Genomic DNA, 72,089 nt, shown 5'->3' on the forward strand with positions numbered 1-72,089 from the left:
AAGCTTGATCTAGTATGTTGTCAAATTCATCCAGTAAGTTCTTCCGTTCAGATAGAGTTTTCAACTCCATGATTTATGATCGGTATTTTTTTTGTGGGTCTGGGGATGGAACCCAGGTGATCAGTACTTTTAATATATATTTTCTATTCCTTTGTTGATTTCTCACATTGTTCACGCATTTTTCTCCTTGACCTAGGCGAACATCTTTACAATGGTTATCCAGAAAGAAAAACGAATTCATCAAGGAAAGAAAATTCACTGTGAGGTAAGTCGCATAACCCCATCTCATTAGAATTGGTTTTTGGAGGTTTACTTTGTTCCTTTGTTTGGAAAATATTTCCTTGTTTGTTCATTTTACTTAAATCTCTGTGCTTATGTCCATGCCTTATGAAAAATGGCCATCTCTATTATTTTTCACAGACTATTCTCATGTGAATAACCTAATGAATCAGCCCATCCATAAACCTTGAGCCCTTTCCAATCTTCATTGTAGTTGAATCTGTGTTCTTTGTTCTAGAGTATGCTGAGTTCCATCAGCACTCCAAAACAAGCAATACTAAAGCCAGTTGCTCAGGCAAGAACAGGAAATTTTGGATTATTGAAGTAAGAAGGAGGATCTGTGGCAACCAGCTGTGTACTAGACCACAACATCATTTCTGTTTTCATTGGCCCTTAATGCGGTTGCATTATGCCAAGTTTCTTAGTTCCCTGACACAGACTAAAGAAGTCAGTCCTCTGGGAAGCCTCTAGAAAAGTCAGAACATTAGACAAATGGTTCTTTCCCATCCCAGACATAAGCTGAAATAAGACTTTATCCTAAGCTGACAAGAGGTGCTATAGGCCTCTGGTGACTGCCAGCCCAAACTGCTATCTCGGTTTTTACTGGTCTTAGACAGCTAGATTATGCTTGGTTCTCTCAGGGCTCCAAGATGGAAAAGAGAAAATCCAGTCCTCTGAGAATTTCCCAAAGTAACTAGAATATTTGATATGCAATCCCTGTCATTCTCTAGCTAGAGAGAAGCTGAAACCTAAGGGTTTTCTCCCTAATCATATAACACTATTTCAAAGGCAAATATTATGGTGAGAGAGTATCTCAGTGTTCCAGTCAGCATTCTCAGAGCCATAATCCAAAGCCCTGATCACATACCTTAGAGGAAGGAAGATTTATTTCTTACAATTTGGGGCTCAGCCCATGTGAGGCCGGAGACCGCAGATCTCAGGCATGGTGACAGGAAGCAGTGAGAGGGAGAGGACATGGGCTGTGCTCCTCACATCATGGAGGCCCAAACAAGAAAGAACAGGGGAAGAAGAACCATATATAATTCCTAAGACTGCACCCCCAGGGATCCATTCCCTCTAGCCACACCCTGTTAGCCCAGGCCACCTCCCAGATAAATCTATTACTGTGGATTTATCCACTGCTGAATTTACAACCCTCAAGACTCAGTTACACCAACTCCAAACATTAATAAATGAGCTCTTTAGGGGACATTTTATATCTAATTATAAAACTCAGATTTCCCTTCTCACTGTATTATGGCTATTTTTGTTCCCACCTCGGGAGAAGGAACTTTCAACTAGTTTCTGAGTTTTCATAAAGGGAATCTGTCCATGAATTCCTATGTTTGTGTGGAGAAAGAAGTCCAGAGCTTATTATTCTGTCATCTTGTTGACATCAGTAAAGAACACACTTTAGAAATCTCTCTCTCTATATATATATACACATATATTATATATATTTATATATTTATATATATACAGGGAAATATATATGTACACATACATACATACACATACATATGTATATCTATATATATATTCATAAATATAGACAAGTAAGAAATGTAGCCAAAATATTTGAAGATAGATACGTGAAGGAAATCTTTAAAAATAAGCCAGGCATGGTGGCACATGCTTGTAATCCCAGAACGTAAGAGGCTGAAACAGGAGAATCACAGGTTATTGGCCAGCATCAGCTACTTAGTGAGGCTCTCAACAACTTAGTGAGACTCTGTTTCCAAACAAATAATAAAAGGCTGGGGGTGGTGGCGCACGCTTGTAATCCCCGCACTTAGGAGGTGGAGACAGTAGGATCACACAGCTTCGAAGCCAGCTGCACTGGTTTAAGAGGCCCTGTTTCCAAAATTATATATATATATATATATATATATATATATATATATATATATATATGTCTGGGAGTGTGGCCCGGAGGTAGAAGGGTTTCCAGGAACCCCAGTACCACCAAAACAAATAATAAAAAATAGGGCTGGGGATATAGCTTGGAGATAGAATGCTTCTGGGTTCAAGCCCTGGTACCATAAATAAATGAATAATTATAAAAAATCGTCAAAACTCTCACAAGATGAAATAGATGATTTGAGTAGGCCTATACCTATTAGAGAAATTGAGTTGATTATTAATAATCTTCCCAAACAGAATATATCAGGTCCAGCTAGGTTTGCTGGTGAATTCCACCCAAAATTTAGGGAAGAAATTATACCAAATCTTGGCAATTTCTTCGAAAAGATAGAAACAGAAGGAATATTTCCTAGTTCACTTCATGAGGCGAACATTATCCTAACAACAAAACAAGATAAAGGTATTATAGAACAAAGAAGCTACGTACCAGTCTTTCTCTTGAACACAGATATAAAATCTGGAACAAAATATTAGCAATTTGAACCCAACAGTATAAAAATAAGTATATGCCATGACTAAATGGAATTTATCCATAGTATGCATAAGGCTGATTCAACATAGAAAAAGCAAATAATAAAACCTATCATACCAACTGGCTAAAGAAGAAAAATCACATGATCACACCAATAGATATAGAAAAAACATTTGACAAAATCCACTACCCATTCATATATATATATGTATATATATATATATATATATATATATATATATATATATATATATCAGTAAACTTAGTATCTCAACTAGGTTTCTGAGGTCAATGAGAATTGGAAAGGCAGCTAATCTGGGCAGGCAGAAACCACAGTCCCATAGTCTCTCCCCCTGGCTTAGCACAGTCAGTGGACAAGATAAAGAGCATTTACAAAAAACCCCACAGCTAACATCACACTTAATGGTAAGAAAATAGAAGCTTTCCTGCTAAGATTGAACAAGAAAATTAAGTCCCCTCTCACCAATGCTTCTTTTTTCTTTCTTTCTTTCTTTTTCTTTTTTTTTTTTTTTTTTTTTTTTTTTGGTGGTACTGGGGTTCCTGGAAGTCCTTCTACCTCCAGGCTACACTCCCAGACCTACTTTATTTTTGGAAACAGGGTCTCTTAAACCAGCGCGGCTGGCTTCAAACCTCTGTGATCCTCCTGTTTCCGCCTCCCAAGCGCGGGGATTACAAGCGTGCGCCACCACGCCCGGCTCACCAATGCTTTTAAACCTTGTATTGGAAGTTCTGTATAATGTAATAAAATAAGAAAAGGAAACAAAAAATATGCTGAATTTGAAGAAAGTAATAAAACTGGCATTGTTCACAGATAGCATCACATGTAGAAAATACATTAACAAACATATAAAAGTCAATCACTTAGCCAAACATGAGAAAGAGAGAAAGGAAGGAAATAGGGCTGGAACTGGGTAAGGGCTAATTGGGTGATGTGTGCATGCATGCCTCCACCATCTTGTACTCCATTAAGATGGATAACTACAACGCACCAATAGAAAATTATAAAAAGAACAACAAAAACTCCTTGAAGTAATAAACAATCATAAAAAGAATGTAGTGTCCAAGATAAATATTCAAAACTCAATTGTTTTCATATATACCAGCCAAGTGTGGTTTGAAATTAAAAACACAATGCCAAGCCAGGCATGGTGGTGCACAGCTGTAATCCCAGATATTTAGGAGGGTGAGGCAGGAGAATCACAATTTTGAGGCCCGTGTAGGCAATGTATTGAGACCCTGAATCAGAAAAGGGAGGTTAGGAGGTAGCTCAGTGGTAGAGCAGTTGCCTACCATTTGCGAGGCTCTAGGTCCAGTCCCAGTAACACACACACACACACACACACACACACACACACACACACACACACATATATACTACCATTTACATAAGCATCAAAAATAAATATTTATACATCTAATAAAATATGTACAACATCTAAGGTATGGAAAACTATAAAACTTTGATGAAAAACCAAAGAAAAATAATTTCATATCAAGATGTCACTGCTTTCTAACTTGTTCTATAGATGCAATCCCAAAGTCCCTGTAAGTTGTTTTGTGGATATTGAAAAATTGATTCTAAAGTTTATATGTAAAGACCCAGAATAATAAACACAATATTGAAGAATAACAACAAAGTAAGAGGACTGACCATATTCAGTTTCAAGTCTTACTATAAAACTACAGTAACCAAGAATGTGGTATTGGTGAGAGATTAGACAAATAGATCAATGGAACATAATAGGAAACCCATATATAGACCCACATAAATACAGTCAACTTATTCTTCACATAGGAGCATAATGTTTTCAACAAACGGTGTATAAACAATCAAACATCCACATGCAAAATATGTAAAGAAAAATAGAGCTATTACTCCCTTCACAAAAATTAGCTCAAAATGGATCATATATGTAAATGTAAAATACAAACTACAATACCCTGTAGAATACTGCTGGAGAAAACCTAGCTGGCCAGGGGGATAGAAATGACATTTTAGTTTCAACAACAAAGGTGTGATTCATGAAAAAAAATGATAAGCTAGACTTCACAGAAATTTAAAACTTCTGCTCTGCATAAGACTGTCCAAGGAATATGAGGACAAGCCAAAGACTAGGAGAAAATATTTTCAAAAGACATATTTCATAGAAGGCTCTTATATAAAATATGCAAAGGACTCTTAAAATTCAACAATAAGAAAACAACTCAATCAAAAAAGGGAAAATATCCATACATCTCAACAAAACAGATATATCAGTAGAAAAATACTCATATTAAAAGATGCTTAATAAGCCGGGCATGGTGGTGCACACTTGTAATCCCTGCGCTTGGGAGGTGGAGACAAGAGGATCGCGCAGATTTGAAGCCAGCCTCACTGGCTTAAGAGACCCAGTTTCCAAATTTAAAAATAAAATATATATATAAAATAGGTCTGGGAGTGTAGCCCGGAGGTAGAAGGGTTTCCAGGAACCCCAGTACCACCAAGAAAAAAAAGATGCTTAATATCCTGTGTCATTAGAGAATTGCAAGTTAAAATAATGATGCATTATCACTATACAGCTTTTCCCACATTTGGCTAAAGACGTGGAACAATAATAACTCCTTCATTGCTAGTGGACACACAAAATGCTACAGCCACTTTGGATCAGCAATTTATTTCAGGATTAACATATTCTTACCATATGACCCCAAAATTGTGCTTTTTGGAATGTATCCAAATGCATTGAAAACTTACACAAAATCTATACGCAGATGTTTATAGAAGCTTTACTCATAGTCACCAGAAACTGGGAGCAACCATGATGTTCTTCAGTAGGTGAATGGATAAACTATGATTACATCCAGACAATGAAAAATTATTCAATGCTAAAAAATATGCTGTCAAGCCACAAAAAAGACATCATAGGTGCCCAGCAAAATACACAAAAAGAGATTGATCGCTCTGAAGTGATTTACTTATCATCCATGGAAACTGATCTAGAGTAAGCTCATGTTGCAAAAAAAAAAAAAAAAAAAAAAAGAGTTGTCCTTTTTCAGTAGCTCTAGTTTAAGGCTTAGGAATCCATCTCAACCACTTCAGTGGAGATTTCATTAGAACTAGTTGGCTGAGCCAGGGTGCTAATGAGGCCCCAGTCATGGATCCAACTCCTGGGTGGGCCATCCAATTTATTCTGTTCCTTGGCCAACCTCTTTGCATTAAATAAGAGGGAGGCGGGATGAGAAACTACATATGGGTTGATACATAAGCATCCCCAATGAAAGAAAAGCATTTTAAGTACCCGTCCTAGTGGAAGACCTGTGTCTAACCCATAAAAGGCAGCCTCTTCATTTTGAGTAACCGAAATGTTTACAAATTATTTTATATAGTAGGTTACTACCCACACCCTAGGCTGGATTTGGGCCTTGAAAGATTCTCTGGAAGAGGAAATGGTTGAGCTCTCTGTGTTTTTGGCGGATTCCCAGTCTTCTTTATTCACATAAAAATTCAAGCAAGGGCTCAAAAGTAATTTTTCAGGCCAGTATTTCCAGGCACACAAATTTTATATGCCAGTCAGATTTATTGTAATAGGAATAGAATGAATTAAGTCAGCTGCTTCTAGATGATGTTTGTGATTGATTTTCCAGAGCACCTTGGAGACTGTCCGTTTATCTCCTACCGTTCTCGGTTTCTGAAAATCCCTTTGGTTCAGCACATGCTCTTTCCCACCTATCCTCTTTGGCACCTGCCTGTGCACCAAGCCACATGTTCTGTTCAGGCAGATTGCTTGACTTTACCGCGTCTTACTGCATTTCCTCCTTTGGACAGTGTCTCTGAATAGTCGGTCTTTTCCTGTCTCACTTTGTGCTCACTTTCTAATGACTCTTGGTAATATCCAGAGGGCTCATTAGCAAGGTAAAAAAGATCGGTGGGAAGAGAATCATCCTCCCTTACTCCAGATTTCTTCTCCCATCTTAAAATATGATATTCTGTTCAACTTGGAGAACTTTTCAAGTTGTCCAAAGTGAATATTAATCATGCCACAGTGTGAGGCAATAAGGAATCCATTCACTTCTCAAGGCTTCAATTTTATCTTTTGTAGAACAGGCAGCTAATAAGTTGTCCTGTGCCGGTACACCTTGAATATAAGTAACTTCTTTTTTTAAAGCCACTGACTTCTCACTGGGCTCTGCCTAAGCACTCTGAGTAGAGTCATCTCTGCAAAATGAAAAAAACTAAGAGAAAGAGCCTGGGCAGGATTATATGAGGGTCACATGGCTGCTCAGTGGCGTTCAGAAATAGCCTGGTAAACTCAGTACACCAGACCGTCTTCCCACTCAATTGTAAATCATTTCAACTCAGATTTAAGTGTAATACCTTGCCTTGGTCTCCGAGCTGCAGTAGTCATTTTATTGTTTCTGGCAGAGAAGGGAGGAAAAAATGAAAGCTAATATAGTGATTGAAAGTTAAATCTCTTTAACAGACTAAGCTTTTTGAAAAAAAAAAAAACTCACTCTTCTTCTCCAGTTCCTTTCTTTTGCACCTCAGATTTGGTTCTGTTTGAAGAAAATATGAAAATTATTAGTTCGTCTTCTCTGGGGCTAATTATTCGTACTACAGTGGGAAGAACCCTGGAAGAAGAATTAGGAGACTCAAGCTCCTAGACGGGCCACAAACTAGCTGTGTTACTTTGGGCAAGTTGTTTCATGGGTCTGGCTTTCAGTATTCTTATCTGTAAAAACAAGAGGGTTGGAGGCAAAAGTCTCTATGGTCATTTTAGTTCCCTCTTTCCTTGATGTTATTATTAACAAAAGGAAACATAGACTGTGAGTGAAGAAAATGGCGAAGTAATAACAAGCTAACTGGCTGGCCAGGCAGAAGGCAAAGCACAAAGAAAACTCCAAAGAAACATGAAACAGTAAAGTATACGATGGTGTTAGTGGTTTAAGAATTGAATTAGATGTCATTTAATATAGGTCAGGCAATCTACAGAGAACCTAAGTACTTGGATTAGAATATCATTTTCTACTTCTAAGCTGTCCTTTTTTACAGGTTGATGCAGTTACCAGTCAAAAGGAATATAGGAGGGGATCTTATTTCAGGCTACTGTGACAAAATCCCATAGACTGAGGGGGCGACTTAGAGAGCACTTATTTCTCACAGTTTGGGAGTCTGGGAAGTCCCAGATCAAAGTGCTCACAGATTTGGTATCTGGTGAGATCCCTCTTCCTGGTTCATAGATGGCCATCTTCATATGGTGTGCACACATGGCAAAAGAGGTGAGAGTGTTCTTTTGGGGTTCTTTTCTAATAGCACTAATACCACTCATGAGAGCTCTTAACCCCAAATTTAATCACTTTCCATGAGCCCCACCTCCAAATACTATCACAATGGCAGTTAGGATTTCAACACATGAATTTCAGGAAACTCAAATGTTCAGTCGATTGCAGATTAGCTAAAAGCAAGGAGTCTTGAGCTTAAGAGGAAAAATTAGATGGAAAGACAGAGTCTGACCAGTGACATAGGAGGATAGACACCACGGCTTCAGCCAGGCACCAGTGATATTACTGGGTACTTTTATAAAAAGACTTAGCTAAAATTTGGCAAACATTCTATGAGGTTCTCCACCAGTACATAAATGTAGCCAATAAACTCATGATCTGTGTCCCCTTTGGATGGGTCTATTCTCTGTTCCCTCAATGAATAAACTTAACTTTTAGATGACAATTCTTCCAAAACCATGCTTCCTCAAATTAACTATGTGTAGGAATTAACTGTTTAAATTAATGCAGATTCCAGTGTATCAATACTAGAATTGTAATTCAGAGGTCTGAAATTATGACCATGAATCTGTATTTTATTTATTTATTATTTATTTATTTATTTATTTATTTATTTATTTATTTATTTTTGTGGTACTGGGGTTCCTAGAAGCCCTTATATGCCCGGGCTACACTCCCAAATCTATTTTATATTTTTTTATTTGGAAACAGGGTCTCTAAAGCCAGCGAGGCTGGCTCCGAACCAGTGCAATCCTCCTGTCTCCACCTCCCAAGCGTGGGGATTACAAGTGTGCGCCACCATGCCCAGCTTGTATTTTTATTTTTTACAGACACTTTTTTGTGCTATTAGGGATTGAACCTAGGGGCAATCTACCTCCAAACTACACCCCAGCCATATTTTTTATTCTTTTTTTTGTGGTACCTCTGAGCTGTACCCCTAGCCCTATTTTTATTCTTTATATTGAAACAGGGTCTCACTGAGTTGGAAAGGGCTTCACTAAGTAGCTGAGGCTGGCCACGAAGCCAGATCCTCCTGTCTCAGCCTCCCGAATGCTGGGATTACAAGCGTGCGCCACCACATCTGCCATATTATTATTTTTAACAGAATATTTCATCTGTAAGATCCAAATCACTCCCCCAGTTACGGAGCATGTCAGGAAGTCTGATCACTGAAGTTCCTTAAAAATTATTATTCAAATACCTGAAAATATTTAGATCAAATTCAGAATTCCACTGCAATTAACATATCTGTGCATTGTACCAGGGTAAAATTTTAAATAAAGCCCCCAGCCGGGCGTGGTGGCACACGCTTGTCATCCCCGCGCTTGGGAGGCAGAGACAGGAGGATCGCGCAGGTTCGAAGCCAGCTGCGCGCGCTGGCTTAGGAGACCCTGTTTCCAAATAAAAATGTAAAAATAGGTCTGGGAGTGTAGCCCGGAGGTAGAAGGGCTTCCGGGAACCCCAGTACCACCAAAATAAATAAATAAATAAAGCCCCCAAACTTTTCTCATCTTTCTTATTATATGAAGCTATATTTAAAACATATCTTTTTAAAATTTCCCCTAAGCTTTCAATCTGTATTTTTAAAAAAATGTTTGTGGTGACTTTAATTCAGTTCAGAGTATACTTTGAAAAAACATTGAGGTAGAGAAATTAGATCAGGAACCTTCTACCTGGAACCTGCATATATATGGCTCCTTAAAACAAATTTTCCCAAGCCAAAACAGTCCCTAAAGTTAATTTTAACTACATCAAAGAGAATAAACAATACATGAATATGATCCAAATCCAGAAAGAGTATGTATTTGATAACTAAAAAGACAGGCTATCGATTGTCGCTCTGTCCTGACCATCTTACCATCTCCTTTACTGGTTTTGTTCCGTGAGTATTTTAATATGCGCTAACATACCCCAGACATTACTTCACTGAGCTTCTCAGCAGCACCGACAGCCTTTCATTCCTCTCAGCCCCTGACCTTTCCCCCTTTCTTGAAACTCCTTTCTTTGCCTTCTATTACACCATGCTCGCGAGCTGGAGCTCCCACCATTCTGTCGGTGACGTCTCAGTTTCCTTTGTGAACTTCTCTTCCTATTCCCACTCCTTACTGGATATTGACTTCCAGGATTCTTTTCTAGGTCCTGTTCTCATTCTAAATACTCTTCCTGAGCAAGGTCATTTTTTCCTCAAGGGCTTAAGTTACCATCTTTATGTCAATATCTACTAACCCTGAATTTCCACACCACAGGGCTCTTGTGATGTGCTTGGCCAACCATCTACTTGACTGCATCTAAATGATGCCCAAGCACCTCTAACTCGGAATGTTCAAAACTGAACTGGGAAAACTCAGTAGACCTGCTGGGATATTTAGCCAGGACAACTAGGGCAATGAAGGAATGAAGGGAGAAAGGGAGGGGTGAAGGTAGGAATGAAGGGGGGCAGGAAGAGAAAAAGGAAGGGCATTGGGAATGGGAAAATATCTGTTTACATATGGCATGATACAATAGTGAAAACCCTAAAGAATCCACCACTGAAAAATAATGAAGCTATTAAATTTAGCAAGGTTTCAGGATATGATTGATGTAGATGCTCTTCACTTTGTCATAGATTTATGACCCAATAAACCCATTATACATAGAAAATCTCATAAATCAAGAGGGCATTTAATATGTGTAACCTGCCTAACATCACAGCTTAGCCAAGCCTGCCTTAAACATGCCAAGAACTCTTACATTAGACTACAGTTGGACAAAAATCATGAAACATGAAGTTTACTTAATAACCAAGTGTTGAATGTCTCATATAATTTATTATACCTGTATTTAAAATACACAGGCAACCAAGTAAACCATGGAGTATTGTTTTTTTAATTACATAGCTGGAGCTACAGCTTGCTGTCACTGCCCAGCATCATAAAAGAGTATATTACCACATATCATAGTCAAGGAAAAGCAAAAAATTCAGAATTTGAAGTGTATTTTGACTAAAAGTGCACTGATTTCACACCATCATAAAATAGAAATATCATAAATAAAATCATCATAAGTCAGGGTCATGTGTATACAAAACACTTGTATTCCTATACACTATCAATGAACGGTCCAAAATTTAAGACAATAATATTTATAACTATATGAAAATCATAAAATACTTAGAGATGTTCTGAATATAATCCAAGAAGTACAATATTTTTCTACTAGAAACTAGAAAGCATAAATAGAAAAGATTAAAGACCTAATATTATAAGGCAATATTCCCCAAAGTGATCTATAAATTGAAGGCAATTTCCGTCAAAATTCTAACTGCCACTTTTGCAGAAATTAATGGGCTGATCCTAAAATTCATATAAAGCAAGGGACATATAATATCCAAAACAATCTTGCAACAGAAGAATAATGTTAGAAAACTAACACTTTGTGAGTTTTTTTTATAAAAAAAAGCTATGCTCATCAAGATGGTATAGTACAAAAATAAAGGCAGACTTACAAAGCAATTGAATAGAGAGTCAAGAAATTAACCTTTATACATATGGTCAAATGATTTTGACAAGGGTACCAAGATTATTCAAACTAGAAAGGTGTCATTTCCATGCATAGGGAGGGGGAAGGAGAGGAAGGAAACCCAGTGGGGAGGGCGCCAAGAGCTGTGTACATGCTGACACTCCATTACCCAAAATGATACAAATTAAAATGCCCCAAATAAAAAAGGTGTAATTTCAATAGATGCTGCTATGAAAACTAAATATGCATATAAAATGTCTGTATATAAAGTATATTTATATATTTATATATTTGAAAGATATACATATGAATTATATATGCATATCCATCTGAAAGAATGAATTTGAATCCCTACCTCGTACTATATACAAAAACAAACTTAAAATGGATCAAATACTTGAATGTAAGAGTTAAAACTATAAAACTCAAAGAAACAACATTTAGATAAATATTGATGAACTTGAACTTGACAATGGAGTCTTAGATGTGATATTAAAATCAGAGACAAAAAGAATAGATGCATAATTGGAATTGACCAAAATCAAAACTTTGTGTACCAAAGGATGTTATCAAAAAAGTAAAAAGGTAACCCATAAAAATGGAAAAAATGTTTACAAATCAAGTGCCCAACAGGGGACTTTACCCAGAATATATAAGAAAAACTTAGAACTCAATAATAAAACAATTTTAAAATAGATAAAAATTTTGAGTAGATATTAAGAATATGCACAAATAACTAATAAGCACATGAAAAAATGTTCAACATCACCAGTGATTAGGAAAATATGAATTAAAGCTGTGAGGAGATAGCAATTCACACCCGCTAGGGTAGCCATAATATGAAAATAAATGAATGATAACAAATGTTGGCAAAGATGTAGAGAAACTAGAACCGTCATACATTGCTGATAGGAACATAAAATAATGCAGTCACTGTGAAAAATACTTTGGTGGTTCCTCAAAAAGTTAAACGTAGTTACCATATGTCCCAGAAATTCCACTCCTAGGTAAATACCCAAGAGAATTTAAAAACATATGTTCATACAAAAACTTGTACTTGAATGTACATAGCAGCATTAGTCATAATAACCAAGCAAGCTAATGTTCAACTTCAGTAGAATGATTAAACAAAATGTTATATATCCATACAATGGAATATTATTTGATAATAACAAGGAAATAAATAATTGTACATGATACAACCTGAGGAACCTTTAAAACATTATGCTAAGTGAAAGAAACCCAAACACAAAATATCACGTACCATGTAATCTCCTTTATGTAAAATATTCATACGAGGCAAGTCCATGGAGACAAAAAAATAGATTAGTTGTTGTCAGGAGCAGGAGAAAGGGGAAATGAGAGAGGGATTGCTGATTGATATTGAATTTCTTTTGGAGGCGATGAAGATGCTCTGGAATTAGCAATGATATTTGCACAGTTCTGTGAATATTCTAAGAACCACTGAATCATACATTTTTAAATGGTGAATTTTATTGTCTGTGAATTATATATCAATATGAAATTAAATGCAAAACAATATAATTGGATAAGGGATATTAACAGGAAATTCACAGAAAAAATATGAATAAGAGTGCAATGAAAATGAGACCATTTTTTCAGCGTCTTGGAGTACAAAAGGTATTAAAGATAAATAAAGACTGTTAACTCAACTGAAAAACAGCAAAATAGGCACAGAATTGCATCACTTAATGATATGGGTATGTTCTGAGAAATGCATCATTAGGCAATTCTGTCTTTGTGTGAACATCATAGAGTGCGCTTACACGAACTAGATGGTATAGGTCAATCATTCATTGTGGCTCCCTGATGCAATCAGGCGGCGCAGTAACACAAGATGCATGCTGGTTTAATATGACATACTGTTTTATGATAAAGTATTTTATATGCAGGAGTATACTCTAAAATAATAATAGAAAGTATAGTCTAATAAATACATAAGCCAGTAAGATAGTGGCTTCTTATCATTATTGAGTATTATGTATTATTCATAATTGTATGTGCTATACTTTTATACACTTGCCAGTGTGGGAGCTTTGTTTACATCAGTAAACATGTGTGTGATGCACTGAGCCAGGATGTTATGATGGCCATGAAGTCACTCGATGACAGGAACTTTTCAGCACCATCATAATTGGAATCGCTGTCATATATACCGAGCCATTAAATGGCACATAACTGTACTCTTGCTATATTTTTTAAATAAGTTTGCATTGTTACAACCTCTGGTGATACTTATCAAGGTTTCAACATGCACATTTAATGACTCAGACCTCCTCTATAAGGAGTTGAATGTGTCCCCAAAAAACTTATGTTGAAGACCTAACCCCCAGTACCTGGAATTGGGACTTTATTTGGAAATAATGTCTTGCCAATGTTATTAAGATGAGGTCATACTAGAATCCAATGATTTGTGTCCTTATCAATCCAAGAAGATCTGGAGATCCACAGATCCACACAGAGGGAAGAAAAGCACATAACGATGAAGGATAAAGTTTGAAGAACTGGAGCTACACATCAAGGGTTGCCAAGGATTCTTAGGAACCACACAAAGTTAGGGCAAGGAAGGCTTGTTTTCCTTAAGCCTTCACAGGTGGTATGACTTCACCCACACCTTCATCTAAGATTTCCAGCCTTCCAAACTGGAACAAAAGGCATTTATCTCAAGCCACCATGTTTGGGTAATTTATGGCAGCCCTAGAAAACTAATATACTCTTCTAAGAAGCTACCTTACAGAAATGCTTGTAAAAGTAGGCAAAATATTTCTAATGCTCCAGTGAGCTAATTTCAGAATTGTATAATGTCAAAAAAAACTAAAGATAACAAAATGTCATTGATGCTTAACTTAAGTAAATTACAGTACATCCCCTTGTATATGGAATGCCATTCTACTACCAAGAATGGGTTCTTATACTGATAAAGAAACGCATCTGTATTATATTTCCAATAGAAACCATCAAGTAGCAAAGAGCTAGATAAATATGTGTTATTACGCTCAGGCAGCTATAACAAAATACCTTAGACGGGATGATTTATAAACAATAGAAACTTATTTCTCACCGTTTTGGAAGCTTGAAAGCCCAAGACCAAGGCATTGCAGATTCTGTATCTAGTGAGGGCCTCTTTCCTGATTCACACTGGTGTCTTTTATCTGTGCGCTCAGAGGCTGGAAGAGCGAAGGATCTCTAGAGCCGGTGACATAGGGCACTAGTCTCACTCATGAGTTATACACCTGTGTGACCTTATCATCTCCCAAAGGCCCTACCTCCCAATACCATCACATTAGGGTTTCAACATATGAATGGAGGGGTAAAAACATTCAGATGATGGCAGAATATTTTTATAAAAGGATATAGTTTAAAAACTATATAAATACACACATGACATATATACGTGAGTGGATATTTTCATGAGAACAGAAAAGAACACAATCTAATACTTAACTATTAACAGCGATTAATACTAGGAATTTGTAGGGGTGGATACCAACTTTGATATGTTTACTTTCTGCTTTTAATAGATTATCTGTGAAGACATACTTCTTTTGTTTTGAGAAAAGTGCAAGCATCCTACCATGCTAAAATCTTGTCTATGGCTCAAGTATTCCCTTTTCTTTCACACTTCAAGAACTTACTTATCCCTGATTTTCCTTCTGCCTTCAACACCGTCTCTCTAACACCTTCTCCTGACTACTCATCTCAAAAGTCTTGGTTTCTTTATTAATTTCTCTCAGAGCCGGCCCCGATTATCCTTCCTCTCCTTAGAGCCTTGCAAAGCTGAATGGGATCCCCCAGTGCCCTATATTGCCCTAAGAGAGCATGCACTACACACTGAGCTCTGATCACTGATGTCCATGTGGCCCTCACCACACGGCCTATGCACTCGAATATGCCCAGGAATAGTCAATACTCACTGAATTTACTAATGGATTTATAGGCAGAACATTACTGAAAATGCTGTTCCTTTATTCCAAAGAAAATGGCAAAAGATGAAAGATGGTAAAGGGTGGAGAAAAGAAGGATAACTCGGAGATTTAAAGTTAGGTCATAATGCAGACAAGAATAACAGGGGAGCCTGAGAGCAAAAGGAGAGAGCTGAGCAACTTGGTCTGCCATAATTTTTCTCCTATACAATCAATATTCCACCACGCCATTTATTCCCCTACCCAAGTACATATTTATATACCCATATCACTTTGATATTATTTTTGGCAGAATTGTCCCCAGGCAAACACTCTGTCACTGAGCTACATCCACAGCCTGTTCCCTACTCACGTTGTTCTTGCAGTCCAGAATACTCTTTCAGGCCAGGTGTGGTAGCACAAGCTTGTAATCCCAGCATTTGGGAGGCTGAGACAGGAGGATCTGAATTCGCGGCCAGCCTCAGCTACTTAGTGAGGCCCTTGCAAGTCAGTGAGAAACTGTTTCAAAATAAAGAGTAAAACATAGGGCTGGGGGTATAGCTGAGAGGTGAATGCCCCTGGGTTCCATTCCTAGTACCACACACACAAAAATGAATAAATAAATAAATAAATAATCAGAGCCTGGCATGGTAGTGCACGCTTGTAATCCCCATGCTTGGGAGGCAGAGACAGGAGGATCACGCAGGTTCGAAGCCAGCTGCGCTGGCTTAAGAAACCCTGTTTCCAAATAAAAAGTATTTTTAAAAAATAGGTCTGGGAGTGTAGCCCGGAGGTAGAAGGGCTTCCATGAAGCCCAGTACCACCAAAAATAAATAAATAAGTAAATAAATAAATAATAAAAAATAAAAATCAGAATACTCTTTCACATATTCCCCACCCAAATCCTATTGTTATACCCTGTCAGCTTGACCCCCCTCCACTCTCCTCCACCTCCTCCTCCTCATCCTCATCCTCATCCTCATCCTCATCCTCATCCTCCTCCTCTTTTTTCTTCTTCTCTCATACTGGGTGTTGAACTCAGGGGCAGTCAACCTCTGAGCTACACCCCCAGCCCTATCTTATTTTTATTTTGAAATAAGGTCTTGCTAAGCAGCTCAGTGTCTCACTAAGTTACTGAAGTCCTCATGCCTCAGCCTCCCAAGTACTGGGATCACAAATGTGTGTGTGGGGCCACCATGCCCAGTTCTTGCTTAGCCATTTGTTAATCCTATATAATAAAAGTGATGCTCAGAATAATGTTCGTTAAACTGAAAGTAGCTACCATTTATTAAGTGTTCACTATCTTCCAGGTATCAGAAAATGTACTTTTTTGTGTGGTACTGGTGATTAAACCCAGGGGCTTTCTACCTCTGAGCTACATCCCCAGCCCTATTTTTATTCTTTATTTTGAAACGAGCTCTCACTAAGTTGCAGGGGGCCGCAATAAGTAGCTGAGGCTGGTGGCAAACTTGTGATTCTCCTGCCTCGGCCTCCCAAGTACTGGGATTCCAAGCATGTGCCACCATGCCTGGCAGAAAATGCACTTTAGATGAACTAGTTCATTAACTTATCACAGCTACCCTTTAAATAGGTAGTTTTTAATCCTCTTTTTATTTAGATTAGGAAACTAAGGCCCCGTAATGGTTATGTCTGGCTGGTGCAGATTTAGCAAGATTCTTCCTCTTTTTAAACTTTTCTATATTTGCAGATTATTTTATGAGTATGTAGCTTTTTTTTTAACAAAAATTTAAAACCATTATAAGAGCATTTTTTCTTTGTACTGAGGATTGAATCCAAGGGCATTCTACTTCTGAACTGTAACCCCAGCCGTATTTCTTTTTGAAACAGGATCTCACTAGGTTGCTGAGGTACTCTGTAAGTTTATGAGGCTGATCTCAAACCTGTAATCCTTCTGTCTCAGCCTCCTAAGTACTAGGATTACAGGTATGCATCACGACACCTAAATAAAAGAATTTTTTATTATTTTAATACACGTTTTTATTGAACATAAATGGTATACATTTAAACTATACTTGGTGCCCTTTCCCTTCCGCCCCCCATTTTCCCTCCCCCCTCCCACCAATGATTGTCCAGGGTAACCATGCCATATTCATAATTTTACACGTATTCAGATGTAGACCCTCATTAATCAAGTTCAACTTCCTCCTCTCCTATCTTTCCATTCAAACTTTGCTGGTATTGCCCCTCCATTATCTGGAGTCCCACTGGTATCCTCTGTGTTTCCTAGTTTGGGCATATTAGAGGAAACATATGTACCTTCTCCTTCTGTGCTTGGCTGATCTCACTTAACATAATGTTCTCCAGGGCTTTCCATCTTCTTGCAAATGATATAATTTTGTTCTTCTTTATGGCTGAATAGAATTCCATTGTGTGTATTTCCCACAGTTTTGCTATCCATTCATCTGTTGATGGTGGTCTGGGTTGGTTCCATATTTTGGCTATTATGAATTGTGCTGCTATGAACATAGGTATGCATATGTTACTGTAGTTCTCTGAATTCAACCCCTTTGGAAAGATACCCAGGAGTGGTATAACTGGATCGTATGGTGGATCTATTCCCACCTTTCTTAGGAATCTCCACACAGATCTCCATAGTGGCTGAACTAGTTTGTACTCCTAAAGAAGAAACCTACAGAATGGGAGAAGATCTTTACCAGCCACCATTCTGATAGGGGGCTAATTTCTACAAAGAGCTCAAAAGACTCTACACTAGCAAAACAAACAACCCGATCAAGAAATGGGCAAATGAACTAAATAGACACTTCACAAAAGAAGAGATACAAAGGGCCAATAGATACATGAAAAGATGTTCTTCATCACTGGCCGTCAGGGAGATGCAAATCAAAACTACGCTGAGATTCCATCTAACCCCAATCAGAGTGGCAAGCATAAAGAAATCAAATAGCAACAAATGCCGGTGAAGATGTGGGGAAAGAGGAACTCTTTTACCCTGTTGGTGGGAGTGCAAACTAAAAGAATATTTTTAAATAGAATTGTAAAGATTCCCTGGGACTGTCTTCAGCCCTCTTCTTTTGCTATTCTAAACTCTCTTCCTAAACTATGTTATCAACTCTCATGACTTCCCCAAAGGCAAATGGCTGTGAAGTCTATACTTTACCTCCAGGCCTTGTGTACTGAGTCCTGACATATATTCTAATTGAAAACTGCTCATATTCTCTTGGATGCTTCCTAGACTCGTCAAATTCAACGTGCCCACAAGCATACTGACCATTTACCCAAACTGGTCCTCCTTGGTACTTGCTAATCCCAAGGAATGGTGCCACTCTCCACCTAGAGAGCGTGCCAGAAATCGAGGAATCATTTTTTATTTCTTCCTAATCAGTTCACTTCTCTTCATCCCTGAAATCACTTCCCTAGTTCAAGCACCATCAAGCACTGTTGACCAGTAGTCGTGGAACTCCTTGACACTCCTCTTGTGACTTTTCATATTTATTTATTTACTTATGTATTCATTGCAATAGTGAGGATGGAATCCAGAGGTATTCTACCTCTGAGCGACACCCCCAGCCCTAATTTTAGTCTTTATTTTGAAACAGGATCTCACTGAGTTGCAAAGGGCCTCACCTGGTAGCTGATGCTCTCCTCAAACCACAATCCTCCTGTCTCAGCCTCCCAAATGCTGGGATTATAAGTGCGCCACCATGCCCAGCTTTCTTCTGACTTTTTAAAAAGCATGGCCAAGAGCAAGCCTAGAACTTATTTTTCTTTATTCGGTTTTAATGATGATTAACTGAGGACACATCAGTGTCCGTTCTCAAAGAACTTTTACATAATAAAGGAGGTCCTATCTTACTCATTCCTGAATCTCCAACACCAAGCACAGTGCCTGACATTTAATATCCCTGCAACAAATATTTGTTGAATTGAATGGAATTGAAATTAGAACTGCATTCCTGCTTTTGTTTTGTTTGCTTATTTCTGGAGTGTGCAGCATGTATTGCCACTGATATTTTAAGTTCATAGTGAAAAATCATTTCAACGTGTCCTAGGCTTGATCCCCTTCCAACCCAACCCCCAAGACAATAGTTTTCATTATAACCTTCTGTCTTTGCCATTCTGGATGGAATTCTGTGCACAGAAGTTATATACATATATGGGTATATCTATGTAACAAATCGTAGCACAGGAGCCCCCTGGGCTCCCTCAGGCTCTGGTATGACATATTTGAGCCATATAAATTCAGCTTCTCTTCTGGCATCTGTTCGCCGACTCGCTAGCAACTCCACCTCAGCAGTGGTCTCTCAGTCCTCTGAAAGCAGGGAAAGAGCACTGTGCGGAGAGACTATGGCAAAGAATCCTCCAGAGAACTGTGAGGACTGGCACATTCTAAATGTAAGTTGCTTCATATTTTTCCTTTTTGAGCCGAAGCATGGTTGCAGAGATTTATCGTATTGCAATGTGAACATTAGAAAGTGAAATCAAAGGAGACTTTGAATTATGGCTTGCTATTCTCGGGGTTATTGTGTATTGTTTCATTCTCTGTTCTTTGCTTAGGCAGAAACTTTTAAATCCAAGAAGATATGTAAATCACTTAAGATTTGTGGACTGCTGTTTGGTATCCTGGCCCTAACTCTAATTGTCCTGTTTTGGGGGAGCAAGCACTTCTGGCCAGAGGCACCCAAGAAAGTAAGTGCAAAATCATTGGGTCCCTTTTGTGTTTACTTTTCTGTTGCTATGAAAAAAACTGAATCAGGATTTTGCTCTTTTTCGTTATTTGGGTGAGGGAAAAATAGTCTTCTACATTTCAGTGAATAATGACAGGATGTAGATGTACCCATTCTTTTATAACACTTGGCTTTAAGGAGTTAAGTCTCCTCCTAGAAGCAAATTTTTTTACTGTAAGAAAAATACTTTCCATCTTTCTTTCAATTATCTGGGCAGAAACTGATGGAAAAGTAATTATCCCACCACATAAGGAGAAAGCACCAGAAATGGCAGTGAAGGATTTGCGGGGGTTCTCACTTAATGCATCTGCTGTGAGGACAGGCAACTAGCTCGTTTTCAGAAGAAGCAATTCGTATACCTGACCTCACATTTGTTTATGATGCAGGAAAAAAAAAAGTAGAGCTTCCTGGCTCCTGGCCGGCCACAATCAGCACTGTCCCACTGAGATAGTCATGCCACAAGGTAGTAGCAAGCTGCACCAAGTCATTAATCACAGATGTCTCGGAAGTCTTCTGATACTGGGGTCATTTGGTGAGGCTTGCTTGGCCATTGAACTTTGTGTTGTTTTTGTATTTCGAGGTATTGTTATCCCCAGGCTCACATGCCACAGGTAGGGTTAGGTACGACCCAAATAAAACCATCATCTTTTCATGCTGCCAATTTCCATTTGAAAGAGATTTAACAAGTATACACACGATGAGGTATGAAGATGCTTTTCCTCTTTGCCGCGTTTTTCTCTGTGTGTGGGGTGCTACTGCTGCTGCTGCCGCCGCCATGAGATGCTCATTTCTGTTTAGTAGCAGATGTAGGGAGGAAAAGGCACAGATCCAGGAGGGATGATGAGACAAAAAGAAAAAAGGGTTGGCATTGGACCATCAGGAGCCACGGGAGCCACGGGAGCAGTGAAGGAAGAGTCTGTGTTGATGGGGAAAGAGGGCCAGAAAGGGAGAAAGAGAAATCGGCTCAGTGTCCAAAAGAACACAGAAAAGTAAGACACAGCTACCTTAGGATCCCCACCTCTCCGGCCATGCCCACCTTCATTTAGTCTCAGAGGATACTTCAGCAAGTTGAAGCAGGAGGGAGAGCTCGTTTCTTGGCCTTTGCATTTATCCCTTGCTGCAGAAAGGATTTCAGGCATCACCCCCTGCCTGCAGTCAGCCCCGTCCCCAGCTTCTGAACTACGTACTGTTCAGGTGTCATAGTAGAGAAGCCACCGATGCTCAGGCTAGCAGAGCGCACAAAGGAGCCAAGATTGGGGAGGAAATTGCACAGAAATGTGATGCCAAAAGGCATCTGATAGAATTAGCTAATTCTCAAGGTGACATGCTGCCCCACAAATTGAATTTTGGAGCCTCTTAAAATTTGTACATGAGTTAGAGGACCATAAACCTTTTTGTTCTTCATGGCTTAAATGTACTTTATTGGATGTAAGAGGTAGCTAATCCTTTTCAACACCCATAGATGCTTGCCTAAATAAAGGGTTAGATGGCCTTCTTTGTTTTACTGTGGCCTTTTGTACTACTGAAGGAATTTGTGTGTTTTCTAAACTCAAAGTGTCAGTTGCCTCCGTGCAGCTATAAATGATGAGGTAGGGCCTTTACGTTTAGATTGTAAGGTTCTACATTCACTATCGAGGTTCATGGTTTCCTCTGCTTCCCTATTGTCTTTGTTTCTCATTATGGTTTTTGGTAATTAATTTTTTAAAAATTCTGTGAATATTCAAACCCAAAGCAAAACTTAGTACATAAGTAGAAAAGGTGAGGTATGCTACTGAATATACTTTATCAAAACTCAAATCTCTCATGAAGCAATCCATCTTGGGATGCAGTTTTCAACAAAGGGATTCTCAGAAATGAACAAAGGTATGAAGCAATCCAGATAAAAAGACAGTACGTATCTCCTAGAGCGAATTGTTCCACCATGAACAAAGGTAGTTTGTTCTCCATCCCAATGGGAGATACAATTTACCGTCTTTGATATCTAAGTCCTGGCTTCCACCACAACTTCAGGTTGGGTCCATTGTAAAGCAGGGGACCAGGTAGAGATGTTAATGTTTTACTCGGTCCACTCTTATCTTCAAAATCCAAAACAAGGAGCCCAGGAGACCATCCAGGTTCCCAATAGCTAAGACTACAATTAAGCCTGCCTTGAATCAGACCTGGGAATCCTGGGGAGGGATAAGAAGTCAGATTAGTTTTAGAAGAGGATCGGCAGAGAAAATGAGTCCAGGCCTCTTGCACAAATTTACAACTGTCACCTTATGAGTATGGTTTAGTAAGAAACCAACCATTAGCAAATTAAAACCCAGGCTCTTTCAGTCTTTCCTTTACAAGCCTGTGAGACGTGTGCAAACTGTGGGGCCTTTGACAGAACTATTAATGCTACTGTGCTTATTGATGGCAGCGAATTATTTGTTGTCCTGGGCTTCCTCCAAGCACTTAGTGTTCACTCCTCCAGCCCCCACCACATCTCCTTTTTATTTTGCTTTTCGACATCTGTTTATAATCAACAGTGTTTAACATCCTGCATCTGCTGTTGACATTTCCATTCTACTAAGTCCTTCCCCCCCCTCCCACCTTGGGGTCTACTAAAGATCCAGATTCCTGAGACAAAGGGAGAAGTAAGCCACACTTACTCTACCCATACCCCAGGCACACATATATGTGCAATGTGCACTTACGCACACATGCACACAAACACGCACAGGTACACACATACAAACGCGTGCATGCACACGCACATACACAGAAAGATATCCAAATAAAAAGAAATAAAGAGGACTAGCTCTGGCTGAGCTACCATACTTCTTTCCAGGCCCCAGGCCCCAGAAGGCCACAGGCACGTAGGCACACTTGAGCAGAATGACGGCCGGGTCCAGCGGGCTCTATGCTCAGCATTCCCAAGCAAGCAAGAGACCTGTTCAGTCCCAGTGATTTTGAGAGAGTATCACATTTAAGGCTTCACTCCCAGACAGTAGTTGCCTCAAAATTCTTGATGCTGATTCACTAGAGAAACATTCCTGCTGAAAGCTCCCTAGTCCACATTTAACTTGAAACAATTAGAAGGCAGCTCCCAGGATAATTAATAGCACATGGAGAAACAAGTCGGACAAAGCCCAGCCCTTAAACCAACAGTTTATAAACATGGCACAAAGTTTTCAGCCCATCCCTCCAATTCTCTCTGGAATGAAGCAGAAGAATAATATTAAATAACTGAAATCGGGCTCTTCCTGCCATCTGCTGGGGCTGCCCAGTGATCTTAGGGCTGTTTGGAAGCCATCAGGTGCACACATGGCCATCAACAGATCCTGGAGATGGCTGTTCAACTTCTACATTCTACCAGTCTGAGATGAGATGAGAAGTGGTGATGACAGGCAGGCATTTTCTGCCCTTTCCAGCCCCACCTCAACTGCAGATAACCATTATAATGGTCTCGCCCAGGATATTTTATGTGTGTGTGTGTGTGTGTGTGTGTGTGTGTGTGTGTGTGTGTGTTTTCTTTAATTGGTGTATTATAGTCTCACATCCTAATGTCATTCATGCTGACAAGGACATACATGCACATGCTCTTGGTTTCCCTCCCTCCGTGTACAAGATTTCAAGCCAAATATCATGCTCAACTGAAAATTTTGTGTTCAGAAAAAGCACTTCCTGACCGAGTCTGGGTCCAGCTTTCTTTGTACTCATTTTTCTAGTACTAGCATTAGCCCAAGACTAACTTCCTTCACTCATCTCTAGGCACAGAGGGGGGACACAGTTCCTCCTTAGGTTCCCGGGGCTTCCATGCACAATAGTCTGGTGGGTGAAATGTGGGTCTGGAGAAGCACTTATACCCTCAAGGAAAAAATGAGAGATGTAGCTGGAATCTCTTCAGCAGGGGAACTGAGCCTCACCAGACGCTGCCACATCAGCATTGTAGAAAAGACCTTGCTTCATTTTATTTTCCTATTTTTTTACCATTTTATACACTTATTGGTACACTGTCATTACACAGCATGCTGAGATTCCCAGCGATAGCGACAGAGACGCGCACAGCCCTCGCTGTATTTCCCTGTACACCCCGCCCTGCTCCCTCCACCCTCTCCCTCCCCATACCTTCAGTGCGGTGGGTGGCGATGCCGGCAACATGGACCCTACATTGCGAAAGCTGTCTCCTTCCTCCAGCCTCCTCCCCTCCGCCGCCCTCCCCAGCCTTCCTCTCTTCACCTCTCTCTCCTCACTCCTCTGAAGGGCCTTTTGTCTCCCGTTCTCTCTCTAGCTTCCTCATATGAGCGAGAACGTAGGACCCTTAGTCAAGGGTGTGACTGGAGACAGGCTGACCTCAGCGCAATCTTCTATAGTTCCATCCATGTTCTTCCTCAAATCCTTGCCGGATCCAAGTCCCCCCCTATACAGCTCTCACTCAGGGCAGCTCCCACCAGTTACATGCAATCTGGTTCCGGCTGTGATGGGCACATTCTCACTCCTTCATCCTCGTAATGTAGAATCTGCCAAGTATTTTACGTAGCACCAGCAAGGAAAGCCTGAGCCTTGAAAGGCAGTCTGTGAGTGAGTGGCTAAGAGTGGAAATGGAGCTCTAGGGAGAAGTAACCCAGGTAAGCAGCAGGTAGTTACAGTCCAATGATTGCCCTGACAGCTGATAGCCCAGATCTGAGCACACCCCATTCTGCCAAATATCCAGCATTGTAGGTCCAAAGGAATGAGGGATAGAAATAAGGAACTGACACCTCAGAGACATGCAATAACTTGCCCAAAGTCGCACAGCTCATAAGTGGTAGAGCTAAGATTAAAGCTAGAACCTGGCCTGGGGATTCTTTCTGCAAATTTTCAGCTGCATTTGAGAATCCAGGGTGGGGATTGTGGGTAGGGGAAAGCTTCCCAACTAGCTCAAGTCTGTAGCTGAAAGAAACATTTTTTTATTGTTGAAAAAGAGGAATGTCTGGCCGCTTATGCCAATTTTTTCAGGGCTGAAAACTGGTGATTGAAGATGCAAAAGTCCAACTTTGCATAAGAAACAATCTGTCTGCTCTGTGTTGGTCTAGAAACACCCAGAGGCCCTTTCATTCCCCCAGGCTAGGTCAGTAATAATATGGTACAATGCCTGCCTTTCCCTTCCTTCCAGTCTAACACCTGCTAGGCAGCTATTCTGAGCATGTATTTCACCTTTGGAGACTGTACCTCATAAACAGACAGTAAAGGATGAAGGCAGAGGGAAGAGCAGCGAGATTAATCACAGGCTTCAAAACCCAGACCTAAGCCAAATGCCCTCAAATCCCTGTCAGGACAAGCTAAGGCTCCTGGCCCCCAAACACATCCATGGCACTGAGGTCTGAGGCAGCTTCACTCTTTATAAAAAGCGTTCTTTCCTCATCTCAGAGACCACCGCAGAGGCCAGAACCCAGAGCAGACTGTGAAAGGGGATTGTTAGGCTTCATTTGCCACTTGAGTGGATGATTTAACTGAACTGAGAACAGAATTCCTGGGCAGGGAAGAGAAAGGGGGTTGTGTCTTCTCCATATTTTGCCAGTGTGGCCTCCTTACACACTACCTGGGTTCACACTTCTGCCTTGTGTTGCTTCTGATTCAGATTCCACTCCATTGTCTTGCGTGTGTATGGGTGGAGTAAGAATCCATTTGTGCTGTACTGGAAAACTGTCTTTGCAACCCTCCCCCCCAATAACCCCTATTCCTGGTGCCACAGTGCCTAAAATCCTCCATTCGTACTTTACTCTGCACCCAATTTGAAAGGAAGTACTAGGGATTGAATCCAAGGTCATTCTATCTGTGAGCTCCCCCATCTCCTACTCCATTTTTACAGCTTGAAACAGGGTCTCACTAAACTGCTGAGGGTCGCACTGAGTTGCTGAGGCTGGTTTCAAGCCTAGATCCTCCTGTCTTGGCCCTCAGGTACTGGGATTGCAGACATGTGCCACCATGCCCGGACGCACTCGATTTTTCAACAAATATCCACTGCTAATATCTAAATGTGAAATCATATGTCAGATTGATTTAGTCTCTTACCTAAGGTACTGAAGCATCATGAGATTTCTGGATGTCTAGACAGGAGACGAAGGGACAGATGGAGATAGGAAGAGCATGGAAAACGGCTGTGAGGGTATCGAGTGAAGAGGATACGAAAAGAGACCCGAAAAGTGAAGCACCAAAGATGAACTGTCCCTATTTGCCAATTTGGCAAGGATGTACCTCTCATCATATGCTCTCCTTGCTCTGTCCTTCCTGGAACAAAGCCGAATTGGGAGCAGAGTCTGAGATGAGCTGCTTGTAGCTCACTCACACTTCTCTCAGGCCAGCCAGGCCGTCTTTGTTTTAGTTTGTTCCTGGAGAGGACAAAGCCATCTATTCCTTCATCTCCGAAAGGACCCTTGATCACTGAGCCAGGGAGCTTAGTAGCAAGCAAAGGACTTCCGATGCCAAAGCCATGAGCTCAGTCTTCATATGGGCCAGTGAAGCTTGCATAGCCATTACCCAAGCAATGCACTCCACAGGGACCTGAGCGAGACAGTATGTCTGGATTTGCTCAAATCCATCCCCACATGGTCCAAAGTGAGTCACTGGCATCATCTTCCTAGACAAAAGACAGTTTGTTCCAAGAGGACACCTTTGATAGTAGAATTCCATCTGGGTAGATATATAGCTCCCTGCTCCTACCCTCAGCCAAGGAGTCACACACAGATGAGTCACTCTGATCCCACTCTATTTAGCTACCTAGCACCACTAACAAAACCAACAAGTTCATTAATGGATGGAATTGGGATAGGCCCCTTCTCCCTCACCAAAATAAAATAACAACAACAAAAACAACTCTTTACAGGAATGTTGAAAATAATCAACATCTGCTGAGCTTGGCAGTTTGCAATAGTTTTCGTCTAGCAAGGTGTCCAAGTAAAGTGCATTGCCAACAGTTCAGGAAAACTCATTCCACCGAAGCACACTGAAATGTTAAATGTCACCAGTATGGTTCCATGGTCTTCTACCCATGATTAAAAATGCAGCCCACATTTTCTCTTTTGCCCAGGTAGGCAGCAGTCCAACATCCCCTAGTCTCTAACCTATTTTTTCCATGCAATAATCCACCAGTGGTGCTACGGATGAAACAAACACTGCACCCCAGCCCCTGGTGGCTAGTGGTGTCAACATTTGTCTCAACAATGGATAGTATTTCTAAGGAAACTACCCCCTGTGGGGAGACCTGAGGAGACTGGCTCTGAAGTGGATGCCTCTGTCCTCTGCTTGGGTCAGGTGACTGAGAGCTCAATTTGTTGCCATAGGTAGAAGTTACTCTTCTCCAGCTGGCTGCAGAGCTGGAACTGAGGACATATTTATCAGCAGAAGCAAATAACAAGCCTAAAGGAATTTGCTACCTGTCACAAACCCAGCCAGATTTCTGAGTTAACTCCGCAGCTGCTGGGGGCTTCTAAATACCATTTTCCTTCCCCTTTAAAAGGATCTCTTAAAAGACTTGCCCATGTTCAAAATCTTTCTTTGGAAGTTAAGAATGTCCCACTGGTGTGAAATACTTATTCAACAAATACTCAGCTGCCAGCCATGTCCAAGACACTGCAGGGCTACAAAGAGATAAATGGCATTGCCTATGTTTTTCTATTCAGCAGCTACATTAGATTTTTCACGATTGAGGTAGCTCTTGTCTCTACAAACTCTTCCAACTTGTGTTTCAACTTGAGTCAGGGAAAATCTGACCAGGTTAAACTAACATGCTGTCACGGACATCAGGAGACACTGAAAAATAACCCAAGCCAGCGTAAGCTCTGCAAGGCTGCCGCGGAGAACCGTAAGGAAGCAGCACTGGCTCTGTGGACGAGTTGCGTCCTCAGGCTTTACGTTGTCCGTATTTTCATACAGATGAATGAATATGAAAACAATGTGATAGACAAAGGCCTCATAACAACAGGCCGAAGACAGGCTTCCTAAGGGTACCCTCAAACTTACCATTTGCTTCTAGCCAGAAATATGTCCAAAGTTCTAGGTTCTATGCTTTCCCCTCAATTGGTCTCCTTGGTCTTTAGAAAGAACACTGTCTCCTTTACAGCAGAAGTGAAAGACTTGCGTTTTGTTTGGGCCACTCAAGAGAGAAGTGATGAGCAGCCTTCCAAGGCGCTCTCCTTGGGAGAGCCCCTGGTATTCAATGCATGGCTCTTGATGCACTTGGTGAAATCTGTGAACACAGGAGCATCCAGCGAACATGAAGACAATGGAATAGGTTCAGAAAATAGAACCCAGGAATGAAAGGACTGGGCTTAGTTAGCCTATAAAATAGATGGCTGAGGGAAGGCAGTACAATGTTTCCTGAGGCTTAAGGGGCCAAGGAAGCAAGGAAGGATAGGGCAACCCTGTTACCTAATACTGGCCAAGAAGACAGGCTTTAGATTCTCAAAACTCTGATAGGGGGCTAATATCCAGAATATGCAAAGAGCTCAAAAGACTCTACTCTAGTAAAACAAACAACCCAATCAATAAATGGCCAACTGAAATGAATAGACATTTCACAAAAGAAGAGATACAAAGGGCCAATAGATACATGAAAAGATGTTCTTCATCACTGGCCATCAGGGAGATGCAAATCAAAACTATGCTGAGATTCCATTTAACCCCAATCAGAGTGGCAAACATAAAGAAATCAAACAACAATTGCTGGCGAGGATGTGAGGAAAGAGGAACTCTTTTACACTGTTGCTGGGAGTGCAGAGTAGTTCAGCCGCTATGGAGATCAGTATGGAGATTCCTTAGAAAACTAGGAATAGATCCACCATTTGATCCGGCTATTCCACTCCTGGGTATCTTTCCAAAGGGGTTGAAATCAGAGAACTACGTTAACATATACATACCCATGTTCATAGCAGCACAGTTTATAATAGCCAAAATATGGAACCAACCTAGATCTCCATCAACAGATGAATGGATTGCAAAATTATGGGAAATACACACAATGGAATTCTATTCAGCTATAAAGAAAAATAAAATAATAGCATTTCAAGAAGATGGAAGGAACTGGAGAACATTATGTTAAGTGAAGTTAGTCAAGCACAGAAAGAGAAGGGACATATGTTTTCTCTAATATGTTCAAGCTAGGGAGTAGTGGTAATACCAGAGGGACTCCAGATGATGGAGGGGAAATCTCAGCAAAGCTTGAACGGAAGGATAGGAGAGGAAGAAAGCTGAGGTTGTTCAACGGAGGAGCTACATACGAATATGTGTAATAGCATAAATACAACATGATTAACCTGGAAACTCTGTATTGGGGGGAGGGAAAGGAAGGGGGAAAGGCATGAAGCACAATGTAAATGTACACCACTCTCAATATGTTCCACTTATAAAAAATAAAAATTAAATTAAAAAAAAGATTCTCAAAAGGATAGACCCAAGACTGTTGAGACAACATTAAAGCCTGCACAGATATGGGGGAAGTAGGGCCTAGCCACTCTAAATGTGTTCAGATCTTTTTCTTGGCCCTAGCGAGTTGTTTGGAGGGGGAGGGGATCATGGAGCAGTTGGGAAAAGAAGTGGTAGCTTAAAGAAGCAGAATGGGTTTTAGGTGATCCCTCGGCTTAACACAAGGGGAAAATACTTTACAGGCTGGTTTGCAGAATATCATTAGCTATTTAGTCAAGGCTGCCAAGAAAACTGTTGGAATTCTTAGTAATTAGTTCAGCAACTTGGCTTGAATACAAAATACTGGCTCTGAAGGGATCCCCATCTCAGCCCAGTGCCAAAAAGCACCTCACTTTAATCTCAAGTTTCAGAGAATTCCCAATGGCAAGCTGCTGAGATGGCACCTCACTACAAAGGCTCTGGAGAAAGATGGTGCCCCAGATATTACCCAATTAAAGTATTTTATGAAGAAACACACAGAGTGTCTTAAAGCTGCTTTTCTTCTGCTCTCCCAGACCTATGACATGGAGCACACTTTCTATAGCAATGGAGAGAAGAAGAAGATTTATATGGAAATCGATCCTATGACCAGAACCGAAATATTCAGAAGTGGAAATGGTACTGATGAAACCCTGGAAGTACACGACTTTAAAAACGTAAGTTGGATGTTTTCCTCCTATACCTGGCTACTTAAAATATTAGAGTATTCGAGTCAAATTGAAAATAGCCTTCTAGCTCCATTTAATTTATAAAAGAAAGTTTTCCCTTGGGATTCAAATTTCACTAGTCTGACAGATCATGGAATGCATTCATTGTGGCTTTTTATTTTTGTCTGTTTCATAGGGTTACACTGGCATCTACTTTGTGGGTCTTCAAAAATGCTTTATCAAAACACAAATTAAAGTGATTCCTGAGTTTTCTGAACCAGAAGAGGAAATAGATGAGGTATGTAAGAATAAAAGTAGTGGTTGTAAGAGGCATTTATTGGGTGCTAATTATGTGCCAAACAGTGTACTAAGTGCTATACTTTCTTTCCTTGGATTCTCAAGCACCCCTATAGACAGGCATGATTACTATCCTCATTTTCAGATTTGGAAACTGGGGTTCAGAACCAAATTTTGACTTGCCCAAGTTCACACAGCTAGCCAGTAGGAGCAAATTGGGGTCTTGATTTCAGAACTTTCAAAAACCTCAAGTTCATGCTTTCTGTACAATACTATGATTTTACATCAACACCACATACACTTGCTCCAAACCAAAGGTTTCCAGGGAGAGGCAGTGGCCAAAGGAAGAAAAACAATGGTGCCCAAGATAAAACCTTTAAAAGCAGAAGTCCCAAGGCCACCTGGGGTCTTTAATGCTTCTGTCCCGCTTCAGCATTCAGCATTTCAGTTTATTCACCATTTTATGCCGGAGTAAATCGCATTGTTCCTCCCAAGGAAAGCAAAAGAAAGAAAGGTGAGAAAATCAGTGTGATAGGAATTCTCTAGAAACACTACAAGGCTACAGTGAAGCGACCAATCACCAAATGGCTTCCAAAAGCCTAACGGGAGAAGCAGCATTACTGCCAAATTCAAGCCACCATGAGAGCCCTTGAGGCTCTTGACTGTCCTATGGTATTCTGCCTGCAATTACAGTGACAGCTAGCAGTGGGGAGAGAACGGGATCTTAGCCACAGCCATGCTGTGATGGCGTAGCCCCACTATAGCAAAGACAGAGACAAGCATTGGTTTAGTCTGCCCTGGTTTGCTTAGGTTTAACATTTAACTGGCAACTCTAAAATGCGAGTATGGCCAGTATGGCTGCTCTATATACCACAAAACCTTTCTTCTCTGCTCTTTTTCATTTTTCTCCTATATAGCCCTCTACATTTTAATTCTCACCTCCCACTTATCTTTTTCTTTTTGGGGGGAGATGGGGGCTGGGGAGCACTCTTTCCTTTCCCTGACCTGAGTCTCAGAGTCTCATCAGTGCCCAGACTATTTGTTCATGTTACTGGTCTCCTCGTGGCCAGAGAAGTCACAGACCTTTGTTCCTAGAATTCCTGTGGAAAAACAAAAAGAAAAGCTCCTCAAAGATGACGCTCCGCTCCCAAAGTTGATAGTAGTGACAGATTTTGCAGGTTCATTTTTATCTTATTTTATATATTTATTAGAGCATTGCAATTCTACATGATAGATTAAAAGAGATACAATTCTACATGCACGCACTGCTTGGTGTATTATCTTCCACATCCCGCCATCCTCCCTATCCTCCATGCCTGTACATGCCACTGACATTAGTAGTTATACTTTTGTATATGGATATAATGTTATTTGAACTGTTCCCTCCCTCTATCCTCCTTTTCCCCTCCCCACCTCCCATTCCCAATCCCCTTCCACTACTCTACTGATCTCTCTCCACATTTATCCAAAGTCCCTTATGTTTCCTGTTTTCTCTCTAATTTTCATAAATGAAAAAATATATATAATCCTTTCTGGCTGAGTAGTATTTCATTGTGTATGCATGTACCACATTTTCTTTACCCATTTATCTATTGGTGCGCACCTGGATTGGTTCCATAATTTGTCTACTGTGAATTATGCTGCTATAAACATGGTATACACGTATTACTATAGTATTCTAACTTTTTAATTCCCTTTTGGGTTTATTTTTAAAACTAAGTTTAAGTTAGATGATCCCAAGAAACAAATCAACCATAGGAGGCACTGATAAGGTGAAAAGAGCATCACTTACTATTCAAAGCCTACCATATGCAACATCATAAGATGACTTTTATAGAAAATAACAAGCATTTGAGCGTGGACAGCTAGCTGAATTTACACAATGGGTCTCATGGTTTTGAAAGAGATGAAGGAAAAGAGCTGTAATGTCACATTTTGGCCCTCATTTGTCCTTCAGTTAATTTTGCTGAATCTTTTTAATAACACGAATATTCATCTTGTGATAATAAAAATCATTGCACCTCCATGAAAGTTCTATTTTTTATATCCACACTATAGATTTTTATAAGACAAATCTGTTGCCTGGAATGACAAAAGCCCTCTTATTCTATACTTCCCTCACCACTTGTACCCATAGCGTGTACACGTTAAACATGCAGAGCAGGTATATAAATAGCCCTGATTCTGCTAACAAAGCTGGTGAGCACATCAACCTCACTTTCCGCAGTCCCCTTCAATCCATCCCAAGGTCTTTACAGGATCCAGGGCAAGAGCCAGGACTTGAAAGCTGTGAATGGCTTGGGGGAAAGTTACACAGACACATATTTTAGAGAATAAATAAAACGCTGAAATCGTAAAGCTAGAAAGAAACAAAAGAGAAAAAGAAAAGGCCTTATTGAGAATGTGTGGGGGTAACAGGTGTAAAGGAACAGGAAGCGCGGTGGGGTCTGGAGGGAATGGCGCCAAGTGCTAGCCGTGTGCATGTTTGTATCACACCGAACTTCCCTGTGCTGTATAATGAAATGCACCAATAACAGCATGTTTGAAAAGAATGGGGGTACTGAAGCATTAATGACAAATAAGTTAGAATTGGAATATGACTATTTCCAAGACTAGGAATGAAGGGGGAAATCATTCTTTTTTTTTTTTTTCTTTTTCGTGGTACCAGGGATGGAACCCAGGGGCATGTACCTCTGAGCTACACTCCCAGCCCGATTTTTATTCTCCTTTTTTAGTTTTGAAACAGGGTTTCACTGAGTTGCGAAGAGCCTCTCTAAGTAGCTGAGGCTGTCTACGAACTACAATCCTCCGGGTCTCTGCCTCCCGAATGCTGGGATTACAAGCATGTGCCACCACGCCCGGCTGAGGGAATCATTCTTAACAAGAGTAGCCAGGCTCCATAAAGCAGAAACATATTCAGGGAAATAAACCCTAAGCATCTAGAACAAAAGGAATAAAATGGCGGGAAATCCAATGACGTCACAGACTGCAGACAAGACTTTAAAACATCAAAACACATCTTGTAATGAGTTAGCGTTAACACACCAAGCTCATAAAACCAAAATCTTAGGTTCAATTGCTACTGAGCTGATCTCAGGAGCTGGGATCATAGGAGTTTTTTTCAGCTTGAGATCAAATCCTGCCTGCAAACCTAGATGCAAGACTACGACGAGGCAGGCACTCATAAGAGGAGAAACCCAAAGTAAATCACGCAGGAGATGATGGAAAGCCTTGCAAACTTTAGGGGAAATGTTAGCAGAGCAGGCTCTTATTTCTGTGAGCAGCTGTACTGTTCCACTGAGGAGAGAGGGATCAGTTGGGAACTTCTCCCAGGCCACCTAATGTATGCACGCCACAGAGCCAGTTCACCGGCAGCCCTATGATTGGACTTGTTATTCAGACTTGGTTTTCAATATCTTGTAAGACCTCACTCATTTTATGAATTTCTCCACCGATCCCCAACCTGAACTTTCTTCTTTCAGAATGAAGAAATCACTACAACTTTCTTTGAACAGTCAGTGATTTGGGTTCCTGCAGAAAAGCCTATTGAAAACAGAGACTTTCTTAAAAATTCCAAAATTCTGGAGATCTGTGACAATGTGACCATGTATTGGATCAATCCCACTCTAATAGCAGGTATGGCATCCTATCCCATTTCTCCTTGCAAGGACCATAACAGGTTAATGTTTCCAGCACCGAGAGACTACATTTCTAGGAAAACAAATGACCGGCTTATATCTTCTTAGAGGAGATTGTATATGCTGACCGTCAGTGAGGAGGGAATTTTTACAGCCAAGTTATAAATCAGATAAATTAATGCTGACAGGCTTTTAAGTATCTCAGCAAAGGTAACACCACCCCAATGCTACTAGTGATAGCAAAAAGCTAATCTGTCTTTCTTGGCACATCTATATTCATTGCAGTCGGGATACCATACTATTTCTCAAACCACTGTGGGTCCAACCCACAAACAGAGGAGAGAAGAGGCAAAAATAATCCTCTGTTGTCTCAGAAGGATTCTCTATGTCAAATGTTGACATTCTCCCCAGAAAACAGAATGATCACTGCAGTGCATATTTCTTAGCAGCTATTTTAGGAACTACTATAAATGTAATTGAGGAGCCAACCACGGTGGCACATACCTATAATTCCAGTACTTGGGAGCCTGAGGTAGGAGGATCACAGGTTCAAGGCCAGCCTCAGCAACTTAGCAAGATCCTGTTTCAAAATAAAAATACAAGGGGCCACTGGGGCATTCGAAGGTAGAATGCTTAGTAGTATTATTAGAAGTAGTATTTTGGGAGAATTTTTTAAGTGACTAAATACAATGTGATATCCCGAACTGGATTCTATAACAGGGAAAAAAGTCATTAGTGCAGTCCAAGTGAAGTATATAGTTTAATCACAGTATAGAACTAGCTAGGTGCGGTGGCATATGCCTGTAATTCCAGTACATGGGAGCTGAAACAGAAGGATTGAAGTTTTGAGGCCAGTGTGCAGTAACTTAGTAAGATCCTATTTCAAAATAGAAAGTGCTTAGGGTATAGCTGAGTGGTAGAACCACCCTAAATTCAATCCTTCATATCATATAGTTCTGAACTGATACTAACTTCTTAGTTTTGATCATTGGGCTGTGGTTATGTAATATAACATTAGGAGAAACTGGGTGAAGAGTACATGAGAACTCTGTATTATCTTTGCACTTGTATAACCCAAGATTTTCCCAAATAGGGAGTATGAAAAGAAATTTAAGACAAGAAGAGAAAGGGGGAAAGGTAAGAGGCAGAGAATGCTAAATCAAATGAGGGACTGGTAATACAATATCTCCATGAGTGATACATAAAAACATATCAAAAACCAAGAAATAGATTTTGAGCACTTATGGATAATATCATCGTGAGAGACATAGAAGTTCCTTGTCCTCAGTTTTTAATTTAGTATACAAACAAGGTCAAATCAGTACATGCTTGATGCCAAATAAGCCAAAAGAAATATATCTGTGTGCACTGAAATAGTAAGGTTTGTTTCAAAAATACTCCTTAAAATATGAGCTGAAGAAGCTTGGGAAAGAGGCCCATTCATGTTTAAGTGATACCAAGCAGAAGACACAATGAGAATCTCTACCCACAACTGCTATTTTCCCAAGCGCTTCATTCAGAAATACTTGCAAAGCACTTGCATTATAGCCTTGTATTTATTATCTTAGTTTCGGAGTTACAAGACTTCGAGGAGGAGGGAGAAGACCTTCACTTCCCTGCCAATGAGAAAAAAGGAATTGAACAAAACGAGCAATGGGTGGTCCCTCAAGTAAAGGTGGAGAAGACTCGGCACACTAGACAAGCAAGTGAGGAAGAACTTCCAATAAATGACTATGTGAGTTATGTTCACAAGGCTCTTTGTCTCAAAAACTTACTATCCCTCAGATCACAATCATTGAAGGAATGATCATGGTATGAACAAATGTTTAAGAAACTTGGACTCTCCAGGAGATTCATTCCAGACCAATCTTGACTTCCATTGGTACATCTCTATGATCAGTCTTAAGAACAATTTCTCACGACCCCCCACCCCAGCTCATAGAGTCTTGTAGTCCTCCTCTGCTTGGTGAAACCTGTTCCCTCTAATACTCTCTTCTTCTTCTTCCAGACTGAAAATGGGATAGAATTTGACCCCATGCTGGATGAGAGAGGTTATTGTTGTATCTATTGCCGTCGAGGCAATCGCTACTGCCGCCGTGTTTGTGAACCTTTACTAGGTTACTACCCATATCCATACTGCTATCAAGGAGGACGGGTCATTTGTCGTGTCATCATGCCTTGCAACTGGTGGGTGGCCCGCATGTTGGGAAGGGTCTAATGGAAAGTTCAAGGTCAAATGCTTAAATCTTCTGGCAGCCAACATATAATAAATGCATGCTACTCTATGAATTTCTGCCTGTGAGGCATTTGGCTTCTGGTAGCCAGTACTGCAGAATTACTTGTAGGTAATTCCCCCCTTCATGTGCTAATAAACTTCTACATCATCCATATCATGGAAATATCTGTCTGAAATTGTCCATCAAAAAAGTGTTTTCAAATATAATCCTCGCCAAGATGTCTGTGGACAAGGAGTTGTGTTCCCCCATACAACAGCTGTGAAAACACAGAGAAACAGCTTTGCCAAAGGCTAAGTTAGATTGGCCAATCATGAATTGATAGTTAGCATACATGCTGTTCTTGGATTGGTAATTTCTACAAAGAGAATGAAAAAATATATCTAACAATGCATAACATTGAAAATCTTTTTTCTTTTTTATTGATGATTTAGAAAACAGCTGATTAAAGCCGGGCGTGGTGGCGCACGCTTGTAATCCCAGCATTCGGGAGGCTGAGACCTGGAGGATCGCGGTTCGCGGACAGCCTCAGCTACTTAGTGAGGCCCTCTGCAACTCAGTGAGACCCGGTTTCAAAATAAAGAATAAAAAATAGGGCAGGGGGTATAGCTCGGGGGTCAAAAGCCCCTGGGTTCCATCCCCAGACCCACAAAAAAAAAAGAAAACAGCTGATTATTTTAAAGTACTTTGATTATCACAATAGACATCAATTTATAGTTGAAATAGAAAAATGTCAAAGATGAGATGAATTTGAGGTTGTGTGCACTTTATGACGTTCTTTTAGCATTGTTTTAATAAATTATCATTCTAACATTGTTTTTTAAAATCAGCCAATAAGCCGGGCGTGGTGGCGCACGCTTGTAATCCCCGCGCTTGGGAGGCAGAGACAGGAGGATCACGCAGGTTCGAAGCTAGCCGTGCGCGCGCTGGCTTAGGAGACCCTGTTTCCAAATAAAAATGTAAAAATAGGTCTGGGAGTGTAGCCCGGAGATAGAAGGGCTTCCAGGAACCCCAGTACCACCAAAAAAAATCAGCCAATAATTTTAAGCTCCTAAGACATTCAAATTTATAGTCTGTTAATTAGTATCCTATAGAGGCCATTCTCTGTGGTGGATATAAATGAAGTAGAAGGTGTTTCCAAATAAAGATATGACACTCAAAATACATAAGCACAGTCTTAAATACAGGAACTTATACACAACTAACTACAGTTGTGTATGCAATGTACACATGCATGCACATGCACACACATACACACATATTAAGAAGCATAGATGGAGCCCGGCGTGATGGTGCACACCTATAGTACTAGTACTTGGGAGGCTGAGACAGGAGGATCACAGTTTCAAGGACAACCTCAGAAAATCGTGAGATTCTCATCAACCCAGTCAAATCCTGTTTCAAAATAAAAATAAAAATAAAAATAAAAATAAAAGAGCTGGGCATGGTGGCGCATGCTTGTAATCCCAGCGCTTGGGAGGCTGAGAGAGGAGGATCGTACAGATTCTAAGCCAGCCAGCTACTTAGTGAGGCTCTCAGCAACTTAGTGAGACCCTGTTTCCAAATAAAATATAAAATAGGTCTGGGAGTATAGCCCGGAGGTAGAAAGCCCCTGGGTTCCACCCCCAGTACCACAAAAAAATTAAAATTAAAATTAATAAAAATAAAAATAGGGCTGGGGTTGTAACTTAGAAGTTGAGTACCCCCATGGGTTCAATCCCCAATCTCACACACACACACACACACACACACACACACACACACACAAAGGGGTATAGATGGTTCCATATCACATATTGAGGCTCAGAGTTCCTGCTTATATTTTTAATTCAGAAAAAAATTCTTATTCAAAAAGTTCTCAATCTTCAATAATGTCATTGTAGGAAAGTATGATCCCTTTAATGAGACAGACCATATATGCATCTTAAGGGACCATTTGAAATCATTATGTTCTAAGGGAAAAACAACACGGAAAACAAACCCACTCTAGCCTGTCACTGCACCTTCGGCCTAGGACAGGTTGAAAACGAGAAGGCACTATCTCTACTGTCATAGATTTGGGGAGGACCCTCATTTGAGTTCCATGTAGACACTGGTAACATCATGCCTTATACATCCCTCAGATCAATTCCATTAAAGCTACAGGAGTTGAGCCTTAGAGAGGAGGCAATAGCCTCTCTACCTTCTACCTGTCTTCCCTAAGCCCAGCCTCCCATCACAAGACCCAACATGGACCCGGTTCTGACCTCCCAAGCCGGATACCTGGCAGGGATTCAAATGTATCCCTATCCTTTACTTCTATCTCTTGCCAGATAACCCCAACTTTCCCTCTTAAAGCATGCCTCAATTATCCATATGTTTCAGGACACAGTCCACTTCTTAGCCAAGCTATTACAACCTCCTCCGTGCTGAAGTCCCAAGTTATAGACTGAAACTAAAGAAAATGCTTTTATACAGAGCTTGTTTTCTACTTAGAGATTTGTATTAATGTCATTTCCTTTCCTGGGAGTCCAGAACAGCCATTTACTACAATAAGGATCAGGCCTCACTCACACGCAAAACACCCTTAATCAAAGCCTTACAAGGACCCCTTCCTAAGCCTGTCTACCCTCACTGCCCTCTCCACCCCCTTGGCTTTGCTCAGGCACCGTAACTTCATGTTATTTCTCCATTTGTCCCATTTCATGGACAGAGTTGTTTCTCACTCATTTGCCTAAATATGACATCTACATCTTTTCTACTTCATCCCACACTAATATCACTCAATGTACATACCCTTTCCCTATGATTTTAGTGTACAATTTCTTAAAATAGCAGAGGTCCCATATATACCCTCTCCCAGTTGGCTCTGTCAAGAACCTAGCAGAGTACTGAAAACACATGGGTGGCCTTTAAATATTTTTTTCTGATTGAAGGCAGTGAGAACAAAGAGGGGGAAGAAGGTAGAAGACAAGGAGGAGCGTGTAACTGAGCACAGTTCCAAAGCTGTCCAGACAATTATAAGGAAAAGTTGGCCTTGAGTTCTATTCCAATTGCAGATGGAATTTCTTCTCTCACTTAAATCCGCTTTCATTCCTCATCTTTTGACAATAGCTACAAGAGTGAGGAATCCCTTTAATCCCGGAATGATCAGAAGCATTGCTGATTGCCCACAGTTCAATGATCCATCTCCATTATAGAAATGCAGGCTTTTTGCATTTTCATCTCAATTTTCAGTGATTCTAGGTATAAAAAAGAAAAAAAGGCAAAAAGCGTATCCACTATGAAATCACAAGAAATATCATATTACTTCTCAGATTCTTTGGGGATCTAAATTCCAATCAAGAAAAGTCAGGTGAGGCGAAGCCATCCATTGCTCTCACTCAGCATAAGGCCACTCTGCATTAGTGTGCTCAGCGCCTTCCTGCACACCCAAAATGGCTCTTTGGCAGGACGAGGGGCAAAGGAAATCTATTTTGAGCCTTTATATATAAGGCTCACTGTCTGGCTGAGTCCAAAACTGTCACTTTGGCTCCTAAAGTCTAACGCTGAAAGCTTACTGAGATAAATATGGACCTTCTCATTCAGGCTGTCAGGAAATGCGTGGATCTATTTTATTTATACCCTTAAAAATGATTTCATTTTGGCTTTCCTTTTTTGAAAAAGTTTCATTCTGGGGCTTAATTTTGCTGACAGCATGCTGTTCCCTAACAAGAAAGAAAAGTGGCTCCATATTAAAAAGCAGGTATGAATGTACACACAAAATATTGCCTCCGGCATTTCAAAGCCCTGTTCCAAAGTCTCTTAGGGTATCTTTAATCAATTTGCACGAAAGCTACTTGACCCAGTGACTACACTGATAATTGATTTCGACCAATGTTCAGTTCTGGCCTTTGTATCCCAGTGAGCAAAGAGTCACTCTCCTACCTGCTGCTTTGCCACTCGGTTCCATTTCCTTCTTTTCCTCCCTGCTCTTACTTCATCCTCACATCTACTGCTTGCTAAAAGAGCTCAGAAAGAGAGGCAGATTGAGCCAAGGGAAACGGACCAAGCCACAGTAAATCCCACAACCCAAACAAACATATGAATAAACAATAACAGCAGCAACAAAAAGCCCCGGCAACTCCACAGTGCTGAGGTGCTCTCCGCCCGTGATATTAATATACTGTTTATATTTATCCTTCTCCACTTGATGCTGTCATTTGCCATTCTGAATTCACCACTGACAGCAGTATTTCTGCTGCTCTTACTTACAGAGATGCTGCCTACTAAAAGACAATTCAGGCTTACACCCATATCAGTCAGCTGTGAGCCAGGAACAAGACATCTGCCAAGGCCAAGGAATTGAGGGCACAGGCCCTAACCACGGCTGAGTTGCTCAAACTGAAAGTCAAATTCAGCAGAGTGACTCTCTAGAAATAGGTCTTGAAGAGTTGAGCTTATTTCTTTTGCAAAGGGGCCCCGTAGCATGCCTGCTGACCAATTCACTGTTTCCTGAAATCCATCCTGTGGGGTGTGGGCTGCCTCTTATACAACAGTGTTGTTCTAGCCACGTATAGCTAGAGAACCACCATGATGTAAATCCCTCTGTGGCAAATAATAGCTTTTGATGTTTGGGTTATGCTAAATCATATCATGCTAAAATCAGGATGGTTTGTGGTTGACCCTTTCCATTTCCTGTTTCTCTAAATTACTTCTATCTGAGCGTTTCTTCCTATAAGGGACTGCCAACCTAGAGATGCCTTGAAACTAAGATGGTCAACAAAATATGAAGCACCTAACCCTCTGCTAGATACTGTGACAGAGCAGACAGAAAATGAGTTTTCCTCCTTGTCGTCCACTCACTGACCAAATATTTGGTATGAAAAGATCTCTACTCTCTGGACAGCTAAAAAAGTAAGATTTGTTTCAGAAAAATGCAGGAGAGCAAGGATTCTTCCTATGTTCTCAGAGACCAAACACTTCATGCAAAAGCCCACGGTGATGGTTTTCACAGAATCAGCCTACCAGTTGTGCTGAGAGACCTACCAAGTCTGATTTCCCGAAGATACTTATTTTATTATAACATTAGGATCAAGTCTAGGAACATATAAAAGAAAAATCCCCAAATAGGTATCTGAAGTAAGGCAGAAGTAGATAGTCCACTCATGCAGTCAACTGGGCCAAGCATCTATCTTTCTGTTCCACCATTCTCATCCATGGTTCGCATCCTCAAGGCCATCTCATGACATGAAACAAGTCCAGTTGCCCACACTACATGCATGTTCTAGATTGGCATCAAAAAGAAGATGGACAGGTCAAAGGGCCATCCTTATCTTCCAGAGAGACTTCCACTTACCTATCAGAAGCTTGACTGTAGTCATATGATCGAATCCAGCTAGGAAGAAGAATGATAGTAGGCTTGCTCTGCATGCACTATTGCTTCAAATGTAATCAAGATTCTGCTAGTGAGCAAGATGAGAAGACACACTACAGGAGGCAAAATGACCATCTTGGTGATATATAATAACTTGCCACAGGATCTAGACTCCCTGCTATTAAAAGACATTCCTTTTATATTAGTTGCTGTCTCTCAAAATCTCTATTAAACGGAAACTTATTACCTGGAACATGGTCAAGCATTAACAAATTAAGACATGTTCTCCTATGGCGACGAACTAGTCTATGAGATGAACCTTTTCTCAGAAGAATGAAACCATAGGGGAACCAAAAACACTCATAAAGAAACAAACAAAGGCTATGTTAAGGGAAACTTCTAGAGGACTCAAGCCAAAGACTGAGGGTAAGAAAAGAACTAATAAACTTCTTTAAATCTTCAGCAAAAAAAAAAAAAAGAAGAAAAGAACGAAAACCAATTTTGCTGACATCACAGTTTTGCTGCCAACTCAGCCTACATGCCTTGGTTTAACACCATGGTAGGGAATTGCTATCGTTTACAGATTATATTCAAAGATAGTATATGACAGGCAAACAACTCCATCTAAATGAAATTCTTTTGCAACGTTTTCATTTGTTTTTCATTTTTACCAGCGGGGATGGGGGAAGTGGTACCAAAAGATTTAGAGTTGATTGGAAAAAGGAGAGAATAAAAACGTTTCAAACAACCACGCTCTTACTCTCAAATCAAAATAGAGCATCATTTTGAAGAAAAGTATGGGGACAAGATTTTCTTTTCTAAACTTCTCATTAGATTTTCGACCTTAATAAAAGTGATATTATTCATTAAAGGAGTTTTGTTTTGACAGATTTCAACTGACTAGAGAAAGTTCATGGTCTACATTGTGGGGATTCAAAATGTGTCCAGCAAAGCAGAGTAAATTTCACAGCACATCATACAGAGCAGATGTGCGAGTCTGAGGCCAGAAAAAACAAGTTTTATTTTAATGTCATGCAGGGAAATTTCCCTTTTCTTTCAATTAGCCAGTAATCCACACTTATATTTCTAAATTTCCATCCCTTACACCATCAGTGGATCCCATCAGTCATTCCAATGAATATGGCTTTGGGAATAGGAAAGGCCATAACCAATTTATAGACCAATCCCAAGAGCATAAACCTTTGTATTCAGAGAAACTCTGGTGACTATTTAGGCCACCGGGGGGGGGGATAAAGAAAAAAATTTATTAGTTTGAAACTTATTCAGTCTTCAGGCCAACTAACACAAGCTTATTGCCTACAGCACATTCGTTGTGGACACTCAATAAATATTAACCAACATTCCCCAGTGTTTTGACCCAGCATTACATTTAGACATCTTAAGAATGAAGCCTGCTTCAAGTACAGAGAGATTGCTTTGCAGAAATACTACTCGTCTTGATATTCAGTCCAACTTTTTTCATCCTTAAACTTGTTTTTTTCCAATGTCTACATTTTATTAATGAGCCAGTTCTTCTGAGATCATGGAAAGTTGTCCAGAAAACACTGAGATGGGTTTTCATTTGAAAGCATTACTATAGTGGTCTCAGGTATTTTGACTTTGGGGTGTTTGAGCAAGGGGATGGAAAGCTGATTCATGTTTTAGCTTTTACCAAAAGCCCCCAAACCTGTGTCCTTCCAGGGTTTTTAGATGATAATTAAGCATTCTGTAGGAGCTGAGGAAAAAAAAATACCTCCAACAACAGAAAATTTAACTTTATCTTTCATCAAGCATTCAAGTATTTCCCTCTAGGTGTCTAATTACATAGGCCAAAGCACATTCTTTTCAAAAGCAGACCATTTCAATATCTCATCATTTTTCTTACACATTTCTCTACTTTTCACACCCTATTCCAAAGTGCCCAATTGGGGCCCACGTTATAGGAAAGAACTGTTTCATTTCATGGAGTATCGCGTCTAGGCGATCCTATTTCTCCTGTGCAAATGTTTTAAATTTGTTTCATTCTATGTCATCACTGAAAAATAAGAAATCCCACCTGAATGTCACATTCTTACCCTGCACAGAAATAGCCTTTGTCTCTCAATATCCAGCGAGAAGGTTAAGATCCCCATACTATGAGAGAGAAAATACTATTTCAGAATTCTCTGCAATACAAGGCTTAAGATCAATAGACTGACTGTGCTCCCTACTGGCAAAATCAAGAGCTACAGCCAGCATCAAAAATTTACTTGGCCAAAGCCTTATAGAAGTAGGAATTTAAACATATCTTTACCATGCCCAGAAACAGGAAATCTTGCTTCTAGGGTTCAAAACTTATAGGAAAAAAAATTTCATTAGCTTGTCAGCAAAAGCAAGTGAAGTTGAGTTGCTGCAGTATTAAGCTGAACATGGATTCACTTATCAGTACCATCTGACATCGTTGTCGGTGTTACTGGCTGCTTCCTGTCTTCTGGCCAAACCATATCTAAACATACGCTGGTCCAGCACTTCACACACGGCGATCCGCAGCAGGAGGCCCCAGGGAGCCTATTTAAAGTGCAGAGTCTTGCATCCATGGTCTAGCAAGTCTGACTCTGCAGCTTTGGGATAAAGCTCTGAAATCCGCATTTTATCAATTTGAGCCTTCCCTGATGACTTTAATGCAAGTAGCCCGTGGAAACATGTTGGCTAATACTGATGTATTTTATAAAACAATACCCTGGTATATTGTCTTGACTATAGCCTGATAGTAGAGTCAGAAAAATTACCGTCAGTTATGTTAGCAACACTGTCGGCAGAACTCTGACCTCCTTGATGAGACTGGAGGAAAGCCTCTCATTCCCTTGTTCTCATTCTTGCCAGCTCTCTGCTGCCAACTGTTTAACTGGCTCCTGTTTGGTGTCTGAGCAAAAGAGGGCTTTTTTGTGTGTGTGTGGTACTGGGGGGTGGAACCCAGGGGCTTTCTACCTCCGGGCTACACTCCCAGACCTATTTTATACTTTATTTGGAAACAGGGTCTCACTAAGTTGCTGACAGACTCATTAAGTCGCCGAGGCTGGCTTCGAACCTGCGCGATCCTCCTGTCTCAGCCTCCCAAACACAGGGATTACAAGCCTGCGCCACCACGCCCGGCTAGAGAAAGGGCATTTTAATTAATCATAATAGCAATAATAGCTAACAAGTATTGAGTGCTTACTATTAGCCCAATTGTAAGTACTTTTCTTGTATTAACTATTTAATCCTTAAAATATCTAATCAGACTTTTAACCAGCTTCTCCTTAGAAACTACCAGCTTCTAAACTCGGAAGATGCCAATTCCCAGGGATGACTGACAGCATACAGAGATGGATCTCTTCGCGATGGAGACTTATGATACCAGCCGTCCTGGAAGGCAGCTGGATGATTCCTCCTATCCACCATCCTGACGACCGCCTCATGTCTTTGTGGGATCTGCATCTTCAGGGAACATTCGCCAACTTTTGCCCCGACGACATTTACTTTTTATGGCCTGGACTTGGGGGCTGCTTTCCCTACTCCTCCCGGCCACTCCCCATCGCCGCCCCCTCTCAGCAGGAAGTAGTCAGAACGATTATCCGATACCCCCTGCCCCTAAAAAACCAAAAAGGGAGGAAGGTTAGGATACACAGCCCAGTCATACCAAAGATGGCGCCTCTCTGGCTTCTCTTCGGATTGTGCTGGCTACCTCATAGCCCGCCAAAGGGCGCATGGGATGCCCAACAACCAGTCCCCCGATAACACACTCACTGGGGTATGAGCCACCCAATCAGTAAATGCCCTGTACTTCGTGCGATCTTCCGCTGTGAGCGGAAGCCTCCTCCTTTCAAAAAATCCCCAGCTGCCTGATATAAAAGGGAGCTGGGCTGTCTTAATAAAGCTTTTGCTTGCTTGCTTGCTTGCTTGCTTATCTTCGACGGCTGGCCTTGGGTTTTTTCTGCGCCGGACTTCCACTTTCAATCCTTATAGCAATTCCATAATGAAGCAGGAACTACTACATTGCTCAAGGTCATACACCCTGTGAAGTGGCAGAGCCTGTATACCAGGCAGGCAGTCTGGCTCCAGAACCCACATGCTTAACTGCAATACTGTCTACATTCCAAAGGGAAAATAGTAGGGTTTTTTTCTGAGTGATTATAACATTTTCACTAAACTCATTAAGGAACAAAATTACTGTAAGAAGAAATAAAGATCTAAAAGTATAGCCTCTATCAGCGGCTCACTTAATCCAATTCTGTTTCCCTAAAGAGTAAATACTCATGGTAAGGAGCACTAGGATGCTTTGCTAATGCTTTCCGTGATGCCTACTAATTCATTGCCTCACATAAGAGATTTACAAACTAAGACATGAAGGCAACTTTCACAAGGCCATCAAGGAGTCCGTGGTGGCAGAATAGAAGACCTTTGCTCATCCCTCATGCTACCCACCTCAATCCCTTATATGCTGGATTGAGTCCAGTGAGATACATGGCCATGTACAGAGTATGTAAAAGAACAAGCAGTGTATTAAGCCAACTTGGCATGGCCTTTTGGAAATAATGCTAGTGCTCAAAAGACAAACATAACTGAAGACATCAGGTTAAACAAGGTAGGTGTTTTCTTTACAGTTGTCATAATAAATCTCTCTCTGAACTTTACCTGGCATTTAGGCATAGCCGATCTTAAATGGCCACACTTCAATTTCTTCTATCTTTTTAAATCTCCTTTTAAACATCGCTATTTCGTCTTTCTATTCTTTTCATAAGATACTTTTAAAGCAACTCAGACATAATCGTTTTCTTCTGGTGACCTCTACAAACAATTCATGAACCCAAAGCATATGCAACTCATTGAAAGAAAGAAAAGGTCACCAGTACCTAGCTAAAATGTTAATGAACAACTCTAAGTTCCATTCCGAGTTTCTCAGAGCCCCAGAGCAATTTCTATGAGAGAGTTACATTTTAGACATAGCAAAATAAATTATGTTTCATCTAGACTCTAAAACTCTACATAAAATTATCATGACCTGATATAAAAAGACCTTCAAAGAGGAATTGTTACAGTTGGGGGGGGGGGTCCGGGAGCAAGCTGAGAAATGGCTTTTAAAATATAACAATAGCTAACTAGCTGGGACTTCTGGAAAGGCAGATTGGGACCTCTGTAAAGTCACTCCTCCATAAGAACAACAAAAAACGAGGCAAAATATACAAATTAACACTTTCAGAAAACTGAAAATTAACCAAAGACCTTTATTCAAGTAAACCTAGTGAACTTCTATAAGAACACTTTTTGGCATTTGTAACTTTGCCTACTCCACTAGCCCTCTCCCCAACTCCACAGTCACCTTGAAGACTAGCAAACTCATAGTCACAGCAGCTCTGAAAAACAGTCTTACAGCCACCAGAGTGAGCAGAGTGAGTTTGGAGCTCATGGAAAAAGCCCCGTTCTCAAAGTATTATCACTATTTGGCCTGTCCCAGAGCTCCCTGGAAACCCTACTTATACAGTGCTTTCATTATTTGACCTGATTCAGAGCTTTCTCCATGAGAAAAGCCCCATCTATAGAGCATTTGTCAAAAAACAATCGTCTGCAGTTGTTTACTATGACAGCTATTTGAGGTGGCGAAAAACTCAAGAAAGATCTATATGTACACAGTGGGCTTTAAAGAGTTCTAGCATATTTCTTTTTTGTGTGTGTGGTACTAGGGATGGAACCCAGGGGCATTCTACCTCCAAGTAACAGCCACATCCTGCTTTTTTATTCTTTATTTTGAAATAGGGTCTCACTGAGTTGCAGAGGGCCTCACTAAGTACCCGAGGCTGTCCTCGAACTACAATCCTCCTGTCTCAGCCTCCCAAATGCTGGGATTATAAGCGTGCGCCACTGTGCCTGGTTGCTCTAAAATATTTCTAAACATCTAGAAGACTATACACATGTGCAGAGCTGTGTGTGCATATCCGCAAAGGACCTGAGATTGCACTAATCTCTCATTTCTGGCTAATCTTGAGCTTCTGTGAAAGCCAAAGTAAGATTAAAAAAGAGTTGGAAACTTTCTGCCTGAATGTTGAAAATGTGCTCCAAATGACACCGAGTCCCCTCACCACTGGCAAGGAGTGGAAAAACTATGGTTTTGAGACATTTAAGGAAATATCTGACAAATCATTATTTTACCACTAGCCTAAATGAGCACTTACTTTGCCTTGTACTACAGGTAATATGTACCCATCTCCATCATCTTTCTCGCTGTTATCACCCAACAAGCCTGACCATACATAACTTAAGAAAGGAAGACTTATTTGCTCACAGTTCTGGGGATTTCACATGTTCAGTCCATAACACGCTGTGTCTGCAGAGCTCCAGCCAGGAAGCAGAAAGAGGAAGAAAGCACATCATGGAAGCCAAAAGCAAGCGAGGGGGACCATATATAATCCCTAAGGGCACAACCCATGAACCTCTCCTTGGCAAGCCCCACCTCCACATGGCTGCCTGCTTTCCATGATGGCTAGAGGGACATGTTTAAAGAATTAAAATAGTAAGGCAATGCCACACTAAATAATGGAGTATCAATAAAAACATGGAAGACTTTTAAAGATCCAATTAGAAATTCTAGAATTGAAGAGTGCAGTAATGAAATGAAGACTTCTCTTGAAGGGCTCAACAGTAGATTTGGGCTGGCAGGAGAAAAAAAATCAGAGAATCCAAAGAGAGGTCAAATTCAACAATCCAATCTGGAAAATGATGAGGAGATGAATAGAACCTCAGAGACCAGAAGAATACCACCACTAATTCCAATGTGTATACATTAGGAGTTCCAGAAAGAGAAGAGAGAGGTGCAGAGAGGATACGTGAAAAAATATCCTCAAGAATTTCTTGAGAAACTGGGCTCTACATAACCCCAAACTCAACAAACTCCAAACTCCAAACAGGGTATATCCAAAAATATCCACACCTAGGCAGATCGGAGTTGAACTGTGGAAAGACAAAGACAAAGACAGACTCTTTAAAGCAGCAAGAGTCAAACAACTCATCAGACACAAGGAATCCTCAGTATGATTAACAGTGTAGTTGTCATAGGAAACCATGGAGGCCAGAGTAGATTGAGATGACATACTCAAAGTGCTGAAAGGAAAAAGTACTGTCAATCAAGAATTCTATATTTGGCAAAACTTTTTCAAAACTGAGAAATTAACACATTTCCAGATGAACGAAACTGAAAGTATTATTCACTAGCAAACCTGATGTACAGAAATATTAAATGGAATCCTTCAGTCTGAAGTGAAAGGACTAAATGTAACTCAAATCTACAGAAAGAAATAGACATCAATAACGCTAAATACATAGATAAATATAAAAGACAGTATAAATACATTTTTAAGCTTTGTCTTCTCTTACCATATTTAAAGTACACTTGCATAAAGAAATAGTTAAGCTGGACCTGGTGGTGCATGCCTGTAATTTCAGTACTCGGGGAACTCAGACAGGAAGATTGCAGGTTCGATGCCAGCCTCAGCAATTTTAGTGAGTCTCTCAGAAACCTAGTGATATCCTTTTCCCAAATAAGAAAGAAAACCTGTCTGAGGGTAGAGCTCTGAGGTACAATGCAAGACGGTGTTTCAAAATTAAAAACAAAAGAGGGCTAGGGTGTAGCTCTGTGGCAGACATGCAAACAGTAACCAAAAGAAGGCTTGAGTAGCTATATTAATAGTGAACAAAATAAACTTTAAGACAAACATTGTAATTTAGAAACAAAGGGTTCATTTTATAAAGACAAAAGGGTCAATTTAGTAGGAAAAATAACTCAATACATATACACCTACCAAAAAAGCTTTAGAACACATAAAATTAAAATAAGAAAACTGAAGGCAGAAATAGATAATAACTCTAATAGTTGGACACTTTAATACCCCATATTCAACAATAGGCACAAAAACTAGGCGGTATATAAAACTGATATAAAAACTAGAAAATATATCAGCAAGCATATAGAAAACCTGAACAACACTGACCACCAAATCAATCTAGCAGAAATCTATACAATATTTCGCCTAATAGCAGTCAAATACACACTTTTCTAAAGTGCATATGCAACGTTTTCCAGAATAGACTTATGCTAACCATAGAGCAAGTATTAATAACTCTAAAAGGAGTAAAATTATATGAAATCTGTTAGGTGACTGAAATTAAAAGACTTCCGGGAAGATGGCGACCCAGGGAAGCAGCTGACACTCGATCTCTATCACCAGGAAAACAGCGTCTTGACAAGAGAAAGACACCAGCAGAAATTTAAACACGGCACTGAGAATTGAAAGGCAGCGAAAACAAAGCTAGAAGGCAGAAGAGAGCAGAAGAGCACCCCACTCGCCTCCAACTGCTGCAGGGGCTGCCTCGGTGCCATCTTGCCTCACCGCACCAGCACTGTGGCCTCCAGAGAGGCCAACCAGAACTTCTGGGAAGATGGCGACCCAGGAAAGCAGCACATATCAGTCCTGCTGACAGCTGTTCGCCATTGCCTTAAAAACAGCGTTCTTATAAAAGCAGGGAAACACCACAACTTTAAAAAGAACAGGATAAGTAAAAGGCAGAAGGAAAAAAAATGAGACCCATCAGAGAGCAAAGAAGAACCCACCCACCTTCAACCAGCTGAGGACGCCCTGGCGGTGCCGTTTTGCTTCACTGCGGCCCTCTCCAGAGACTCACAGCAGAACAACCAACGACTTGAAAATGAAGAACCCAACCAATGACTTGAAAAAGAACTCAGAACCCAATTAACTATGTTAATTTAATCAAATGTCAAAAGAAGAATTCATAGCGATCCTCTACAGATTCTTCCGAAATTAGAATGAGAGGGCGTATGTCACGAGGCATTCCATGAGGTCACTGTTACTCTGCTACAAAATCAAAGCCCTCATAGGGACATTACAGACCAGTACTGTTGGGCATGTCCATCATTTGGCAAAGAGATACACTACGGTATTATCTACACCAGGGAATACTACTCACCAATAAAAAGGAACAGACTACTAACATGTGCTACATCATGGATGAATCTCAAAAACACTCTGTGAAGTGGAAAAAGCCAAACACAAGAGACAAATCATTATATGATTCCATTTCTAGAAAATGTCTAGAAAAGAGAAAGATTAATGGTTGCCTATGTTGGGGGTAGAGACAGATTAATCATACATAAATATAGGGGATGTTATGGGGGCTAAAAACATTCAAAATTTGACTTATGCTGATTACTGTACCACTAAGAAATGTTACTAAAATCGCCAAATTGTATACTTGAAATGAGTGAATTTCATAACGTGTAAAATATAGTTCAATAAAGATCTTGAAAATTTTAGAACTGAAACTTACATAGTATTTCATACATTAAAGACATTGCATTAAGTACTTGGGATGTAGCAACTTATGTAATTCTTATCAGTCTTACATAGTTATTGTTGTTGTTAATATTAATTATTATACTGGAGATTGAACCCAAAGGCATTCTACATTGAGCTACATCTGTAGCCATTATTTTGTGTGTGTGTGTGTGTGTGTGTGTGTGTGTGTGTGTGTGATACTGGGGGTGGAACCCAGGGGCTTCCTACCTCCAGGCTATACTCCCAGACCTATCTTATACTTTATTTTGGAAACAGGGTCTCACTAAGTTGCTGAGAGCCTCACTCAGTAACTGAGGCTGGCTTCAAACCTGTGCGATCCTCCCACCTCAGCCTCCCAAGCGCTGAGATTACAAGCATGCGCCACCATGCCCAGCTCATCTGCAGCCATTTTTATCTATTGAGACAGGTTCTCACCAAATTTCCCAGGCTAACCTCCAACTTGCAATAAATAAATATCATAAATGAGCAAGCTGAGGCAGAGAGCGCTAGGTAACTTGCCACAGAGCCAAGGACCAGTAATTGGTTGAGATGGAATCTGAACAAGTGGCATAGGCCCTACAATCCATGGTTACAGGAGGAAACAAGGGTGTACAGACGTACTTGTACGCAGCACTGTGTACGAGGAGCTACAAGGCACTGTAAGCAGTGAGCTCTTCTGGGCCACAGGAATGAGCATAGGCAAAAGAGGGAACATTTCACGTCGTACTTTACCTCTTTGAACCCTGTGCTTAAAACACATTTTATAATAATTCCTGTAGTCATTTTGCAGACAGAAATCGCTATTTTTAGCAATTTTGTTGGATATCTTTGATTTGTTAGATTATATACTTTTAATTTTTCTTCAACTTTTTTTCTTTTTTTAATCTTTTTCCAAATTCCTTGGAGTATGTCTTCAGGTCACGCTCTCAAATAATTGCCATGATATGTTTTCTGCTCCATTTCATCCTGGCAACGTCGTAGCCCCAAGATTGAAATGAGGCCAAGAAGGGCCACTTGGGGAGGCTGCGGCACTTCAGGAAAGAAGGGCTTGTGTTGTTTGCTCCCCTGAGGAGGGATGCGCAGCTCTCAGCCCCAGGAATCCCCTGGTCACCCCAGGGGTGTGTGTGTGTGTGTGTGTGTGTGTGTGTGTGTGTGTGTGTTTTCACGCATGCGCAAACAAACCCATTTGACGAAAACATGAGTTCAGATCTGTGCCTACAGGCAAAGAGCAGTTCTGTCTCTGGCTTATGTGTGCCCATGCAGCGGAGGGTTATTTATTTGCTTTGGTTTTTCAACTTAATAAAGATATTCACGTGGCAATATGCCAAGAGAGCAACTTAGGCATTGCAAGGTCTCTTTACGAATATAGGAGATATCAGCTCTAAACTCTAGGAAGCATCAGACTGTGCATAAAAGTAAATGGAAGGGCTAATGTCTAAGCTGTTATTAACTCTTTGCAATTATTCATTTTGTTCAATAGTGTTGTGGGGCCCACAGTAACAACAGGGTGTTTTGTCGTTGTTTTTAAGAAGTACACAAATGACATGTTGTGAGAAAATAGGATCGTCTTTCACAAAGGTTTCCTTTATAAAAATTTCACATTTAGAGAGACCGATTTAAAGATATGCGGAGGAGAGGAAAAGCCACGTCTGGTTCACTTCTGCTCTCTGGCTATGGACGACGACACGTAATCGCCTTACTTTTAAGCAGCAGTAAAATCAGCTGGGGTCACATCTACTCGCCTAACACACTCCGGGGCCTGGATGTGATCCCCAGTGCCACAAGGTAAGTAAATCCAGCTGGATGGCATTGAGCAAGGTATTTAATTGTTGCTATTCTTCTGGGAAATGGGGCTAGCAGTATCTCCTTACATAGGGTAGTCCATTGGAGCAATTAGTAAGTGATAAACATTAGTGATAAACCAAGTTCGAAAAAGAGCCTTTGTACAAATGGGCTACCATCTCTTACACGCCATTTTTCTGCTGAGGATGTTTGCAGCCAATCCAGACTGAGTGAAAATGCATGCGCACCAGACTCACCTCTCAAAATCGCGTCTGCTTTCCCCTCGGTGTGTTGCCCTAACTATGCACATAACGTAGCTACAGTACCACAGTGATGAGTCCGAGTAGTCCTTTCACCTCCTGTACACTGCATACACCAATGTGTGAGTTGGCTGTGCATATCCATGCCGTGTGGAGTTGGTTCGCTTTCAGGATGTCAGTGCTCGATTTGTGTTTCCCCAGACAAGGTAGTAAGAAAGTTCTACAGCAAGAGGAAAGCTTTCCCAAGTCAAACACTTGAGTTTTCTAACTAAAACTTTGAGAATGTAGTAACGAGGCCGCCACCAAATCAAGTATAACAATCTAAGTCAAGAAACTCAGGTGTGCCTGAGAAAATGCTCGCCACAGAGCCACTAATGATAAATTCTTAGAGCAGCTGCCTCATTTTCCCAATTCCCAGAAATCGCATCACTCTGGTAAAGGAAGCAGCTCCATGAACATCAAATGAATGTCTACTCCTGTCTCTGTACCGGATGTTGTAGAAGGGACATTTGGAAAATGTGAGGTGTTCAGAAGGCCAAGCTTTTAGGTGTTGGAGGGGCCAAGCGCTTCCACCAACGCACAGCTGAGAGCAAGACCTTAGTTCTGTTGCTCATCTCCATTTAGTTCCTCAAAGTTGGCAATAATTTAAAAGCAGTGCTTTAGTTTCTACCACTGTGACCAAAATACCTGGCGTGAACAACATAGAGTAGGAAAAGCTTATTTGGCTCAGGGTCTCAGAGGTCCAGTTCACGGGCTGCTGGCTCCAAGGCTGACATCTTGGTGTAACTGCGTGTGGCAGAGGACAGCAGCTCATCTTATGGCAGCCAGAAAGCACAGAGAGAGAGAGAGAAAGACAGGAGGTGACCAGGCACAGAGAAAATCCCCAAGACCACACCCCAGTAACCTAGCTCCTCCAGTCACCCCAAACCTGCCCAAATTACCACCCTGGGAATCCATTCAAAGTATAATCCTTCCATGGATTTATCTACTGATGAGATTAAACCCTGATTCAATTATTTCACCCCTGAACATGTTTGCATTGCCAAATACATGAGCTTTTTCAGGGGACAGTCTTTATCGAAGCCATACTAACAGAAAGCCAAAGACAATCTCTTGGGGGCTGCCACCCTAGAAAAGGTGAACAAAATCCATATAGTAAAGTACACGAGAAAGAACATTACAGAGTCAAAAGAAAAAAAGAAAAACATTTCTCAGTGACATCGAAGGCAGCAAAGGAAACAAGAAAGAGAAGCAGTGAAAAGCGATTTGACCAGGAGGAAGTTATCGGTGGTTTCTGAGGTTAAGTGGTTTCTAACGGGGCATGTGGTTTCTATTATATCAACAGTGGCTTATGTAGAATGAGATATTTAGATCGACACCTTATTTCACGCAGAACATTAAAGAGCCATTATAATTAGACTCACTCATTCATTCATTTATTCCATGAGCATTTACTGTGTTCCTACAAGTGCCTAACTCCACTCAGCTCCACGGGGTAGGGATACCTAATAAAACAGCCATAATTAAACGACAACGGCTCCTCTCACAGGCAATCTGGGCCAAGTTTTGAGCCAATGCCCTAAGAATAAACGTCTCCTTCCCCCGTAGCTGTTTCAATTTATATTTCTCTCCCGATGTGTTAGCTTTTTGTTTCCCTTTTTTAATTAGAAAGGTTTGCTTTGCCAATCCAGAAGGGCAGCAAACTTAAAAACATAAAAATCTGAAAGCATCCTCTGCATGCTGTGAGGAAAGGGGATTGATGTCTGGTGGCAGATCTTTTTCTACAAACATAAAAGCCCACACAGAATACTCCAAAGGAGCCAAAGTTTCCTCAGTTACACACACACACACACACACACACACACACACACACACGCACACACGCACACACGCACACACACGCAAATGCTTATACTGCCTTGCATCTCCTAATTTAACAGGTTTGTTTGGCCACATCACTGGCAAAGTACCAACTTGGATTCTGACAGGCATTTAAAAGCAGCAGGTCTCAAAGAATCTTGTGTGAGCTCTGAGGAAAACAGAAATGATATTTATACCTTTTATTAGGTATTTATTTCCACAAAAGTTTGATGCCTACAACATAAACTCACATGGACTGGGCCGTGGAAAGCTACCAATGCTTTCCACATTTTCAGAAAATACACCTACAGATCTCTGCTTCTCAAAGCACAGTTCAGAGCTGCCTTGCAGTGAGAATCTGGTGCCTGGAAATAAGGCAGCCCACAGGATTAGGCTTGGCACATCAAAGAGAACTACTTTAAATTTCAACAGGGCTATATTGTGGAGTAAAATATAAAATTTGCCAGGTTTTTAGAAAACAAAACTTCAAAGGAATTTGTCACGAAGACCAAAGTCCAGGCCTGAGCCGCTGGCCTCTGCCATTAGAGATGTCACACAGTCCCACATCCCAAGAAGGCTGCTTGTGCCTCGTTTGCACCGAGAGACCCTCGAAGCAGCTATTCTAATTAGCAGACTTGTAAAGGCCACTGCACCAGTCACAGTCAGGTAAAAGCAACATGCACACTACCTTCAGAATTCAAGCTTACCACTGAGTAAGCACATACACGTCCATCAACTGTAAGGGACCCAAGATAACCCCCCATAAACACAAAGCACCCCTGTAACCACAGTACTTGGGAGGCTGAGACAGGAGGACCACAAGTCCATGGCCAGCCTCAGCAATTTAGCAAGGCCCTCGGCAAATTAGTAAGACCCTGTTTCAAAATAAAAGATAAAAAGGGCTAGGAGTATAGCTCAGGGGTAGAATGCCCCTGGGTTCAAACTCAATCAAAATTTGATGCGTGGCATTTTTTTCTAGTTTCCATATTTTAATTTTTTATATTTTTCTTTCTAATAATGAGGGATAATGGTAATGTAATCCAGTGGCTAGAGTGCCTATCATACATGAGGCCCTCAATTCGATCCACAGCACCACAAAAAAGAGGGAAATTTTTTAAAAATGGAAGAAAAATGTAAAAGGCCCTTCATTCAAGGCCATCCTAGTGAAAGTTGCCCTGATCATCCTTTAAATATTTGCTTCTTTACATAGAGTCACTAATCCCAGTTCCCAGAAACCTGACTTGCTCCATTTGGAAAGTCACTATTTTCCAACTTCCTTCCCACTCTCAAGTCAAAAGCCTCTTGTCAAATGTTCTAATGGAAATATTACTGAAATTTGAGTTGAAATGGAATTATTTCTATGCAAGAACTCCAACCATTTAAAAATATGTACCTAAAATCCCTTATCCTCATTTAACAAGTTGTGTGTGTGTGTGTGTGTGTGTGCGTGTGCGCGCGCTCGTGCGTGCGCATGCACACGTGCTGCTGAGATGGAACCCAGGGGCATTCTACCTCTGAGCTACACCTCCAGCCCTACTTTTTATTTTTTATTTTTGCAGTACTGGGCATGGAACCGGAGGCATTTTACCTCTGAACTACACCCCTAGTCTTGTTCTTTATTTTGAAACAGGGTCTCACTAAGTTGCGGAGGGCCTAAGTTGCTGAAGCCAGCCACAAGCCTGCCATCTTCCTGTCTCAACCTTCTAAGTACTGGGATTACAAGCATGTGCCACCACACATGGCTTAACTAGTAGTTTTTGCTTATTTTTTAATAACAGTAACTGACTCCCCCTTACCATCAGTTCAGGGACTGTGTGGCAATCAGAAATGAAATAGGTTTTACTAATGAATGTATAAAGACTCAAAACGAAAATAATTCCATTTCAACTCAAATTCCAGTAAATAATTTCTGTACTAACCTGAGGATACAGGTTATATCCTTTTAATGCAAACTATACAATCAAAAATACTTTATCTAGCTGGGAGTGATAGCTCACACCTATAATCCCAGTACTTGGGGGACTGAGACAGGAGGATTCCAGGTTTGATGCCAGACTCGGCAACTTAGCTAGACCCTGTTTCAAAATTTTAAAAAATGAAATTAAAAGAACTTAGGAGTATGGCTCACAGGTAGAATGCCTCTGGATTCAATCTCCAATACCACAAAAGTCTGATTTTAAGAGAATGCTAAGCGTATGCTATTTCACAACATGCAAAGAGATATTACAGGAAATAGCTTTGTGAATGCGGAGTACTCAGGAGTGTTGGACTTCTGAGCCCTTCTTTCATTTTTTTTTAAACAGGCTTTCACTGCTTGCTGAGGTCTTGCTGTTGCTGAAGCTGTCCTGATACCTACAATCCTCATGTTTCAGCTTCCCAAGTACTGGGATTACAGGCATGTGCCACCATCCCTGGCTAGGGAATAGTTTTGTAAACAAGAGACATTAAAATTGTGTGGTACTAGGGGTTGAAACCAACAGCATTCTACCTCCAAGCTACACCCCCAGCCCTTTTTATTTTTTGTTCTGAAATAAGAGTCTTGCTAGGTTGCTGACTGTCTCACTAAATTGCTGAGGCTGGTCTCAAACCTGTAATACATGCTCCTGTCTCAGGTTCCCAAGTACTGGGATTACAGGTGTGCACCATCCTGCCTGGCCAACGTTAAGTTTGTAATGAGCCAAGGACTTAGCCTTATATTTCACACCTAAAAACTACTCCAAATAGAAATATGGAATTTCACTCTCTGTTTGAAAACAACCACCATGGTACATTTTCTAAAAATGAAACCATTTTTGAGTGTAAAACAATATTTATTGGGTAAAAGATATGTATTTCTTAATCAAGGTTACAACCAAAACTAACAGTACTACAAGTCACATCAATTTACTAAAGAAATTCTAAAGTCCCATTAAAGAAATTCTAAAGTCCCACTAAATTCCTAAGGAAAATACAGTAATTCCAACACCATTAAAGTATTAATTAGAAGCTTTCAAACAACAGTAAAGTATAAACATCAGTAAATGTTTGAGTTTGGAGGCAGAGGAAGATAAATGGTATGCTAACACCCAACATATCCCCTAACATGGGTAGTGCCTTTAGACCCTCTGCTTTAGACCCAAGACCTTAGGCTGTTACCACCTGTCAGGAATTCCAATGATAGGTTCCATCCAATGACTAGCTAGAATTAAATTATAGTGTGACTCTCTGCCTGTCAGCAGAACAGACTAATGAAACATTTTATCTTCTTGGTGCAAATTATATAACCAACCCAGATAACCTTGGCTGGGAAAGGCCAGTTCAGAGAGGTCAATTTTCTTTTTTTAGGGGAATATAAGAGGTTTAGTTAGGGAAGTGGAACGTCGAGTTTGAGAGACGACTATGATAAAGGGTACATTCCAGAGAAACTCTGGAGTGGTCCATCTCCGGAAGTGGAAAATAGCCAAGAGATCAAAATCTTCTATCGTACCACATCAATAGCAAAATACAAGGGGCCAAGTTTCCACAAAAACACTGTATCAAAAGAGCATTATTCACGGAGAAAAATAAAAGTCAAGAGAATCAGAGTCTTACTTAATTTACAATTTACTAGCTCTTCCAGTATTTCAGAGAGAGAGATGGGGGGGTGTCAATGATCTTGAGCGAACAGGACAGTAAGTTGAACGGGACAAAAAGTGGACGTAGAACCTAAGGAACAAATAATGCGATTGACTCAATCTACTGCTGTGCGTTTTTCCAGTCTACTGCTGTGTTGGTCTTTCCGTCTACTGCTGATGTCGTTGATGTTATGCCATGTACTGCTGTAGTTGTGCCGTCTACTGGTGTGACTTTTTAACCTACGGTAACTAATCTTGACAGTATTCCAGCCAGGCGATCTAGGGGAACCTAAATGTCCTAAAATTAAAGAAAAAAAAGTTAATTTCCCTGTTACCAAAATTTCAATATCTGTAATTCTTTATTTCAAAATCTATTCCCACTAATGAAGACCTTCCCATGGGTTCTTAGTCAGCAGCTCAATTAAAATGTGAAGGGTGAGCCGGGCGTGGTGGTGCACGCTTGTAATCCCAGCATTTGGGAGGCTGAGACAGGACGATTGCGTAGGTTCAAAGCCAACATCAGCTGCTTAGCGAGGCCCTCTGCAACTCAGTGAGACCCTGTTTCAAAATAAAGAATAAAAAATAGGGCTGGGGGTGTCGCTCGGAGGTTGAACGCTCCTGGTTCCATCCCCAATACTGCAAATATAAAAAATATATATATAAAAAATAAAAAAATATAAAAAATAAAAAATATAAAAAATAATAAATTTTAAAAAATGTGAAGGGTGCCCTAGGGATTACTACAGCTAACAGTATTCACAATATTTTATTATTTCCCCCAAATCATCCCCAGATGAATTTATGGTTCCTAACAAGTCCACCCCAAATGTCTTTTTCCCAAGAAAGCAACACTCTTAAGCACTGATTAAGCCTGTAGTGAATGAAAACTAGGTGAAGAACAGGGAAAATACTGGTCACAGTGTACGTCCCTATTGGGATTATCTGTTTTCTAGGTAAAAATATATGAGAAAGGGGACAACCACATGATTTTTCAGTTGGTATTTGTACGTAAACACATACACCCAGAGAGGCTCTTCTGCTGCATAAATGGAGAACGCATACATGGAGAAGGGAAATTCTTTCTTTCTGGCCACACGTAGTACATAGAGATCTAACATGCATACGTAGGGCTTACACAGTACCAAGACTGAGTTGAAGTCAGCATTACGGGAAAAGGTTTTGATAAACTCAGCCCATGCAACGTATGCACAGGCAGGAGGAAATGTCAACACCGAGAGCAGAGGACCAAAATGAACTTACCTTAACATAGGATTAAAACCAGCCCTTGTTTGCGCTACACTATCTCATACTGGTTATTTGTTATGGCACGAGAGAGGCAGTAGGCTAGAAAGATTCCAATTAGCTGGAAAGAGAATACAAACAAAATGTAACGCACACATGCATGCACGCACGAGCCCGAAGGCATCAGATGTACGTGAGCTCTCTTTATACTTGTAATTCACCAGTCGTTTCCTTGAGTTTTTCTAGACAGTTATATTTGATGCTCTATAAACTGTCACGTTCAAAGAATATAAATGAAGTTTTACTAGCCCTGTGACCCAGAACATTACAACTAGTATTGAAAGAACGTGCTGGAGTCGTTTGGAGAGAGAGTGCTGGGATGATGTAAAAGTTCTAGAGTACCTGTGTTGTCCAAAGCAGTACGCGGCTATGGGGCCTTTCAAATGGGCTAGGGCAAATGAGCTTTTACTTTTATTTAATAACTCGACTGTTCAAAGGGGGTTAGTGGCCATTGCATTACTTTTATAAATATTTTTATAAATAGATTAGGACTGGCCTCAGATTAGTCTTATGTCTACAATGCTGAATACAAGAGAAAAAAATCTATGCCCTGGAAAATTACTTAGAGCCATAATATACACTTGTCATGCTACAGTGAGCACACCTGGGGAAGACGATTCAACCTATGGTATAACATCTTTGCAAAGTAGGCACACACTGATGTGAGATTGCATGATCTAAATTTTAATAGGCTGGAACTTATAAACAACTCACCTGGCAGTTGCAGCTCCTATAATAATGTTTTAGAACCTTAGTTGCAGAGTAAAACAAGGTTCTTATCTATCTCGTGTTTTATTTGATTAAAACTAAGATGACACTATATCTTCCACTTTTGAAAGACGTGTATGGCAAGTATAGTTTCAAGGTATAAAATGAATGAAAAGGTAGAGAACTCCGTAGTTGGGGAAATGGTGTAAGAGAACACAAGACCCAAAATAACCGCCCTCCTTAAAGAAAACAAGCCTAAAGAGTGGCCCAATCATGCCACCATTGGAAGGGTCAAAGTATTCCTATACTGCGATTAATGAAAGCTTTGTGGAAATGTGACAAATTTCTACATTATACTTACAAGAGGAATGAAATATGTCCTAGGGAACGAAGAGGACTTACCTGAAAACAAGCAACTCCAAAGGAAATTCCTGCCACGACTCCCATTTCTGATTCTATAATGGTCATCACCTTTATAAAACAACCCTAATGGGAGTAGAACAATAACCATAAGTACAGCTCAAGCAATCGATGCGTTTCTGTACGGTAATACTTTAATCACACGCCTCAGCAGACAGATGAGCTTGAGTTACCATGGTCATTTTTTGAAATGTATTTCCTTTCACATGTTCTAAATTCCAACTATTTCCACCTTTTCAATTATGCATTCGAAAGTGTTACTAGCTAGCTGTCTGAAATCAAGTCCCACCTGCTGGGCCTACTTTGGATTATGTGTTGTGAGAGCGGAAAGTAAATACCGAGTCAATTCTGCATTCAGCAAAGTCCTAGAATAGCGATAATACACTAAGGTGTAAAAGGTCCCTTACCTCAGTGTTTACTTTATCTGCATCTCTCTGTGGAGAACAAGCTTCGAGTTTACAGCAACTCTTGGGGAATCCTGATTCGGAGTAATACTTGGTACCTTCCCAATCTTTATAATCAGTAACACCGCAACAATGCAACTGAAAAATGGAACGCAAGTGTTTAGAGTTCATATGTAGTCAAACATTTCCCCGGCATCACCATCTCCTGCGACCTGCACTCAACACAACACTAACCGTCCTTCATGAACCGTCCCCTCCCCTCCATTCGAGAGACCTGCACTTGGTCCCAACACGAGTTAGTTTTGCTGGCCTTCCTTCCCGGTTGGCCCTAACGTATGTATGTATGGTGTAACGGGAGGGAAGAGAAGAGGGACACGTGCTAGGAGAATCCACACTGCTTCCCCACACAAGTGGAGCCCGTCTGTGGCCTGCTCTTGCTCTCTTCTCCAAGGCCACGGGGCATGTGCCCCCTTGAGATGCCGCCACCTGCCACCTGCCACGGCTTACCGTACTTTGGATCTTGTCTACTGCTTCGCTCCTATAATCTCCTGTAGAGTTGTACTGCTTCAAAGCATTCTCATAATTACTCTTAAAGCTGTTCTTAATCTACAGCAAAGAACACAAGGACAGTAAGCCAACACTCTAGAAAGTTCTAAGTCAAATAAGAAATCCTCACACCTGGTCAATGGGTATATCTGTGACATGTGGTTATTAACTTCAGGGTCCAATCCTGTCCTCTCCGGGATACAGTGTAGCTGAGGGGGCTACCAAGCAAAATATCACAATGGAAGATGATAACCGCAGGTTCGGGGTGCTGCAGGGGTACATATTCACCCAAGTGGCAGCTCTGGACTGCTTGTCCCCCCCACCAATCTCTACTTTAAACTGAGTCCAGACTTGATGACTACAGGATTGAGCTACAAAACCTTACTCTGGAGACTGCACTAACAGTCTGTAAAACATACATGACTAATGAGCCTTCTCTATTCACAGAACGCTTTCCTAAAAACCCGGCTTACCAGACTTTTAATTCAGTATACAGCTTTTGATTTGTGTTAAGTATATCCAATCTTGTTAAGATGCGTGGAGTACACGGATTTTGTGTTACCAGCTTTGTACTTTATTTTCCTATCAGTAAAGTTATAAACTGTACTATCCTCACAAGAAAATAACTGGAAATATATGTTGCTAGTTTGCTTCTGGTGACCTGTCATTTCTGATTTTTTGTTTAAAGGTGGGCCTAAACTTTTACTAGAACACTGTTAAAAAGTAAGCTTTAAATACAGCTGTGGGTTTTTTTCTCTTTTCGTCCTGAACTCAGGGGCATTCGACCTCTGAGCTAGCCCTCCGGCCCAATTTTATTTTGAAACAGGGTCTCATTAAGTTGCTGAGACTGCATTTGAACCCAAGATCCTCCTGACTCAGCCTCTGAAGTACTGGGATTACAGCTTCTAAGTGATGTGTGTGTGTGTGTGTGTGTGTGTGTGTGTGTGTGTGTGTGGTACTGGGGATGGAGCCTAGGGGCATTCTACCTTCAAGCTACAGCCTCAGCCCTATTTTTTATTCTTTATTTTGAAACAGGGTCTCACTGAGTTGCAAAGGACCTCACTAAGGAGCTGAGACTGTCCTCGAACCTCAATCCTCCTGTCTCAGCCTCCCAAATGCTGGGATTACAAGCACGCCTGGCTTTAAATGATTTTTAACTATTAAGACTTATCTAAAATGCTACTTAAATCAATCTTTTTATCTAATAAAGGATACATTTTAACTTTTTTTTTTTTTGGTGGTACTGGGGGTGGAACCCAGAGGCTTTCTACCTCCGGGCTATACTCCCAGACCTATTTTATATTTTATTTGGAAACAGGGTCTCACTAAGTTGCTGAGAGCCTTACTAAGTAGCCGAGGCTGGCTTCGAACCTGCGTGATCCTCCTGTCTCAGCCTCCCAAGCGCTGGGATTACAAGCGTGCGCCACCACGCCAGGCTAAAGGATACATTTTAATGTATGAAGGTTCCCTAATTCACTCTTACCTCATGTCTGAAAACAAATCCTACAATGGCAGCAACCAGTTCGACCAAGAAAATGAGAGTCAGAAACATTGCATACTGTGGAATTTAAAAGAAACGTGTGAGTCAGCATAAATGAGATATATCACAGCTGGAAAGGGGGGGGCGGCTCAAGCAGTTCAGCATATTTTTATTGAAAGAGGCAGGGGAAATATCAAAATGTCTACTTTAAAAGCGGAAATTGGCAGCTGAACTGGCACTTGGTAGGTTTTCATAAGGTACAGGAAAAACTGTAAAGGGCTGTGGCTAGTTCCATGAAACAAAGCTTGGGGCATAATTAGACGCTTCTAAGCTCCAGAATCCATTTTGAAGCACACAAGTACTCACGAGTTTTAGCATCCACGCAGAAGCTCGGCAGGTGGCAAAACAGCCAAAGGTGCCCAAAAGAACGATGACAGTGCCCGTGCCGATGAGCACGAAGGGGACATTGGTGGCCTTCTCGTTTAAGAGGGAAAAGAAATTTTCCAGGCTCACCTTGCCCCAAATGCCAACGGCAAGAAGGATGACGCCAGTGATCTATGGGAGAAAGAGAACGGAGTGAGCGAGGCACCGCACACACCCCAAACCAGGAAGCATTGAGGTGCAACCTGTGACAATCAGCGTAGCAGTCTGGCGGCCACCCAGCTGTGGCCGGAGTCTGGCAGGCGGGCGGAGGGGCGATCGAGGGTAAGAAGGGGACCCTGCGCAAATGGAGGTGGCGAAGGAGACATCTTTCCAACACTTGGGCGAACCCATCTGTTTTATTGTGTCCTAGGGACCAAAACTTCCTTTAACCGCTTTACTATCATTTTTAAGAGAAAACCCTTCCTGGAACCGGGAAAAAATGTTTCTGAGTTCTAGAAACCTCCCCCCTCTCCCCTCCTGGTTTAGGGGTGAATACAGCATACTAGGAGACGTAGACAAAAGCAAGCCCAGGGAGGATTGGCAGGAGCGGAGCCACCCCACACTCACCTGCGAAACACCCCCCTCCCGCGAAGCCGTGAAAAGAAGGAGCCCTCCAGCGGCCGGGCAAGCCTTGCCTCTGGGCTCACGCCTCGGGCGGGCTCGGGGCTTGCCTGCTGCCCGGCCTCCCTGGAGCTCACTGCAAGGCCAGGGGCCTGGCCCAGACCTGCTCCCGCCGGCGGCCCGCGGCCTCCGGGCCCAGCCAGCGCCGGCCACACCCCCGCCGGATCGGGCCTCCTCGCTCACCCAGAAGATGAAAGTGTAGATCAAGAGGACGCTCTTGAAACACGTAATGACCGGTTTAGTCTGCAGCCTCCGAGATGGGGACGCCATGGCCAACCAGAGACCCGCACCAGCACCACCGCGCGGGGCCAGGTCTAACCAGGGCCAGACGAGTTTCCCCGGAAACTGCCGAAAACTTACGAGGCGTCCGCAACTGAGAAGAGCCGGAAACACTGCACGGTTTTCTAGAGCGGAAAGTGCGGGAGGCTGTCCGGAAAGCCGCGGCAATTCCGAGCGCCCCCTGCCGAAGCTTGCTGCGGACTCTACGCGAAGGTTCTCCTAGGAAATTCCGCAGATCTTCTAGCGGAGCTGCAGGGCTCTTCTCCCCAGGAATCTTTCCCGCCTCCCTGCCCCTCCCGGCCTTACAACTTCATTATATAGCTTCTACTAGCACCGCTCTAAGCTTCGGCCTCCCGGCCGGTGCCCTGGAACGAAAAGAATGGAAAAGGTTGGACGTGACCTGACCATGTTACATGGGAAAATACCCACAGGAAATATATTTCCAAAGAAAAAGCTTTCGAGGCGATCCATACCCTCTGCGTGGGTTTAGACAAAAACGGAAAAGCGAAATTTACCTCTGAGTGATGGGATCAGGCGGATTTTTTCTTATTCCTTTGTTTTGTGAACAGTGTTTTATGGGGTGGGAGGGGCGTTTAAGAAGAAATGAATGGAGGGAAATAATCACCTGCTGGAAGAAGTCCAAAGGTGGGTATTAAAGATAATGGACTTTAGAATTTCCTTCAGGAGTTTCCCCAACCCCATTATCCCTCTCCTTTCTTATGCCCTAAGTAATTGGAAAGTTGAAGTGAGCCATTCACTTAATTAAGTTCAGCAATTAGCTGCGAACTTATAATAAGGGACAGTGTTACAGAGGATGCCGGGTAAATGTGACTCCCCCACATGTTAAAGGCGCCGTACATTCCAACTTTTTCCCATATGAACTAGCTGATCGCAGAGAGGTTAAGACCACAGGTCCCTCACAAGTTTCCCCGCCCATACGTCCAGAGGCTTACCGAGCCAACCTGACCATTAAAAAATCTACCCTCTTCACCTACTCGTAAACGACGCTAGACAAAAACCGAAGTCTTTTTTGTCTTGACTTCAAGAATAAATAAATGTAAAGACACGTCCCCAGCCTAGCCTTGGAGGGTATTTAAAATGATTATCTCTAAAATGAAGATAAATCTATTAAGTGATGTAGGTGGAATAGCTAGCCTAATATGCTGAAATAAAATCACATATTGATCAAGAAATACATATAATGAGTTAATTCTATGCCTTTCATTAAAGGGGGAAATTAGCCTAGACGTTACAGATCCCCACCGTTTCCTGCTTTCTGGCACCTTTTAGGCTTCAAGAGTGACCAAATGACCATTGAGATTGCCTCAGTTTAACTAGGTTCTTTACTTCTCATGGGAACTTTAAGGTAGGGATGTCTTTTTCCAGTAGTCAGGTTAAAAACATTTACAAAAGTATTCAAATACAAGTGAATTAATGAAGTGGTATAATCTTCCTGGTCTCTCTTTTTACTCAGGAGTTCAATGCCTAGCTTTCACCGTCCTAGACGTGAAGGAAAGGAATAAGAAATAAGAAAAAAAGACCATTATTGGCTATCAATTCGATTTTCAGTCGAGTGGAAAACACATTTTGTAAACTTTATACCTTCCTGTTTCCTCCATGAAAATATATCCTTATAAGGAAAAGTACTTTCATGTAGGAAATATGAGTTGAAAGTAACACTGATAGTATAGGTTTATGTGTTCCTTCATCTCTACAGTGAGCCACAGTACTGAGGTTGATATTTGGACATTACTAATACAGTATACATGGCATGTGATGTATGAAAGTGAAATATAGCTTTTCCCTCTTAAATCATATATGTAGGTCCATGTTTCAATGTTATGTGCTGTGAACACATTGGTCTATAATGTTACAACAGCACGTGTGCTAACGGTTTCTCAACCAAAGTGTAAGCTCATTGAGGACAGAGACTGTCAGGTAAGTTCGTGCTAACTCAGAGGCATGGGGTTAGAAGGCAGTGCCATTTCCCTACCCAACCCCTCTAGTCACCTTTGATGCGAGCTTAACATCACAAGGGGCCTTTTACTCTGATGCTGTTGCCCCAAATCCTGTTTTCATGGAACACAGATGGATGCCCAAATTTTTCTGCTTGAGTCTTTGATGCACCAATAAAATTTTGAGAGAAAGAAAAAGAAACATATACCACAGACCCAGAAAACGGGAAAGTTCCATTGACTGGGTCACACAGAGCTTCTCTGTGCTTCCAGTATTGACCTAGGACCAGTTCCTATAACATCGTACCAGACATCTGAGGTACAAGGGAACACTCCTGAAGAATAAATTATTGCACTGCCAAACTTTATTCTAAAATTTTATCCAAAAATAGAAAGACCTAACACAAAATACGTGAAAAGAATGTATAAATTATATACAACATATACTATACTCCTGTAAACACTTTAAGGCTAAGCCATCAGGAAATGGCAGACATTCAACTTTTAAAATACCACATATGCGACAGCTACAGAAGAGGAAGCTGCGGAGAGAAGAATCTATGTGTACGTGAAGCTTCTCCTGGGCTAAATGACCCTATCTGAGGGGCCTCATACTACAAGCAAGCATCCAGAGAGGTCTTACTGCTCGTCATCTTAAATAGAAAGGCGTTTCTGAAGCTTTGGTGTGTACCATGTCTTAGAAGGGATCGTCATTGAGAGACTGAGAGCGGCTGAAGGAAAAACAAAATAGCTAAAGTAAAGCCACATCTCATTTCCAAGAATATGTTGACTTTCCTCCTCTCCCTTCCTCGGCCACTCACAACGCGGCTTTGTTGGAACACCAGTCAGTGCCAAATTAAACCCAAGGCTGACATGGGGATGAATATTCCTCAAGCCATGACACCTTTCACCGATGCCTCCGTGCCACCACGCCCATTCCCCCTTGCCCTCTGCCACACCACCTGACCCAGGAGTTTAGCTCACATCTAGGCCCCAACTTAAGCCAAAGAAACATCTAATCTAAGGGAATTTAAGAAATGGTTCCCTGGGCCTATGGATGAATGTATTCTTTGAATATTAGTAATGAGTGTGATCGTGAGCACTAACCATGTACCAAGCACTGTTGCTAAGCAACAGATACGTTGTTACCTCACGCATCTGTCACAAGAGCCCCATTATGAGGTCAACGCTACTAGGCCGCTCTCGCTCTGCAGCTGAAGAAACAGGTTCAGAAAGGCTAAGTAACTGGCCCAAGACTAAGCCCAGCCTACCTCTGATCAAAGAAACACCTTTATCAGAAGCAGGGCCCACACTTCTGACAGAGATGAGACACATGATGAGACATGGCTGCCACGGTACAGCTCTCTTGCTCGGAATAACACGAGCCAAGATGGCTGCTACACAGACATGTGGCCACCCGCGAGGGCTCTTGGGAGCTGGACGACCACCCCAATTCAACCTCCGTCACGGGAGTTTGGGTTGAGATTTCATTTTACCTTCATGCCAATAGCCCAGTCACCTATGGAATAAGCCCCACCCTGTCTCACAGTGGCAAGAAAGAGCGTTTGATCATTTTTCAGGTTAAACCTCTTAATTTCTCCCCTTCCTAAGTACAAAAACACATTTGAGCCTATGAAACTAGGAAAATACTTAAATATCGTTACTACTTATTTTACATTCAACATTTAGTAGAGACTTGGTTTCCTTTCTTCTTACCTTCCTTTAACCTAAAAGAAGTTTAGGTTAAACTTCTAAATGGTTTTCTTTGGCAGACATTAGACAAGAGAAATGACATTGAATAAGAATTCACCTTGAAATTAGACTTCACCTGGCCCGCCTCGCACTCCTCCAACCCCCAGCAGCATCTCTATTTCCCACTGCTTTTTATTTCTGCGGTTCCTTAGCAGTACCTTCCCTTAAGCAAGGCCCATTCCCTCCTCCTTGCCCACCCTCCAATCTCCAGACTTCTTCCCCCAAACTCAATGAGATTACTCCCCTTCCCCCACCTGATTCTCTAACCTCAGCCACATAGTCTGGCCATACACTTACCGTGAACCCTTAACAATACACTTACCTTATTAACCCTTAACACAGACCCTTAACCAATTACTACAGGACCTGCCTTACATACCTACTCTACATCCTGCTGTCTAGATGTTAACCTACAGAAGAGCTAGCTTGGCAGGGCTCCGGCGCCCCTTTTATGCTCTCCTGAACACCCTAGGACATAATGCTCAATTGATGAGCTCACGGGTGCTCGGCCAATCCCTGTTGGACACGTGGCTCACTAAGGTCCTGCCTGGTCCCTAGAGATAACTGCCTGGTAGCTACTCACAGCCTGATTATTTAAATCAAATAAACCCAAATGTGGAAGCCATCCCAGTATTACACTGTCATAAAACAGAAAAGTTGAGCTGCTAGATAATTCTCGAGAGACATCATCTGTTGTGCATATCAGTAGAAAGACACAAACCATTTCAGACTGCATTTTCTCTTTTATTCACATAAAAACCATACCATTTTCATTTTAACCCCCTCTTTTTTGGTACTGGGGATTGAGCCCAGGGGCATTCTACCTCTGAGCTACACTCCTAGCCCTGTTTTGTTTTGTTTTGTTTTGTTTTGTTTAAACAGGGTCTCACTAAGTTCCAGGGGGCCTTGCTAAGTTGTTGAGGCTGGCCTCAAAGGGCTCTCCTCCCAGTATTTCACAGAATGCTGTTCCTCTGATCTCCCCCCGCCCATTTCCCCTATTCTCCCAGCTTTGTGCTGGGCTTTGACCTGTCTCCCCCAGCCCCCTTTCATTTGTTCTAGCTGGAAGTGAACTTGAGGAGGAGAGGCGTTATGAAGCATTATGTGCCTTAGGCTCTGTGTTGGGTGCAGGGTGTATAAAAACAACCGAGAAAAAGTTCCTGTTCTCCAACCACTCAGCCTACTAAGGGTCAGAGAGAAAGAACAGATGACCCTAAGTGTGCTAAGTCCTACAGTGGGGGTGTGAGAAAAAATGAAGGCCGCAGAAACCACCTCTGAGCCTGCCTAGTGGGGAAGCTTCTTAGCGGAAAAGATAGATACAGTTTCAGCCTCGCTTGTAATCCAGGTGCTCAGGAGGCTAAGACAGGAAGATCAGCAGGTTAGAAGCCAGCCTCAGCTACTTAGTGAGGCTCCCAGCAACTTAGTGACAATCTGTCTTAAAATAAAGACTAAGCCGGGAGTGGTGGCGCACCCTTGTAATCCCCGCCAGAGACAGGAGGGAGACCCTGTTTCCAAATAAAAATATAAAAAGTATAGGTCTGGGGGTGTAGCCCAGGGGTAGAATGGCTTCCAGGAACTCCAGTACCACCAATAATAATAATAATAATAAAGACTAAAAAGTAGGTCTGGGAGGTAGAAAACCCCTGGGGTCCATCCCCAGTATCTCTCTCCTCTCTCTCTCTGTCTCTGTCTCTCTCTGTCTCTCTCTCTCTCTCTCTCTCTCTCTCTCTCTCTCTCTCTCACTCACACACACACACACACACACACACACACACACACACACACACACACAGATACAGTTTCAGCAAGAAAGGAAGGGAGGGAGGACAGGGTGGAGTAAATATGTCTGGGCAGAGGCAGACACCTGTGAATGGAAGAGCAAGAGCTACAGTGTGTCCAGAATGAATGTTTCAATCTAGGCTGAGGACTGGTGGGCTTGGCTTGCGAAGGAGGGGTATGGCTGCTGGGGAGGGCACACTATCCGAATATACGCCTCCAGAAGGAAAAGAAAACAACCCTGGTGCACACTCTCTCCCTCTTCTCTCTTCCCTTCTCTCTCCCTCTCCTCCCTCTCCCTCTTCTCTTTCTCCTTCTTCCTCTCCTCCCTCTCCCTCTTTGTCTCCCTCTCCTCTTTCCCTCTCCTCTCTCTTTCTGTCTCTCCCCCTCCTCTCTCTCCCCTTCTCTCTCTCTTTGTCTCCTCACTTCCTCTCCTCCCTTTCCTCTCCCTACTCTCCTCTCTCTCCTCCTCTCTCCTCCCTCCCTGTCCTCCCTCTCCTTTCTTTTTCTCTCTCCCTCTTTCTCCTCCCTCTCCCTCTTCTATCTCCTCTCCTTCTTCCTCTCCCTCTGTCTACCTCTCCTCTCTTTCTCTCCCTCTCCTCTTTCTCTCCCTCCCTCTCCTCCTTTCTCTTTCTCCCTTTCCCTCTACCTTTTCTCTCTCACACACAGACACACACATACACACACACACACACTCAGAGTCATTTAATATATTCACTATTTCCTAACACAGTTTAGAAAAAAACACCTTCGTTGAATCTCCTGGCCCCGCCCTACTGGTTCACTTTATTTCCTATCACTGCCCTGAACCATCTCGCCAGCCGGCCCCTCCCCCTCAGACCTAACAGTGAGCTCCTTTATCTTACATCACCAAAGCCAGCCTGGGCCTGGGCGCCTCCACTGGCCTCCTCCTAGAGTCCTCAGAGTTTATACTGTAGCTGTGGGCACTTTATCACTGTACAATGTTGCACATTTCCTAATGGTCTGGCCTGCTTTTCACCCCTACTAGACACAAACTCTCTGGGAGCTCCAGAGTAAGCTGTCTAAGATGAAGGATCAAGCCGAGCCTGGCGGCACATGCCAGTGATCCCAGTATTTGGGGGCTGAGACGGGAGCACATGTCCATGGGTTCAGTCCACAGGACAAGAAAATGAAGACTAAGGATCACACATCTCTTTTTCTCTACGTTGCCTTATAGTAGATGACCAGTAAAGACTCCCTGAACACACACTTGTAACTAAACATTTTGGGGGTGGTATGGGGAAGATAGAAAGGAAATAGGCAGATAGGGAAAAGGCCTCGGTAGAAAAAGTTGTTTTTTTTTTCAACAAATGCATTTATTTAATTTATAAAGAATAAAGGTTTATGGGTCTGAAGGTTGGGAAGTCCAAAAGATAATGCCAACATCTGGCAAGAGGCTTCTTAGTACAACATAACATGATGGAAGAGATCACATGATGGGGCAGGTATGACAGCTCAGGGCTATCTTAGTTTCTTTTTTCTTTACTAAATTTTTCTTTCTTTCTTTTTTTTTTTTTTTTTGGTGGTGGTATTGGAACCCTTCTACCTCTAGGCTACACTCCCAGACCTATTTTATATTTTTTATTTGGAAACAGTGTCTCTTAATCCAGAGAGGCTGGCTCCGAACCTGTGCGATCCTCCCGTCTCCACCTCCCAAGCACAGGGATTACAAGCGTGCGCCACCATGCCCGGCATGCCGTTTTAGTTTCTTAAAAAGCCACTAATGCTGCCAGGTGTGGTTGCTCACTCCTATAATCCCAGTACTTGGGAAGCTAAGACAGGAGGACCACAGGTTCAAGACCAACCTCAGCAATTTAGCAAGGCTCTCAGCAACTTAGTGAGACCCTGTTTCAAAATAAAAAATAAAATAGGGCTGGGGGTGCAGCTCAGAGGTGTAGAATGTAGCTG

General features: G+C 41.4%; 2 protein-coding genes across 2 annotated transcripts; one reads left to right on the top strand and one right to left on the bottom strand.

Moving 5' to 3' along the window:
- Positions 1-19,701: 19,701 nt before the first annotated feature.
- Positions 19,702-36,289, top strand: TNMD (tenomodulin; the record flags this gene model as incomplete). Its single annotated transcript, XM_080719292.1, has 7 exons — positions 19,702-19,749; positions 19,912-20,043; positions 30,005-30,145; positions 30,333-30,434; positions 33,916-34,069; positions 35,640-35,806; positions 36,080-36,289. 7 exons carry the CDS (start codon positions 19,702-19,704, stop codon positions 36,287-36,289), a joined length of 954 nt encoding a protein of 317 aa, XP_080575418.1.
- A 23,502-nt stretch (positions 36,290-59,791) lies between these two features.
- TSPAN6 (tetraspanin 6) lies at positions 59,792-64,671 on the bottom strand (the record flags this gene model as incomplete). Its single annotated transcript, XM_080719598.1, has 7 exons — positions 59,792-59,860; positions 60,910-60,993; positions 61,335-61,469; positions 61,839-61,937; positions 63,361-63,435; positions 63,724-63,912; positions 64,585-64,671. The coding sequence occupies 7 exons, from the start codon at positions 64,669-64,671 to the stop codon at positions 59,792-59,794; spliced, it is 738 nt and encodes a 245-aa protein (XP_080575724.1).
- Between the last annotated feature and the right edge of the window lie 7,418 nt (positions 64,672-72,089).

Source organism: Muscardinus avellanarius (assembly GCF_963383645.1).
Source record: "Muscardinus avellanarius genome assembly, chromosome: X".
Classification (NCBI taxonomy): domain Eukaryota; kingdom Metazoa; phylum Chordata; class Mammalia; order Rodentia; family Gliridae; genus Muscardinus; species Muscardinus avellanarius.